Consider the following 72,089-nt stretch of genomic DNA (forward strand, 5'->3'; position numbering starts at 1 on the left):
GGGCAAAAGTTGTCGGGACGATGGCGCCCGACGCCACGGTCCTCCGAAAAATCCGCGAAACGAAGGGGGATCTGTTCGTCTCTGCACAAGGATTCCAGATCTTCAATTTCAGCCGCGTACCTGCAACCTACACACAGAAAAGCGAAGACGATTGGGGGGTTAGGGATTAGGGGTTTGCCTTTAGGTCAAACCCCGGTTTTGGAATTAACCAAGAAATGAGCAAGAGCTGTAAATGTAAATGACTGTAAAACAAGTACTAATACCTTGTTCTAAGGATGTTTGTATCCTTATGTGCGAAGGTTTAGATGTTGTATGTTGTATGTTGTAGCATGTAGTATGTGATCTCCTCTTCAATGGTTGAATCCTTGTCTTGAATGCAACACTTAGCCTTGAATGGAGACTTGGAATGATCAATTGCTTGAATGCTTGAATGCTTGAATGCTTGAGTATAATTTCCACGCTTTGTACCTATATCCTCCTCATCTCAAATGAGAGAGAAAAATGTAGTTTATATACTTGTCATTTAGGGCTGATAGACTGATTTTCCCGACCTTAGGCCAACCAGGGAAGTATATTTCCAAATTGCAATCAAAAAGACCCGATATCACTTAGGAAATCGGGCCCAAAATAGGACCCAGGGACCAGGGCGCTGGGTGCCCTGGTCCTAAGGGACCAGGGCACTGGGCGCTCTGGTCCCACCTCCCGGGACATCAGGGTGCAAGGAGGTTCAGGCCAGGGTGCTTGAAAAATGCAGTTTTCAGTGTCGTGAGCAAGTTTTGGGGTCTCCATTCAGGTTGCATGTTGCGTCGCCATCATGAAGACCGAAATGCAGTCGAAATTGCAAGTGTCACAATTTTAGGACGCTACATTTAGCCCCCACTTTAGCGGGAGTATGTATGCTCATACTTCCGGTAAAGTACAAGGAAACAACATTGAAAGACTTTCACCACGTCAAGGAGGCAAGATACACCAAGCCCCCAGTGGACTAAGGATCTTACAACTTCGATTGACAAAGTAAAAGGGAAGATCACAAGGAAGAACCATGACTGTCAGTAGTAAGGTTCCCTCACTATGAGTCATGCAAAAGAAATACCAAAAATCTTCAAGACAAAGCTAAGTTTGCCAAGAAATTTTCAAGTATCCTTGAAAGGATAGACAGGGTGTATGCCCCCCTATGTTAAAGAGATCGCACACGCCTCAACGGGGGTGATTGTTTTAACGTAGTGATACACATAAGAAATGAGAAAGGAAAAAGGAGCACGTTATCGCAAGGATTTAGCCCCCAAGTGTGAGATAAGCCCAAGGATAATAGACACAAAACACAAAGCACGAGGTGACTTCACTTTCCTCGGGGTCAGTATGCTGTATGATAAGTCATGTATATATATCATATGTATGTATGCATAATTGTTCTTCATTCCCCAATCAAGGAAGGTCACCTAGAAGAAGGGAACACATGTGTCTTTTGAGTCAACATGAGAGAGATCGAGAGATCTCAATGCTTTGCATCGTCCTCAAGTAGACAACACTAAGGACGACAAATAGAAGAATGAAAATAACATATAGAAGAAGTAACAAAAGAGAGGGGGAGAGAGTCTGCTATGCTAATGTAACTAGTCTAGCATGTCATCTACCCCCCGATCTTGCTGATCAATGTTTCGGGAAGGTAGGGAACACGCTAGAGGAGGAACATCCAACACAGCAGATGGAGCTATCACAAGATCCAAACAAGGGCTATGTTCATGTTCCAAGCCACATTGTTCTTGTCTAGGAGCTAGGATAAGTGCTTTAGAAAATTCATTAGATAAATGGTTATCAATATCAACAAGTTCATATTCACTATCAGAAGCAAGAGGAGTAATATTTTCATCTATATCATCATCAAGATTTATAAAAATAGGATCTTTAACTCGCACAGGATCAAGACCATCATGCATCTTATGTTTAGGAGATTTAGGCTCAATATCTGGCTGAGGAGAAAATGGAATAATGCTTGTTGAAGGTGTTTGTGGAGATTGCAAAGTTTGAGAAGCAGCTGCTTGAGCCCTAAGACGACGCTTTCATCGACGTTCCCGTGCAGAACGATTACGTCTAGTCTTAGTAGGAAGTGTAGAAGATAGAGGAGGAATGTTCTCATCCCTATCACTTGGGTGTTTAGGTTGTGGTCTCTTAGGCTGGATAATAGGAGAAGAAGAAGGTCTCTTCTCTCTATAGAAGGCAAGAGGAGGAACTGCTCCATATAAAGGAGGAGTTTTTGGTTTAGGAAGAAGACCAAGTCCATCATGACGAGGAGGTATAGGTCTACTTTTAGAAGATTTATTAGGCATAGACATAGTCGCATCCATAGGGACGGGTTGGGAATCTTCTTGGGGAAAGACATTAGTTTTGTCTTTCAAAGGAAGAATTTCCTTCTCAAGAATGATAGGAATGTCAAGTTTAGGTGCTCTAGGTTCACTTAGAGATAGGATCATATCTGTTTTCCACTTTTGATAAGATTTGAAAAGATGATCACTTCGCGGAGGAAGAGATTGGAATTGTTTGGGCCAAAAGTAATCAATAGGAACACTAGAGGTTCTTTCAGTTGGTTTAAAGAGACTATGATTGACAGTAACAACTTCACCATTATGGGGAAATTTCAAACACTTATGAATAGGAGAAGCAATAGCTTTCATGGAAGATAGCCAAGGATAGCCAAGCTTCACACGAAATTGTTCAGAAGATGGAATAATAGCAAAGTTCACATCAAGAGATTTGTTATGGACCTCAATAGGCAATGTAATAGAACCAATTGCAGGAGAAGAAAATGCATCAAATAATTTCACAATCACATCTGTTTTGTCATAGATCACTTGATTCAATTGCAAAGTAAAAAGAAATTCTTCAGTAATAACATTAACCATGCACAAAGGATCAATAAGCACTCCATGGCAAGGCATATTCTTGACTTTTGCAACTATGTATAAAGGACCATCAGGTGCCCTAATCGTTTCGCTAGAATCAAATGTGATGGAAGGTTCTTTAGGGTTTTCTTGCTGCTCTACAAAGTTAATCACATTCGGAGTCATAGACACAAGACCATTAGATGAGAAAGAGGAATCATTAGCCTCAATCACATTAGAAGTATGAGAAGTATGAGAAGGTAATGGATCAGTAAAAATCTGAAGATTTTGGTTAGGAGGAGCTACAGATGTGTTGCCTTTATCATTCACTCTAGAAACAGAAATAGTATTATTATCAATCAAATCTTGAATTTTACCCTTTAAAGAAAAACATTTTTCAGTATCATGCCCAGGCTGACGATGAAAGTGACAAAAAGCTTTGTGATCAAAATAAGGTGAAGTAATCTTTGCAGGATCAATTTGTCTTATAGGAGGAAGGGTAAGCACATTTTGTCCCAATAACTTATTCATAATATCACGCAATGATTCATTCAAAGGAGTATATTTTCTTTCTTTCTTGAAAAATTTAGAAATAGGAGGCACACCTGATGCTGCATTCACATTGTTGTTGATGATGTTTTCATTGAATTTGATGGAATCTTTGTTCGGTTTAAACTTCCCAAATGGTTGTTGACTGCTATCACCCTTATCACTCGGAGCCATAGGATGTGATTGTTCCATTTGACTCACAGTCCAGTTGATAATTGTGAAGAGTGGCACACAATTATTGGAAAGAAGTAAACTCAGAAAACAGAAGTTTGTCTCGAATATCTTTTTGCAAATTAGAAATAAAGATTCTTTGAATATCATTATCAGGCACTGGAAAAGAAATTTGAGCATACAAATGCTTATATCTACCAATGAAATCAGTCACTTTTTCTTTAACACCTTGTTTACAATGCATTAAATCAATCAAAGTAACTTTAGGACTTATGTTGTTTTGAAATTGTTGAATGAAAGCATTTGCAAGTTGTTCAAAAGAAGTAATAGAATAAGAAGGCAACGAGCAATACCATTGTAGGGCTTTGTCTCTTAATGTTCTAGTAAATAGTTTTGCAAGCAACCTTTGGTCATAAGCAAAATCAGTACATATTGTTTGAAAAGTCTTAACATGTGCTAGAGGATCTCCTTTACCATTATAAAGTTCCAAATGCGGGATTTCAACATGCTTAGGAGGAATAGCTCAAACAATGTCAAGAGAAAGTGGGCTTGCAACATCAAATGTGGGCACACTAAACTTAGATTGATTCATAGAGGCAATTTGTTGTTGTAAAGAAGAGACAGTTTGTGCAAGATTATTAATGGTAGCTTCAGTCGAAGAGTTCATATTAGGTGTGTTAGATTGAGATGGAGGTGTGATGTTATTGAAAGAAGGTAAAGAGTAAGGTGGTGGGACCCTATGATAGTCAACCATAGGGGATGATTGGATAGGAGGAACACTACAAGGAGGAATGGAATGATTAAATGAATTGCCCCCTTGCATCATGTTCATTTGTGAAGATGTAATGGGAACACTCATTGAAGGAATGTATGAAGAAGTCGGATTAAATGAAGGAATAGGGTTAATTGAAGAAGGAGGATTGCCCCCATGACTGGTAATCACAGGAGGAATGTCTTGTATAGAGGTAGCCATGATGTTTGATGTAAAGGTAGGTATACTAGCAATAGAAGTGGTCAAAGGAATAGAATGATTGACTTGTGTAGGAGGTTGTGTATAACCTAAAGATTCAGCACAACTCTTCATAGGCATCACATTCGAATCCACAATGTGTGCGATACCACGTAAAACATCAATTCCATTCTTATCACTTTGAAGCATACGTTTTAGACCCTCAATTAAAAGAAGAGCTTGACTATCGGGATACTCATGAGACATCCATTGGTGAAAATCGTCAAATTGGTTATCCAATTTGGAAAGTTGTTCAACAGAAACTTTATGGGGAGCTTCTTCATCATTAGGAGGATTAGAGGAATTACCCATGTCCTCGTTAAAAAGACTACTCAAATTAGGTTCCATCTCCTCAGTAGTTAAACCTCGGAAAGACTTAATTCTACGGCTTCGTCTAACGGGAATAGTGTAAGTAGGGCTTATTGTTGTAAAACTCAAGCACTAGAGAGAGAGAGAAGATTTTGATTTTAGAGGTAGCAATTTTTAGTAAAACCAGCCAATCTTCCAGATTTAAGCTGTTAAATGCAATCACAACAGTCTCCCGAAATTTCAGAAAAAATGTTCGGGACCATGGCGCTCGGAGTGCAACACGGTCCCTGCAACTTTTTTCGAAATTTGCAGGGATGAAAGGTATGATGATTTTAGAGCTAATCTGAAAAAATTGAGGGATTTTACGATCTGTAGATAGGCCAAATTAAAGTTGCAAATTCAAAATTGAACCCTATCAAGATTGTCGAAAAATGCAAAATTTGAATTTTGAAAAAGAGAGGGAGACTGAAATTTTGAATTTTATGATTTTAGAGGGAATGTCAAGAGCAATGCAAATTTTGAAATTTGAAAATTGACTCAATTTCACGCAAAATTCAATTTTGAAAGCGGAAATCAAAGTTGTTGTAATTAGGCACTTAATTTCAAAAGTCACAAAATGCAAATATTTGAATAAAGCACTGAAATTTCGAATGAATGCAAATACAATTTTCAGATCTAAGACAATAAGAACACAATTTTGACACAAAATTTCAGTTTCGATAATTTTTGAATGATTAGGAGCCTTAGACCAAGCAATCACAAGACCAACTTTGACTGTAATTTTGAAAGTGTTATAATTGACAAAATCAGCCAAAATTCTGGATTTTAGCAGGAAAATACAGCAAGATCTCGCTCCCGAAATTTTGGAAAAAATGTCGGGGACGATGGCGCTCGGAGTGCAACACGGTCCTCGCAACTTTTTTCCAAATTTTCAGGGATGAAAGATATTGTGATTTTATTGCGGAATCCAAAGTTACAGCTGATTTGGAGATGTTTTGATCGGTCAAATTGTCGGACAAAGGTTGAATCAAGAGGGTTTCAAAAATTAGGGTTTTGACTTTTAACCACTTAATTTTCAGAATTAAAGCACAAATATGAATTGATAATTTGTAATAGAAGGACAGATCTGAAACAAGCATTAACATTTAGACATTTCGCAAGTTTAATTACTAAAAAGAAATTTTAGGGTTTTAATGCAATCACCTCTAAAACTTTGCAAAAGATCAAACATGGAAATGTAATCAATTTTTTCAGATCTAAGCATGAAAAATCAGAAAGGATGTTCACGTCAGGTTCACCAAAATGTAAAGTGGAAAATCGCGGTCGAACCCTAGTTGGTCTCCCCTCTTCTAACTCCAAGGAGAGAGAAGGGAGGTTCGCTAGGATTTGATGGGTTTTCACTTAGGGGGAAGACTTTACATTCAAAAGAGGGGTTGAAACTCATAAGATTCAATCCCGCACGATGTAAGATTGGATGCTAAATGAATTTCAAGGGTTAGGAAAGCAAGGCTACCCTCTTTTGTAAAGAATGTTGATTAAGGAAATTAAGCTAAGGATGCATAGAAAGTCATAAAGATTCGCTTATAAACTGAGTTTAGGTTATAGGATGAAGCTGCGGACCTGGAATTAGCAGTAAAATGTCGATACGGTGCTGTCCTGCAAATTTGGGCAAAAGTTGTCGGGATGATGGCGCCCGGCGCCACGGTCCTCCGAAAAATCCGCGAAACGAAGGGGGATCTATTCGTCTCTGCACAAGGATTCCAGATCTTCAATTTCAGTCGCGTACCTGCAACCTACACATAGAAAAGCGAAGATGATTGGGGGGTTAGGGATTAGGGGTTTGCCTTTAGGTCAAACCCCGGTTTTGGAATTAACCAAGAAATGAGCAAGAGCTGTAAATGTAAATGACTGTAAAACAAGTACTAATACCTTGTTCTAAGGATGTTTGTATCCTTATGTGCGAAGGTTTAGATGTTGTATGTTGTATGTTGTAGCATGTAGTATGTGATCTCCTCTTCAATGGTTGAATCCTTGTCTTGAATGCAACACTTAGCCTTGAATGGAGACTTGGAATGATCAATTGCTTGAATGCTTGAATGCTTGAGTATAATTTCCACTCTTTGTACCTATATCCTCCTCATCTCAAATGAGAGAGAAAAATGTAGTTTATATACTTGTCATTTAGGGCTGATAGACTGATTTTCCCGACCTTAGGCCGACCAGGGAAGTATATTTCCAAATTGCAATCAAAAAGACCCGATATCACTTAGGAAACCGGGCCCAAAATAGGACCCAGGGACCAGGGCGCTGGGCGCCATGGTCCTAGAGGACCAGGGCACTGGGCGCTCTGGTCCCACCTCCCGGGACATCAGGGTGCAAGGAGGTTCAGGCCAAGGTGCTTGAAAAATGCAGTTTTCAATGTCGTGAGCAAGTTTTGGGGTCTCCATTCAGGTTGCGTGTTGCGTCGCCATCGTGAAGACCGAAATGCAGTCGAAATTGCAAGTGTCGCAATTTTAGGACGCTACAGCTCTGATACCAATTGATGAATACTAAGAGGGGGGGTGAATTAGTATGCCAAAAATCTTTGCACTTAAACACTTTGCAAGGCTAATAGTAAACCGGTAAAATAGTTTAACAGACAAACTGGTTAACCAACATGCAAACCAAATAGCTAATAATGAATTCACCCACAGAAGCACAAACACCATAACATAGGATATTTTGACGTGGAAACCCAAATGGGAAAAACCACAGTGAGATGGAACTCACAAGTAACTATCTGCAGAATAAGATCTATACTGGTTAAGGTCTTACAATGTTCTTTACCAGAACAGATCCTGTTAGGAATCTCAATCTCTGTTAGGAGATAAGTCCAATTAAAGACTACCTTGCTAGAGGACTTTAGATCCACAGATGTGAACCACCTTGTTACAGGATTTACAAAAGGCTTTTGGGCCTACCCGGTTAAGGGCTATAGACTTGTCAAAGATGTGAGTAATCAACAAGTGTTTGATCTAGCTAGTAGCATAGACTGCTCAGTTAGATCCTTGATAGTTCATTCTTAATGCACTCCAACATTACTTTAGTCTTCTACACATTCATATTCTCTCCAACTCCTCAACCACCTTAAACCCTAGCAACAACATAAACTTTTGCTACGACCACATCAACAACCTAAAACCCTAGACATGATGTCCTTATAAAGGAATATGATTTCATGTCGGTCCAATAGGATTACATTACAATTTCCTAGGTTCAATTAACTTGGACATACTTGGTACCACGACACAAAAGCACCGTAAATGTGTCGGCACCGCCAAACAATCGGTGGATGGTAACTCATCACAAAATGCTAGTTGGTAACTCATCACAAAGTATTACCAGTTCATACAAAATGTCGGTTGCCGGTTTGACAAAAATGAAGACTAGTAAAAATGTGTTATGCCGCTTTAATCCCTCATACCGCTTGGGATCCACGAACCGCTTGGGGTCAACATGCCACTTTAGACCGGGAAACACATTCTGCAAAACATCAATAGTCTAAAGACTATAATACACCATACCGGTTGGAACAAATACCGGTTGTGCTCTAACTCATACATATAAAGGGGATCTCAATGCAAGTGTGTGTCCATCAATGACAATCACAACATAAACATAAAAAATGCCAACAGTTACAACCGAGATACCAAGCTCAGAGACACCAAAGGACACTAAAGACGCTAAAGAAACCAACCAAAGTGTTGCCTCTACCGAGCAACCTACCGAGGGTCAACAAGCCTCCCAAGCCATTGTTTTAGTTCAACGGATGAAAGGTAAAGAAAAGAAAATGAAAAAGCATAGTTTCAAATTAGATTTGTCAAAACAATAGTGTTGCCCAATGTTGATATATCCAAATTAAAAGGGCAAGCACTCATTGAATTTGGTGAACTATGCAAAGCTAAAGCCAAACAAGAGAAGCAAATGGCTATTCAAAAGAAAAACAAAGTACTTCAGAAGGTGAAAGCACTCTTAACTGATATGCTACCTGAAGCAACAGTGACAAAAGATGCCGCCATCCACATTCAACTGGATGAACTCCTAACCAAGATAGAGACATCTGGAGTAGATGCATCTGAATATTTGAGCAAGTTAAAGGACAAGGAGCTCACTGCTAAAATGATTGAAGAGGTACAGAAAGCTATTGCTATTGGCAAAGTTAAACTTGTTAAATTTATTGCTGAGTTGACCCCTCAACTCAAGCACATTCTTTATTTATTTCAAAAACTCTATACATTTTCTTTATTCATTAAAGATATCAAAAATAAAAATGAAGTGATTGAGAAAGAGATTACTGATCTCTCAAATAAGTTGACCACTAAGCCGAATTTCATTCAGATTTTTTATACAAAGTTACAAAAGCTCATGACTCAACAATTGGAACTTAGGAATGAAGAGCACAAGATAAGGATGGACATAATGACACTTCAAACATTATTCATTCCTCATCTTTCATCCATCCAAGAACAAATCAACAAAGCTACCTCCCTATCCACTCAGCAAGAGGGAAGCACCTTAGATGGACAATTTTCATTGTTAGCTGACATTACAGCTCAGAATTCACTTATGGACAATGTTAAGGATGCCCTCTCTACTGCTCTCATCGATGCCAGAATGAAGTACAAATCCATTTTTGACCAGTTGCCACCACTGAATGGTAACTAAGTTTTGATGTTTGTCAAAAAGGGGGAGTGAGTATCGTATCAAAGTATACAGGGGAATGTAGTATATAGGGGGAGTATACCGAGCAGTGATCACCAAACAGAACCCAGTACAGAATATTGATCACCGAGCATGCAAAATCAGAGTTTTGTACAGTATATTGATAAGGGGAGTATATCTGAATATTCTATTTCATTGACAAAGTTATATGTTGTCAGTTTTGTCAAAATTTTGTAAGTATATAGATTTTTGAGTTATGACTTTGAAAGTAGTTTTGTCAAACATCTCAACTAATGTCAAAAGGGGAGATTGTTACTACTTATTATAGTTGCCATTAGTTTTATATCCAAATTCATTCTATATACTCTAGTCTATTATTACTACCGAAACATTCAGTCGGTATGCACAGAGCAGTCGGTTATAGAAGAAAGTAGTCACAAAGCCCAATATTCACCAAGCTGTCTACCGAGTAACATTCCATGTCTACCGAGCAGAAACAATGATACACCGAGTGAATCGTGTTACCAGATTCATTGAATCTAGACACACATGGGAAAACATGTTACAAGATCAAGGAACATAGAACCGTTATCACATTGGAAATTGCACTTAAAGATTTTGTATGATTTTGAGGTCATCTATCCATTGAAATATTTTGTATGGTTATTCATTCGATAAATCATGTTTGTAAATCAAAGCAATGAACCTGATCACCGACATAAGATATCTATTTATACTGCATGAATTGAGGATCAAAAATATGAAAAAAGAAGAGATGAATGTGTGTGAAGCAAGACACATGTGACAGATAAGGAAGCACTGAGTAAATGTGACTGTCAGAGACACAGAGGTCACCGAGAAGGATTTCAGAGAACAGTCAAAGAACAGAGTAAATAGAAGGGTTTACCAAGTTACTTTATGGGTTACCAAGGTATGCTATAAGCAAGGTAATCTCATTTTGAGCACATAGAATCTGCTATAACATTCCAGATGTAAAGTTGCAGATATTTATCAAGATTTTATTATAATATTTTGAAGTTGTAAGAGAAACCTTTAAAAGGGTAAAAGATTCTAACAAAGTCTATAAACTGTAAAGCCTTTAACCAGGTGCAACAGTTAGAATAAGTGTTGTAAAATCCTTTAGCAAGGTAGATCTAATGATCTTGATACTCCTAACAGGGTAAGCTATCAGAAATAGCTGAACATGTGGCTCTAATCGAGCAACCTTTATTATTGCAGTAGTGAAGTTGTGGGTGCCATCCCTACCGCAATTTTTCTCTCTAACCAAGAGTTTCTACGTAACCAAAATATATGTGTTATGGAGTGAATCATGTATGATTGTTATTTATTTGTTTTAGCTTTATGTTATGTTACAGTAGTTTGTGGTTTATGCATAACAGTGAAGATATTGTTGATAAAAGGATTTGAAGTACTGATTCACCCCTCCCCTCTCAGTACATTAGCTTTCCATATTGGGCCTAACAGAACATATGCATTAACATCATCAATCAAATACAACAAGCATAAAAGGAAAATTTAACTACTACATAATGTCAATGCACAACATCATGCCATTGGATTAAATCTACTCATAGCATTCAAATAATAAGAAAACATATGTTATAGCCTCACTTTAAATTTATATAAAATTAATCATAAACATATCATAATCACGATTGCAAAAAATATTGGATTTGTTCTCAAAAGGAAGTGCTAATCAAAAAATGAAAATATATGTTATCATAAAATAAATCCATCCCAATCATAGATGTTTCTAATTCCAAAAAATATCTTCTAATATCATTGGATTCAAAACAAAAATATTCATCGTTGTACAAACAACAACTACAAATATATATTATCATAAAATAAATCTCATCTCAATCGTAAATATTTCTAATTCCAAAAAATATCTTCTAATATCATTGGATTTAAAACAAAAATATGTATCATTACAAACAACAACTACACATTGCTACTTTTTACAAGTATAGCAAGTCTACTCTAACATGCTAGTAAAACATGATATAGAGCCTATATTTATATGTAGTATAGCTATGTAAGGAGATGTTATGATCTAATGTCTCATTTTGATAACACAACTCAATCCTTAACTCACTCAAATATCTTATTTCCAAATATGATCTAATTCACTTATGTAATGCATGAGAACAAACCTATCAATTTATGCAAGAGTATCTAGAGATGTAAGAGAAATCTTGCACCACCCAAAAAATGTTCTATTTTAATTTTTGTTTGGTTTGAAAAATACTCATGAATCTTATTTCCAGAAACAAAGTCTTGAAGAATATTTTAGAACTTTGAAACTCTTGAAAATATATATAAAATTAGCGAGGCCTCTAATTTTTGTAAGTTTGCATTTGAACACATATGAACTCTAAACTTTACCCAAAGTTGTAGAATTGAATTATTCACATTATGGGTGATTTTTTTTAGTGAAGATCATATACGGATATGAAGATATTAAAGATTTAAGTTTTTCAAAATCTTGATAATTTCTTTAAAATTAAGTTTGGAGGCTTGTACTTTCTTGGTTGCCATGATGTTTGTTGTAGAGTTTCACATGGTTTAGGTGGAGAGGAGGTCAATTCTTCAAGTTCTAAAAAACCTAGAGATGGTGATTAAAATGGTGGAAAGGTGTGGAGGCCTCTTCATTTTATAAAGATTGTTCTTGTTTGCATGCAAATAATTTTATTGCAATATGCTACATGGGTCTGTAAGAATAGAAAGAATGTCCAAATTTAGTAGTTGATGAAATAGCTAGTCTATCAAACCTATTTTTCTAGCATAACTATTCTTGAAAGACCAAGCGGACTATAGGCACCGTGATCTTACCGCATGTGATAACTCGGGATGCTAAGCAAAGTGTTGGTGCATCTACTTGTCTTGGATCCTTGAAGTAATACACCAAGAATAGTTAGTTCCTTGGCCATGGAGAAGGAACTTTCAGTACATGCCCTTGGTGCACATGTTTGTAAACTATTGTAGCACAGACAAACCACGTAAATTGTTTGTCTGTGCTATGTGATATTGCCTCCTACAATCTACAACAACATTAGTAAACAATTTAATTTTTAACCTCTCCCAATTTATGATTGAACACACTTATTTTTTTCTTAAATTTCTAAATGGAAAAACAATAGAATCGTAGACAAAAATATGAACTTCAGAAAAAACAATGAAAACAACCAAAAACTTATTCAAATGAAAAATCTCCAAAGATGCTGTTCTATTTCCTTTGCTGACATTATTTCCAATATATGCACTAATTAGATTTAGTGAGGTGAAAACATTGGTCTAATAAATACTTAATAAAATGAATCCTTCTGAATCTAAATCTAAGTAAACTATATTATTGAATTAAATGATATACATGTCATCAACTAAGTGGAGCCTTATTAAGTGGGAGACTGTTTGTAGTCCTAAAAGATTTGGTGGTCTTGGATTACGTCAATCTTTGCTTTCTGGTATTGCTCTGGCAGCTAAATTGTATTGGCGATGGTGTGTGGAACAGGATCGGGTGTGGGCTAGGATCTTGTCTCACAAGTATTTTTTTGGGATCCCCCAACGTGATATCCCTCGATATAGCTTGGCAGGGAAAGGTTCGACGATTTGGAATACTCTCAAGAAGGGGGCGGCGCTCATTAAGGGTGGTTTCTTCTGGATTTGTAAGAGTGGGACAGAGGCACAGTTCTGGCATGACTCCTGGGATGGCTACCCCCCCATAGTTTCCCAATATCCTCACTTGAGTATATTGGCCCAAAGGTTTTGCGAAGCTGGTTGGACTAGGGTGTGTGACTTCAAGTCATTTTCCCTTCAAGGGCAGGTAGTGGAAGCAAGATGGAAGACTTCAAGGGAGTGGCCTATTCTTGGGTTGGAAGTTGAGTGTGCTGAGCTTCATAACATCCTTTTGGGTCGTAGCTGTAGCGCCCTGATGGATAGTGATGTGTTGGCCTGGTCCCCTAATCCCAAAGGTACTTACACTGTGTCTTCTGGTTATCAGGCGCTGCTCTCTCAACAATTTGCTGGTGGGGAAGTCCATTGGTGGAAGAGAGTCTGGAATAATTTCTCTTGGCCAAAATGTAATTGCTTTTCTTGGACTTTGGCTTGGAATAGATGCTTGACCTGGGACAATATTCAGAAGAGGGGTTTTGCTGGCCCTTCTAGGTGTGTTCTATGTGGTGGGGGGGAGGAAGATTCTCCACATTTATTCTTTCGCTGCCCATTCACATTGCAACTATGGCACTTCTGGTGGGATGCCTGGAAGAGTCAGTGCTTTCATGCATCCTCCCTAGCTGAGTTTTGGATGAGACTGGGAAGGCCCCCTTCCTCGGCTCCCTTCTTGCAGGATGTCTGGTATGCTGGCCCTATCTTTTTGCTATGGCAAGTTTGGTTGGAAAGGAATCGTAGAATCTTTCGGGGTGAACAATTGGGGATTCAACAGGTTTGGACTAGAATTATGGGAATGGTCCAGGAAACTGTGACAGCTAAGAGTGAGATTATTTTGCCAATGGAGGAAGGCGATGCAGAGATAGTTAATAGGTTTGGTATACAGGGGATATCTCCAGCCTTAGCTTGCGCCAGGAGAGGTAGGCGTGTGAAACATAGAGTTCAAAGGATGGGGAAATGGCTCCCCCCTCCTGCTGGCTTTCTGAAAATTAACACGGATGGTTCTTCTAGGGGTAATCCAGGCCCAGCTGGGATTGGTAGGGATTCTTTTGGATCTGTGGTCTTTATCTTCTCGGCTAATGAGGGGGTGCAGACTGTTAATAGGATGGAAGGCTTGGCTATCCTATATGCTTTGAAGAGAGCTTATGCCCTAGGGTGGTGGAAGGTGATCTGTGAAGCTGACTCTCAAATTCTGGTTAATTTGCTCCTTCAGAGGAAGATGTCTGAGGTTAGTTGGCAACTATCTGTGTTAGTAAAACAGATATTACAGGTTAGCTCTGTAATGGATTCGGTGTCGTTTACCCATATTCCAAGGGAATGGAATAGGGCAGCTGATTGTCTGGCTAAATGGGCATCAGAAGATGTTGATGACCGGAGGATTGATGAGTGGGAGCAGTTGCCCTATGAGCTATGTCAGGATTTGGAGAAGATTCTTGTTGAAGATGAAAGTGGTGTTGGGGAATGAAGTTCTCGTTCTTGTTCTTTCTGTAATCTCTTGTAGTACCTAGGGCTTTGGCCCTTTGCTGTTTTGTACTCAGCTTTTCTAAATTTCAATAAAGTTTTTACCCCTATTTTTCAAAAAAAAATAAAAAATTAAATGATATACAAGCATGGTCAAACAAAGAGTTTATATGCATAAAGTGTATTCTTTTATTAAAAGGAAAATGCCTTTTTTTCTGCAAGCTTTACCATAATGATTTTTTATGTAGAATTCCTCCCAAGAAAACAACATTATCTTCTAAGAAATCCAATACTTACAGGCTCTCAATCTATTGGAAAATCCAGAGTGGGTAGCTAAGGAAGAATATGAAATTATTTCTACGACTCCACAATCATCCAATCTACCTAGTGCCCATCTTCATCGGTATCTAAAATAACATATCGCCGTCATCTTTTGCTGTGTTTACACTGCCTGTGATATTTTACTTTACAGCGACACCATCCATTCTAATCTCGCTTGGTATTAGGGACCTTTTGTTAGTCTCAAAGCCGCTTTTCATAGGGAGATAATATGTATTTACCTTCAGACTCCAATGTTATAGAAAATGGATTAAATATATTAAAAAAATGAAAAGGTGGAAGTTGATTTTATTTATTATTTAAAGGTTGAGGATCACCACATATAGTTACTTCTATCCATGTAAACATAAATTTGATGCAATGGTGTGAGGATGACTTACATGACATGAATCTATGGTTCGCTAAGAAGGATGTCAAGATCAATGTCATGTAGAAAATTTTATCGTGTGATAGGTTCAATCATGATAGAAAGATGCAGAGTGATTAGTAATTCTCTTTCTACATTATTATATGCATTGATGGTCATGGTATTTGAGTATTGTGTCGCTTAAGAGTAATCAAGATGTTTGATTAATATCAATGTATAGATATTCAAGATTGATTAATTATCTACAAGTATAACTTTCCCTCTAGTTTTTGTAATTAAGGACTTAGTGTATAGAGGGAGATTATGGGATGGGCTAATAGGAGACATTTAATTTTGGTTAAAAGTAGGCTAATGAAGTGAGGACATGTTTCTGACAAGGACTTCGAATTGGGATGGGTTAATGTTTGTCAAGGAGTCTTTACTTTTGAAGGAATTTTTACAATATATCCTTATGAGTATTGGATGTTTTAAGAATATCTATGATGGATATATAGTAAGATTTTCTCAAGTTATTTGTTAAGGTTGTGTTGTCCTTTAGGAGAAGGTGGGGGAGGCTTGTAATGCCCCAACCTTTCAGCTAAGATATTAATAGTAAAAAATTGGAAGAATAATTATTTTCTAATGTAAATTAAATATATCTACTTATATTACACGCACACATGCTCAAGGTGCTATGAAAAAACACAACACTGAAGATAAATGCAATTCCAACATATAAATCATGATTACAAAAGATATTTAGAATTAACCATTTTGTGTGAGTCGCCATGACACATATAAGAGAATATAGTTTCCTTTAAGGTAGAGATTAGAGATTAGTCCATAATCTCATTCCCTCTTGAACATAAGGATTAGAAAAAGAGCCATACACCACTTAATTTCACAACCTAATATCAGTAATTGAAATCCAAGAAAACAAGTCTACATAAAAAAAAAACATGTGTTGAAAATAAATGGTTTGAACCAAACATTTACTTACAGAAAAAGTTCAACAACATATATAAAATTATAAAATAAGAGATTTATTTTAATTCAATAGATTATTATTCAATGGTGTTTCCTCATGTCTAAATTTGCAATTTTATACATAGAGGGTCTTAAAACTCTTATAAGAGTTTAATGTATGAAACAAGCTAATGATTTTACTCCAAAATTATAGTCATAATTAAAGTGTAAACTATATGAACATAAGCATTGACATCATCAATCAAATATGACAAGCATAAAAGAAAAATTTAACACATATCATAATGCCAACATACACCATCATGTCATTAGATTACAACTATTCATAGCATTCAAATAATAAGAAAATATAGGCTCTACCTTCAATTTAACTTCATAGAAAATTAACCCTAAACATCTCATAATAAAGATTGCCAAAAAAAATGTTAAATCCATTCTAAAAAGGAAGTGCTACTCAAATAATAAAAATGTATATTATCATAAAATAAATCCCATCCCAAACATCCATGTTTCTAATCCAAAAAATTTGGATCCAATAGGATTGGATTAAAACACAAAGATTCTATCATTAAAAATATCAACTACACATTGATACTCTTTACAAGTCTAACAAGTCTACTCTAACATGCTAGTAAAACATGATATAGAGCTCAAATTTCCATGTATTATAACTAAGGGGGTGATATAATAATGAGTCTCTTTTTATTTTGATAACAAAAATCAATCCTTAATTCACTCATATTTTATTTTCAAATAAGATCTAATTCACTTATACAATGCATGATTAAAAAACCTATCAATGGATGCAAGAGCATCTAGAAATGCAAGAGAAATCTTGCATCAACCTAAAAGATGTTTTATTTTATTTATTTTTTATTTTGAAAATTACCCATGACTCTTATTTCTTCTAAAAATCTTAATTTGTAATGTTTTAGAATATTCAAAATCTCAAAAAGGAATAAAAATAGGAAGTTTTCATTTGAGTACATAAAGACAAAATTTTACCCAAAGCTACATAGAATTAAACTATGCACATTATGGCTGATTTTTTAGCCAAGATCATATATGCATTTGAAGCTACTAAATATTTAGGTTTTTACAAATTTTGAACTTTAAAATTGGAAAAATTGGATAAATATAATTTCAAGGGTGTAGAGCACTTGAAACATTATAGTTAAAAAATGAACTCAATCAAGTACTCAAATCAAAAGTTACAGCTACCAAAATTGGATTCTTTTTTACTTTTGGAGTTACAAAATTTAAATTGTGTGTGGAAGATAGAAATTAGGACCATTTTTAAAGCTATAAAGAGGCATAAGACTCCAAAAGAAAGGGAAATGAAGATATAATGTGTTGTAGTCTATTGAGGATTTCATCCTCTATTTTGTTTATATTTATATCTTGTAACATTTTATATTTTAATAGATAATCTTTGCAAAAGAGGCTTCCATCTGCCTAATAGGTGCTACCTCTGCCAAAATGAGGAAGATAATGTTAACCATTTAGCTATCCATTGTCCCTTCTCCTTTGTTATTTGGTCGCAGATTTTGCAGCTTTGGAACCTGAATTGGGTCTTTCCTGCCTCTATTCAAGAGTGTTTCACTAGCTGGAGATGTCGTTCCTTGAACAAATCTATCAAATTTCTATGGGACCTCACCCTGCCTCATGTGGTTTGGGGAATCTGGAAAGAAAGGAACAACAGGATTTCTAGATGCTCCTACTCCTCTCCTGAAGTGGTGTCTACCAAAATCAAGTGGGCCATTGTGGAAAATTTAAAAGCTAATGGTAAGCCTCTTCTTTTCAGAAGAAAGGATGATTTTGACCTCTTCAAAAACTGGAATGTTTATGCTTCTAAAGACAGAGATGACAACAAAAACAAGAGATAAAGTAGTAAGTGGACCTTTCCTCCTACTGGTTGGATCAAAGCTAATTTTGATGGGGCGGCCAAGGGAAACTTGGGGCTAGATGGGTGTGGGGGAGCGATAAGAAATGAGGCTAGCTATTGTAGTGCGATGGTGCCACTCCCCATGAGATCACAAACTAACCACTTAGTTGAGGCCATGGATTCTTACCAAACTCTTTCCCTAGTTAAATCGATAGGATTTACTAAAGTCTGGCTTGAGGGAGATTCTAATAATATAGTTCAATGCCTAAAGGGCCTATCCTCCCCTTCATGGACCATAAAGAATATCATATCTCAAGCTAAGGAGATAATCAACTCTTTTGAGCTATGTGTTGTGTCTCACAATTATAGAGAGACCAATACTATTGTTGATTGGGTTGCCAACATCGTCATCCATGCTGAGCACACTATGAGCTAGAGAGGTGAGTTGGATCTTCCTCACAAGGCATGTGCCCTCCTCATTTATGATAGAGTGCATGGTTATGAGGGAGTGATAAGTAATTATGATAATGCACTTGCCAATGAAAAAGGCCATAATGAATCAGAAAGAGCGGCGCTCGAAGATTAAGCTGGCGTTTAATACGGACAAGACTCCACATGTTTTGTGGGTACCCATTTCTATTTTGAAGACCTTCTTGCTCTACACTTTGATCTCTGTTTTCTCCCTATTCTACATTGTGCAGGATAAGAATTATCTGTTTGCGGACGCCATGGGAGGTAATAGGAAAAGAATTGAGCCGCTCTCCTGTGATGAATGGAAAGACAAGTCGAAGGCCTGGGCTATTCCAGGAAATGGCTAAGATGATAGGGTATATGGACATAATTGTAGGGAAAAACCATATTGTTACCAGAATTTTCAAAAAGAATTGGAAAGATGGAAAAATTACCATAGGAAGAAGAAAGGTTGAAATTGACGAAGGGATGATCACGGAAGTTATTGGTATGCCAATGGAAGGCAAAAATTTTTACAGAGACAGGAAGTTCACTGAAGCTGCTATCAAGCGATTCCCAAAGGAGGAGTCTGAGAAAACCAAGTTGGTGAAATCTGGCAAAACCTACTACTCACCGAAAGTGATAAAGAAGGTATGGAGATGGATTATGTTTGTTGTCATGCAATATGTTATCACTTTGTGATTCTGAATCATTTTTTCCATAAAGATCTGGTGTCTATTCCCTTCTATTTGTTTAGCTCCCTTAACACTAGCATTAAGGATTTTAGGGCTAACCCACACAGTAACCCTCCCATGCATGAAGGGTTAATGTTGTTTTTATACAACCATGTCAAGGCTTCCTCTATGCAGCATTCTATCACTGAGCTTTCAGATTTGGATGATGAGTCTGAGAACTCTGATGAAAGTGAAGATGATGGGTCTGATACTGAGTGGGAAGATGATGTTGACAAGATTACCCCTGCTAAGGGTTCTAGGAAGGAGAAGGACAAAGATTTGGCTTCTGGGTCCGGAAATAAAAAATCTAGAAGAGGGGTTAAAGGAAAAAGAAGTAAGGTATAAGAGGAGGATAGATAGCTTGAAGATGATGAAGAGGATGACGAGGAGATGGAGACTGATAGTGATTATGTTACCCCTCTGCCAAAGAAGAAAAACAAGCGGAGCCCTGTCATCACCGAAATCAACCCAGATAAAGGGAATGATTATCTTAATGTTCAACCCAATCCTCAAGACCTCAATAAATCAATAGATGATGTTGAAGAAGATGGGAAGACGGTGAAGGAAGATGATACTCTGCCTCCCAATGTTGTAGATGTGATGTAGGAGAATCCTCGATTCATGGTAATCTTGCATCAACCAAAAACATTTTCGTTTGTTCTGTTTGCAGTTTCTGTGTACCGGTTTTGGTTCACTAGAACCTATGGAGTTGGATTCTACTCAAAGACTTGATCATCTTTCTTGCTTCCAAACTGCATCGCATTTGGATCACTTTTCGGCAAGATATCGCTACTGGTTCCCATGACAGTTTCTTGTTACCGGTTGCTCCTTTGTTACTGATTGCCTAAGACCTATTCTGGTGATCTACCAGAACCCATTCCAAAGATTGCGAAGCCTTGAATGTTGATCCTGATGTTTTTGGCATGTGGCCAACCCTCCATGTTTCATCCTTTGGATTTTTCCGCAAGTCTCTTGGCGAAGGCCGACCTTGTTGGTTGTACACGTTAGGTTTTGTTCTTCGGGCTTTGATCCTTTGGGCCAACTTGTTTTTCTTGGATTATGTATATATATCAATGTAAATGAGCATTAGGAAGACAACAAATAGCAAATAGAGAATAGTAGAAGATAGGAGATAGAACTTAGAAGATAAATCTCTTGATTCAAGGTCCCAGTTGTGACCTATTCTACATGTTCTTGTAGGCCTGTCTGCCAATCTATGTAACCCAGATAATTATGAGTTGATTGTATTCACAATTCATGATATAATTCCATTAGTTTTGCATTTCCTCTATCATATCTCTGTGTTTCCATTGTGTTTACTCTTGCTAACCAATAGGACATATCTCTTTGAGGTTTCTCCTTGCGAGTGGCTGCACCAAGTGGTATCAGAGCGAAGTTTCATTCTGAAGGTTGCGTGTCCTGAATTTTGTTGTAGGGTGGTGGATTGCATATCTGACCTGCAATTGCAGAGGATTAGCATGAATCGATGGCATGAAGAGGAACTAGGAATGGTGGAGCACGTGGGAATGCAGACCCAGCAGTGATGGAAATGTTGCGAGGTATAATAGCCTAGTTGGAAGCCGTGAATACAACACAAAGAAGAGGTTGACATATTGAGGATCTAAGTGAAGATGAGGCAAAATAAGCCCCGACGGAACAAGCAAACCCACCAGTGGTTGATCCGGATGAGGAAAGGTTTTTGAGGGTTTTGAGTAGGGATAATACTAAACCCCATTTTACCCCATCGGAATATTATGGAAAGTTGGATTTCGATGAATTAATGGATTGGATCTCAGAAATGGAAAAGTATTTTGATTTTGAAAACACTGCAGAGGAAAGGAAGGTGAAATATGCCTATACCCAGTTGAAAGGTCATGCATCTCTTTGGTGGGAGCATTTGCAAGTTGATAGACAGAGGAGAGGTAAAGAGAAAAATGAGACTTGGGATCGGATGGTTGCAAAGTTGAAATCAAAGTTTATACTGGTTAATTATCAAGTAAACCTTTTCCAGAAGTTGTAGAATTTGAGACAGAAGGAATCTAGTGTGAAGGAGTACACCGAAGCCTTTTATAAGTTGAATATCAAATCCAGACATGTAGATGATGAAGCTGGACAAGTTTCTAGATATTTGAATGGATTGCGGATGTCTATACAAGATGAACTCAGTTTGATCAAATTGGAGAGTGTTGAAGAAGCTTACCAGTATGCCTTAAAAGTAGAAGAGAAGTTAAATAAGAGACATGAGCAGAGGTAGAAAGGTAGAGGTGGAAGGTTTACCGGAAGTAGATTTGAAGGAGGAAGAGGATATACCAGAGGAAGAGGTACCTGTACAGATCAGAGAAAGGATGAATAAGTAAGTAGGGGAGGTAATCCATACTAGAAAGATGGTTCATACCGAAAGGATGATAGAAATTTCTACTAGAGAAGAGAACTGGAGGGCTACCAGAATGAGAATTTTGGAAAAGATGACAAAAGACAAGATAAGAGAGCATTTAGAGGAACTTGTTTTAAGTATGGAAGAGAAGGACATCATGAATTTGAATGTAAGAAGACAAAGAGTACCGAAAGAGCAGCAGTGGTGGAAGAAAGCCCCACCAGATTATCTAACAAACTGGAAGATGGAAAACTGTTGATGATGAGGAGAGTTTTGTGTCATACCGGAGAAGAAGAGGAACCCTTGCAGAGGAGAAATTTGTTCAAGACTAGATGTAAGGTATCTGGTAAGTGTTGTAAAGTTGTTATTGATAGTGGTAGTTTAGATAATCTTGTTTTAGAAGAGATGGTGAATAAGGTTAATTTGGAAAGATTGAAACACCCTAAGCCTTATCAGATAGCATGGATTCGGGATGAACACAAGTTGTTGGTAAGTGAGCAATGTTTGGTGAAATTGAAAATTGGGAATTATCATGATGAAGTCTTGTGTGATATTATGCCTATGGATATTTGTCACCTTTTGTTGGGTAGACCTTGGTCGTTTGATAGATAGGCAATACATGATGGAAGGAAGAACATATACACCATTGTGGCAAATGGAATGAAGCAAACCTTGTTACCTTTGGAGGAGCTTTTGAAGAGTGAAGTTTGTACGAATGCTAGGATCTGTTTGGTGGATGAAAGGAAGTTCCTGGATGGAATGAGACACGCAAATGTGTGTTTTTCCTTGATTCCTAAGAAGACTGAGAGACCGGAACCTGGAGAAGAACAACTGGAGGAGATAAAAAATTTGTTGACAGAGTATGAAGACATCATTTCAGATAATGTTCCTAATGGATTACCACTAGTAAGAAGTATCAGTCATTGCAGGGATTTGATTCTTGGAGCTAGTTTGCCTAACAAAGCTGCACATCGATTGACACCGGCAGAGAATGAAGAGTTGAACCGACAAGTGCAGGAACTGTTGAAGAAAGGTTTGATCAGAGAAAGTTTAAGTCCCTGTGTAGTACCAACAGTATTGGCACCTAATAATAATGGAGAATGGATAATGTGTACTGATTCTAGAGAAATAAAGATCACAGTGAAATACCAGTTTCCCTTACCTAGAATGGATGACATAATGGATTGTTTGAGTGGAGCAAGATACTTTACACAGATAGATTTGAAGAGTGGATATCATCATATTAGGATTAGAGAAGGAGATGAGTGGAAGAAAACATTCAAGACAAATGAAGGACTGTATGAATCGGGTATGTGCAGGATCATGGTGTGCCAAAACCGGCCCTTAAGTGGCAATGAAATTTTAGAAAATCAGAGTTATGCAACTTGACATGAAAATTTGAATAATTTGTGAACATTATTTTTAAAATATGTAACAAGAGAATCTATAGAAAATTGAAATTAGTTTCTAAGCTACTAGTTGTTTTTTGAAAGAAAAAAAATCCTATTTGATGAAAATTTCAAATTTCAATGCAGTGGTACTTAAATTTCAAGAAAAAGATAAGAAGTAGACGTATGTCTGACCACCCTAATCACAATAAAATCATAATATTTTTTTATAATTTTTATAATATAAGTATTAGACTCATGTCCAGATGTAACACACGTTTTTTTATAATTTTTTATAAAGTAAATAATTATTTATGAATTTTTTACTACAACTTTTTCAGAAATTCAGAAACTCCTACGTCTGACCACCTTAACTTGGTCAAAACCTTAAGAAATTTAATTTTTCCCTATAGTAGACGAAGCATAAAATGTGATGCATGTTTCGGATTCAAAAAATGTTATATCGTTTGAAAGTTATGAGTGTTTTTCAATCAGTCTATCAATCAGGACTATTCTCACAATTCAATTAGAAAATAAATAATAATTATTTATTAAAGTTGAAATAAGACAAGCCTTATATTGTTGGAAAGTTGAGAATGTTCTTAAAAAACCCTTTTCATTTTATCAATTTTGGCTACAAAAAAAGTCATTAGCCACCAATGTAAAGTTTGGAAAATCAAGGAATATTGAAAAACACATTTTTTCAATTTACTCTCCAGGCTTGTCACTTCCAATCCAAATCCCAAAGCATTCTTGAGCCAAAATTTGAAATTTGAAATTTGTAAAATAAAAATCGAATATCCGATAAAATCGGATATCTAGTACAATCAGATATCCGATTTTAATAAGTAAATTCACTAACTTAATTTGCACACATAATTAATATAGTGTTTATTAATATATTAATATATAATATTGTAATATATTAATTTATAAATAAATTAGTATATGATATTAGGGAGAGGGAGAGGGGGAAGTGGGAGAGACAGAGAGAGAGAGAGAGAGAGAGGGAGAGAGAGATATTAGGGGGGAGAGAGAGAGAGAGATATTATGAGAGAGAGAGAGAGGGAGATGGGGAGAGGGAAGGGAGAGAGAGATAAAGAGATTAGTGGAGAGGGAGAGAGAGATTATGGGTCATATGGTGTCCTAAGGGGTCATATTATGTCCTACAACCCCTTAGGACACCATATAACCCCTTAAGACACCAAATTGTGTCATTATGGATCATATTATAATCTAAGGGGTCATATTGTGTCATATGACCCCTTTAAGACACCATATGACTGCTTAGGACATAATATGACCCTTTTACGACTCTATACGGTGTCATTATGGGTCATATGACCCCTTATGACACCATAGGGTGTCGTTATGGGTCATATGACCCCTTATGACACCATATGGTGTCGTTAGGGGTCATATGGTGTCCTAAGGGGTCATATTGTGTCCTACGACCCCTTAGGACACCATATGACCCCTTAAGACACCATATTGGGTTGTTATAGGTCCTATGGTGTGCTAAGGGGTCATTTTGTGTCCTATGACCCCTTAGGACACCATATGACCCCATAAGACACTAAATTGTGTTGTTATGGGTCATATTGTGTCCTAAGGGGTCATGTGACACCATATGACCCCTAAGGACAACATACGACCCCTTATGACACCATATTGGGTCGTTATGGGTCCTAAGGTGTCCTAAGGGGTCATATTGTGTCCTACGACCCCTTAGGACACCATGTGACCCCTTAAGACACCAAATTGTGTCGTTATGGGTCATACAATGTCTTAATGAGTCACGTGACACCATATGACCCCTAAGGACAACATACGACCCCTTGTGACACCATATTGGGTTGTTATGGGTCCTATGGTGTCCTAAGGGGTCATATTGTGTCCTACAACCCCTTAGGACACCATATGACCCCTTAAGACACCGTATTGGACCGTTATGAGTCCTATGGTGTCCTAAGGGGTCATATTGTCTCCTACAACCCCTTAGGACACCATATGACCCCTTAAGACACCAAATTGTGTCGTTATGGGTCATATGGTGTCCTAAGGGGTTATGGGACACCATATGACCCCTTAGGACAACATACGACCCCTTATGACACCATATTGGGTCGTTATGAGTCATATGGTGTCCATAGGGGGTCATATTATGTCCTATGACCCCTTAGGACACCATATGCATAGGACACAATATGACCCCTTAAGATACCGAATTGTGTCGTTATGGGTCATATTGTGTCCTAAGGGGTCATGGGACAACATATGACCCCTAAGGTCAACAAACAACCCCTTATGACACCATATTGGCTCATTATGGGTCCTATGGTGTCCTAAGGGGTCATATTGTGTCCTACAACCCCTTAGGACACCATATGACCCCTTAAGACACCATATTGGGTCGTTATGGGTCATATGGTGTCCTAAGGGGTCATATTGTGTCCTACGACCCCTTGGGACACCAAATGACCCCTTTGGACAACATACGACCCCTTATGACACCACATTGGGTCATTATAAGTCATATAGTGTCCATATGGGTCATATTGTGTCCTACGACCCCTTTGGATACCATATAACCCATTAAGAAACCAAATTGTGTCATTATGGGTCATATTGTGTCCTAAGGGGTCATGGGACACCATATGACCCCTAAGGTCAACATACAACCCCTTATGACACCATATTGGGTAGTTATGGGTCCTATGGTGTCTTAAGGGGTCATATTGTGTCCTACAACCCCTTAGGACACCATATGACCTCTTAAGACACCATATTGGGTTGTGATGGGTCATATGGTGTCCTAAGGGGTCATATTCTGTCTTTCGACCCCTTAGGACACCATATGACCCCTTAAGACACCAAATTATGAAATTATGGGTCATATGGTGTCCTAAGGCATCATGAGATACCATATGACCCCTAAGGACAACATACGAGCCCTTATGACACCATATTGGATAGTTATGAGTCATATGGTGTCCATAGGGGTCATATTATGTCCTATGACCCCTTAGGACACCATATGACCCCTTAAGACACCCAATTCTATCGTTATGGGTCATATTGTGTCCTAAGGGGTCATGGGACACCATATGACCCCTAAGGACAACATACAACCCCTTATGACACAATGTTGCATCGTTATGAATCATATGGTGTCCTAAGGGGTCATATTGTGTCCTATGACCCCTTAGGACACCATATGACTCCTTAAGACACCAAATTGTGTCGTTATGGTTCATATTGTGTCCTAAGGGGTCATGGGACACCATAAGACCCCTAGGGACAACATACGACCCCTTATGACACCATATTGGGTCGTTATGAGTCATATGGTGTCCATAGGGATCATATTGTGTCCTACAACCCCTTAGGACACCATATGACCCCTTAAGACACCATATTGGGTCATTATGGGTCATATGGTGTCCTAAGGGGTCATATTGTGTCCTACGATCACTTAGGACACCATATGACCCCTTAAGACCCCAAATTGTGTTGTTATGGGTCACATGGTGTCCTAAGGGGTCATGGGACACCATATGACCCCTAAGGACAATATACGACCCCTCATGGCCACTCTCTCTCTCTCCCCTCCTCTCTCTCTCTCTCTCTCTCTCTCTCTCTCTCCCCTCCTCTCTCTCTCTCTCTCTCTCTCTCTCTCCCTCTCTCCCTCCCTCCCTCCCCTAATCTCTCTCTCTCCCCCTCCCTTGATGTTTGTTTGTCTGTCTGTTTATCTCTCTCTCTCTAAAATACGAGTAATAAAATCGGATATCCAATTTCTGTCATTGCCATTAATGTGGCAACAGTAAAAAAAATGGGAAATTTTTTTGGGACCACAAATTTATACATTAAAATCAGATATCCGATTTTTGTAAATAAAAAAGAGCCTTGTGGGCCATTTTGTGGATTCCAACGGCCCACAGTCTTCACATTTTGTTTTCTGTTGACGATCATGTTTGAACAAAAAATAAATTGAAATCTGATTTGTATGCACTGTTTGTTAGGATTCCCACAAATACTGAGAGGGGGGGGGGGGTTTGAATCAGTATCTAACCGGTGTACAGATTTTCTTAACTTAAAACATGCAGAACATATTATAAAAGTGTACCGGTATGCAAGAAATAATGCAATAAACAGAATTAAGAACATCCACATGAAAAGAACACCATAACACAAGGATTTAATGAGGAAACCCGGTGTGGGAAAAACCTCGGTGGGTTTTGTGACCCACAATATCCACTTACTAGCCTATAAGAGAATATTACATACAATAGGGGCCTGCACATGCAGGAAGGCCAACTGCCTAGAGCTCACTGCTCAAATAGGAAGTCTCACTGACTTACAATGTGGATTATACAAATCCAATATCTTGTACTACTTTACAATAGCATCTACAATGCCTGATCCAGTACCGGTTGCTGCTCTACTTCTTACATAAACCCTTTAACCTATATTTTGCATAATGGGTCTGCCTTAATATTTCGCATACATTACTTTTTTCTCTTCCTTACTTTTTTTCAAAATGTCTACAATGATCTTTTTTATATATAAGAGTCATTTTACAATATGCCAAGTCGGCTTACAAATTTTTACAATAATAAAAAAAATATAATATAACAAAATCCTGTCAGCCTTTGTGCCAGTATACTTCCTTTCTCTGTGCCGGTGTCGGTGTCCTGAGTGCCGATGTAGAGTTTGATCTGCTGATGCCAGTGCAGTAACTTGCTAGTGTAATGCCTTGCCGGTGCCATAGGATTGCAAGGTTGCCATCAATGACAAAACCTTCAATCACATACAATGTGTCATTGGAGTGTGCATATACCGACAATCTCACCCTTTGTCATTGATGGCAACACTCATGAGAAATTTCAAAAAGTGTATCCAAAAAATGTGAAGTCCAAAAAATGTTACCAAAAATGTGTGTGCTCCCCCTGAGCAAATGATTCCTGTGATATTGAATTTTCTCATCCCACTACTCCCCCTTTGGCATCAATGACATAGGTTGTCAAGATGTCAGTAGAGTTTGTAGGTTCAACCTTGTAACTAGGTAGTTACAATTTGAAATAGATCCGCCAAAATCAAGTTTATGCTCTCCATAAACTTTTTACTATCTCTTATTGTTGTCTCTGTTCTGTTAGCTATATCGGTGAGATGCTACAAATGCTCTGCCGGTGTTTTATGTCCCTGTATTAGTGCCTCAGATATTTCCTTCCGCAATGATGCTAGATAGTCCAATCTTGGACTCAGTTTTAATCTCAGATGATTTGCCTTATTCACTATTCTCTCCTTTTCTCTTTCCAATTTAAGTAATTCTTCCTCAAAATTTGTTATCTTCTGTTCAAAAACTGATAATGTATCAGGTGAGTTAGCAAAATTATTTGCAAGTTTGTTGATTTCATCCTATACCTTGTTCATCTTCTTATCAATATCTACAGTCAAAAAGTTTGTCTTACAGGCGTCTTTGTACATATTTTTGTACTCTTTCAATAAATTACACAATTCTGGTAGAAGTGTGTCAAAATCTCTGGTACACTTCTTTATTTGCTCATCAAAGAATTTATGCTTTTCAATTTCTACTTTATCCTTCAATTTTAGTTGCTAAGATGATTTCCTGGGCTCAAAAGGGCAGCATAAGCTTACTGGATTTCAAGATGTTTTTTATGAAGGGATGGAACCCTATTTTATAGGAAGAGGAGAGGAAAACATATGGCTAGAATGAATTCAAGATGAAGGGCTAAGATTTACTTGTGAGCTCACACAAGGTCCAAGAGAGGGTGTGGAGACCAAGAAATATGCCTTAAAGGCATTTCGTATCTCCACACTCCACAAGATGCATTGGAAGAATTAAAAATTCTCCAAAAAAGGATATCATGGGGATTGGAGGAATAAAAAAGAATTAAAAATTCCTTGGGAGAGGGGATGCCTAGAGGAATGTGTGATTTTGAAAATCTTACAATCACTTAGGAAAAGAGCATTTAAAGCTAGTGGCTGGATGAAAAGGACAAAGAGTTGACTTTGTGGCTAATCATGATGATTAACCATTAACGACTCATTAGGAGGGGGATTAGAGGAAATGTTAGGTGGGATTAATATTTGTAGGAGAATTTGACTAGGAGAGAGAATGAGTGGAGGGAATAAAAAATTAGAAGAATAATGTTAAGTGAGTTTAGGGAGTTTCTAGAAGAATGAATTAAGAAGATGATTTGTAGGAATCATGTAGGTTAACTAATTAATTGAAATTAATTAGCTAAGAGGAAGATTTGTGAGGATTTGATTTTTTTAGAAGAATAAAGAAAGGGATTGATTTATTCATATGCTATAGTGACAATATTAATTATATTTAATTAATATTGAGAGGAATTTGAATTAACATAATTAATTAATTAATTATGCGAGGAATAATTAAAATAATTATTTTTAAGTGTCTACATTTTGCCCCTCTTTGAAGCGAGGTGTGATGACACATTGATTCAAAGAATAATCTTGTTTTGATGCTGATATTGGTTTGATAGGATGCCCCGACTCTTGATTGATAGATTATGGTATGGTGATGCCCCCTCGGGAGATCAATTGAGGTATTTGATCTTTGGAGGTTTGCAAAATTGATATCCAGATAGATTTGATTTGATTCGATTGATAAGATCTAGATTCAGTCTGGTTTCAAGAAGAATTCATCCTGTATAAGACAAAGATGATCAAAGTGTCTGGTTTCAGGAAGGATTCATCCTGTATAAGACATGATTGATCACAATATCTGGTTTCAGGAAGGATTCATCTTGTATAAGACATGGTCGGAGTGTCTGGTTTCAGGAAGGATACATCCTGTATAAGACATGACTGATCACAACGTCTAGTTTCAGGAAGGATTCATCCTATATAAGACATGATCAGAGTGTCTGGTTTCAGGAAGGCTACATCCTGTATAAGACATGACTGATCACAACGTCTGGTTTCAGGAAGGATTCATCCTATATAAGACATGATCAGATCACAACGTCTAGTTTCAGGAAGGATTCATCCTGTATAAGACATAATTGATCACAACATCTGGTTTTAGGAAGGATTCATCCTGTATAAGACATGATCAGATCACAATGTCTGGTTTCAGGAAGGATTCATCCTGTATAAGACATAATTGATCACAATGTCTGGTTTCAGGAAGGATTCATCCTGTATAAGACATGATCAGATCACAATGTCTGGTTTCAGGAAGGATTCATCTTGTATAAGACATGATTGATCACAACGTCTGGTTTCAGGAAAGATTCATCTTGTATAAGACATGATCAGATCACAACGTCTGGTCCCAAGAAGGATACATCCTGTATAAGACATGAATCAAAATCAGAATTGATTATGTGAGGAAAAAAAAATAGAGGAAGAAAAATTAAGGTGGAAGGGATAGATGAGGAACAAATATGAAACATTCGTGAGGTATTTGGAAAGAAGAATACGAGATGTGAGACCGCGGAGGAAAATGGGGGCAATTGAGAACTCCATGGGATTATTGAGTTTAGGATTTGATGGAATGATGGTGAGATTTTGTGCACAACAAATGTGGAGAGCCAACCTAGTTTGATGTTGCCCTGAGTGACTTGCACCATTGATTATAAAAATTAGGATTCCATGAGAAACGCAGGGTGTGGATTGACTCTGTAGACAAATGGGAATTTCTTGCACACAACAATGTGAGTGTTAAGAAACACTAATACAAAGTTGTGGGTTCATGCAAGGAAACCCTCAAACACAATGATACCTCTTGTACACGAGAAGGTAAGTGTTGATAAACACTAGTACCAAGTCACCGATTTATACAAGAAGGATCCAAAACATGCCATGCTATGAAATATGCCCGAGTATGCACCTATCATAACGTACCTGGATATGGAAGAACCCAGGCAGTCGTAAATAGTGGCAGTCATAGGGCAAAAGATGCAAGCCTATATGAAAAGATCTAACAAAATCTAACAAGTCTCTTCCTTGCGACCACATGATACCTCTTGCCAAGAGTAGAACTAGGATGGACTTGGGATTGTTTCTCAAGACTTCTTGAAGCTTACACATAGAGACATAAAATCTTAGTTTCAATGGGACATTCCTTGTTCATGACTCGGGTGATGGCTCATCATCATACACGTGTTTTATTGGGAGGCGGAAAAGAAGGAATGTTGCGCATGGGTGAGCTAGATGGTAGATGATTTGTAGTATTGACATGATAGACAGTGGATCCAGTTATTCACCTTGGCGTCTGCACAGAGGTTTTCACCAAGGTACTTGTCCATAGTGCCACCAAGTGGTTTTCACTAATGGACGAATTGTTTTTCTTTCTTTTTCTGATTTTTTAAAATTTTTTTCTTGATTTTTTTTTTTTTTTTTTTACCATTTAAGACTTTCTGAGGACTAAGCATAAAATCTTTTGAGGTGCATGATATTCATTGGATCATCCAAAGGATCGTCTTCAGGAGTAACCAACTGATAAGCTCATGTTCCATATTTCGCTGTGATTACATATGGTCCAAGCCAATTAGGCTCGAACTTGCCTTTCTTTTCTCTTTCTTGTAGATTTTTCTGATTCTCCATGAGGACAAGATCACCAACTTGGAATTCTTGGGTTCTGACTTTTTTATGATAACTCATGTGCAGACGATTTTGATATACCCAGATATGATTCAAGGCCTTGAGGTACCTTTCATATAAGAATTCTAGCTCTTGTAAGTGGGCAATTCTATATTCTTCCTCTGGTAGGATGTTTTGCAGTGATAACCTTAGAGATGGGATCTTGATCTCAAGGGGAAGGATGGCTTCGGAACCAAATACTAGGGAATACGGAGTGGCACCTGTGGGGGTACGCATGGAGGTGCGGTAGGCCCACAATGCAGGATGGATTTGGAGGTGCCAATCACGGCCCGCTTCATTGACTGTCTTTTTGAGGATTTTTATTAGGGTTTTATTAGAATCCTCATCTTGGCCATTGCCTTGGGGGTAATATGGAATGGAGAAGCGGTGTTGGATGTTGAATTTTTGGCAGAGTTCTTTGACATCCTAGTTCTTAAATTGTTTACCATTATCTATGATGATAACTTTTGGGATGCCATATCGACAGATTAGGTAGTTCAGGATGAATTTGGATATTTGCTTGTCGGTGGTGAAAGTAAGAGGGATAGCCTCTACCCACTTGGTGAAGTATTCAGTGGCGGTGATAATGAATTTATGTCCGTTGGAAGATGAAGGGTGGATTTTCCCAATGAGATCGAGCCCCCACTGTGAGAAGGGCCATGGTGTAATGAATGGCTGCAATTCTTGTGATGGTGCATGAATCTTGTTGCCATGCTGCTGGCAAAGGATGCATTTCTTCACATAATTGTATGCATCTTCTTCCATTTTAGGCCAATAGTATCCTGTTCTCAAAAAATTTTAGCCAACGTGAGTCCACTTGAGTGTGCCCCACAGATAGCCTCATGTACTTTGCATAATGCCCATTCTACTTCTTGTTTATCTAAACACCTTAGGAGGGAACCATCAAAATGCCTTCTGAACAAGGTGTCTGCAAGGATGGTGTAATGGGCACATCGGTGGATGAAGGTTTGCTGTTGGGTTTTGGTGAGGTGTGGGGGAATGGTGTTGTCTTTGAGGAAAGCGAAGGTTTCTTGGTACCAAGGGGACTCGGGACCAACGAGAACACACACCATTTCAAACTCTGGTAGGTCGTATATCGGTATAAACAATTGCTCAACCAAGAACTCGCACTTCTGATTGTGTGCTGGAATTTGAAGGAGGGAGCCAATGGTGGCCATTGCATCTGCAGCCCTGTTGTTGGTTCGTAGGATTTGGTCAAATTTGATTGTCGTGAAATATTGCTTAAGATCTTCAACCATGGTACGGTAGGGAAGGAGTTTATCATCTTTTGTCTGGTATTCATCATTGACTTGTTTTATGATGAGTTGGGAGTTGCCATAGACTTGTAATTCTTTTATTTTCTAGTGGATAGCCAAGTGTAAACCTGTGATGAGGGCTTCATATTCTGCCATGTTATTGGTGCATGCAAAGACTATCTTGTATGATTTGGGGATGCCATCTCCTTAAGGTATGACCAATAATATTCCTACCCCCGATCCATTTTGAGTGTAGGAGCCATCAAAATACAATTTCCATGTGGAGGATGTGGTAACAGTCACAATAAAGTCATCTGGTAATTCTGTGAGAAGACAATGGTCGCTTGGAAGTGGAGCTTCAGCCAACTGATCTGCAATGACTTGTCCCTTGATTGCCTTTTTGTCCAGATATTCAATGTCAAACTCGCTTAAGAGCATGACCCATTTGGCGGTTCTACCAGTGAGAGCAACTTTGGACAAGAGATACTTTGGACAAGAGATATTTAAGTGGATCAATTTTAGCAATTAATTTTGTTTTATTATTTAGCATATAGTGTCATAGTTCCTGTGTGTTGAACACTAATGCAAAACATGCTCTTTCAATGGGGGTGTAATTGAGTTCATATCCTACCAACGTCCGACTGATGTAGTAAATGGCGTGTTCCTTCCCTTGATCATCTATTTGCGCCAATAATGCCCCCAATGCCGTTGTAGTAGCACATATATACAAAATAAGGGGTTTTCCAGGAGCAGGAGGCATCAATACGAGAGGTGATGCTAGATATTCTTTTAATTTCTCAAAGGCCTTTTGACATAGGCAATCCCATTTAAATTTTGTGTCTTTACGCAACAGGTGTGCAAATGGATGGCACTTGTCTGCTAGCTGTGAAATGAAATGCCTGACAGACTGGAGTTTTCCCTGGAGACGGCGCAGTTGTCTGAGAGTTTTTGGCGGAGGCATTTCCATAATAACTTTTACCTTTGCGGGATCAACCTCGATGCCTCTACGGGAAACAATGAATCCCAATAGTTTTCCCGATGTGATGCCAAACACACACTTTTTGGGATTTAGGCGCAGCTTGTATTTTTCCAATCTTTTGAAGATCTGTTTTAGAATGGGGATGTGTTCTTGTCTTGTCTTGGATTTTCCTAGCAGATCATCCACGTAGTCCTCCATAATTTTGTGCAAGAGGTCATGAAAAATTGTTGTCATTGCCCGTTGATACGTAGCTCTAGCATTTTTAAGGCCAAAAGGCATGACACAGTAACAGAAGGTACCCCATGGTGTTGTGAATGCAGTTTTATGTTGATCCTCATCTACTATCCTGATTTGGTTGTATCCAGAAAACCCATCCATTAGTGATAACATTTCATGTCCTGCTATAGGGTCCACAATCATGTCTATATTGGGGAGTGAGAAATCATCTTTAGGACAAGCTATATTTAGATCTAGGAAATCTGTGCAGATGCAAATGCCCCCAGCAGGTTTGCCGACATGTACAATGTTGGAGACCCATTCAGCATAGTCTATTGGTTTGATAAATTCTGCATCTAACAACTTTTGGAGTTCCGCCTTGACCAGGAGTGCAATATGTGGGTGCATTTTGCACAATTTTTGTTTTACAGGTTTTGCATCTAGGCGGATGGCGAGATTGTGAACCACCAAGGCAGGGTCCAACCCTGACATATCGGAATAGGACCATGCAAAATTGATTTTTACCTCTGTCAGGAAGTTGATGAAGTCTTGTTTCTCGATTTCTGTGAGGGATTTGAGAATGAGCACATTTTTCGGAATGACCTCGGTGCCCATGTTGATGCTGTCTATTTCTTCTATCAACAAATTTGATTTGTCCTATGGAAGGTAACCAATGGTAGGGAGGTCAAATCCCTCATCGTCAAGTGCCTTTTCCAGGTTTTCACTTTCAGATACACCCTTTGTTTTTATTTCTTGTTCATCCAAAGGCGCCTCAGGGAGGTTTTCACCTAGGGAATCATATGTTTTTCTTTTATTATCTTTTTTGTGGCTAAGGGCATTGACTTGACTACCAAAGTATCCCTTTTCATGTAGTTGAATACCCTTGATTCTTCTACAATCTTCCATATTTTGCGCTATTAGGAGAGCAATGAGAGCATTATCGTCAGCACAGATATCTAAAGTGGGTTTGTCTTGTTGGCCCCAATCAATGAGTTTAGGATGGACAAGATGTAGCTCATGTGAAGTGGGAGGGGTTACGGGGGTGATGGTATTGATGTAAGCATCCAAGAAGATATCTTTCTCATATTCATAAGGCATTTCGTGGAATTCCTCTTTGTCAGCGCTTTCGATATCTGAAGAAGGACTAGAAGGGGCACTAGCGATAGTAATCTTAGGCACCGGGGTGTATCCCAAACCTCTGTTGTATTTGTAGGAGATAGGATTTATGGGTGTTTTTCTTCCTTTCTCCTTTGGTCCCAGGCCGTGTCCTTTGTAACCCATTTTTTCAACTATGGCAGATGCTTTTGGGTACATTTCTTTGGATATTCTTGTTGGATCTTCATCTTCTTCCCGGTAAAGCCATGAAGAGATATCTACTTCGAGGCTCTTGTTATCAAGTGGGCCCCATTGCTGGAAGGTAGTGTTTTGGCATTGCATGACTAGTTTTGGGTCTTTTTTATCTCTTTTGGTTTTCCAAATGACTTAGGAGAGAGAGGGAGGTTGCCTATTAATAAGACGTCCTCCAATTTGTATTCTCCACAGCCATTGTCCAAGATCTTGATTTGATTATTTGGTTGGGATGATGTGGAGGCAACATTTGATGTGTCAGATGGAGGCATTGGCGAGGGTCTATTTAGTGGGCAATGATACGGATGCTTCCCCTCTAATAGTTTGCAATATTGAAAAGGTTGGGGATCACCTTTGATAGTGATCACTCTTCCATTATAGGGGAATTTGATGCATTGGTGAAAGGTAGAGGGTATGGCCTGCAAGGAATGAATCCATGGCCTCCCGAGGAGAATGTTGTAGGGGAGATCAAGATCTAGTACTTGGCAAGGGGTTTCAATTGTAATGGGGCCCACTTGAAGAGGTAAGGTGACCACGCCCTTTAAAATTCTTTCTACATCATCATATGCCTTTATTGTGATCCTTCTTGATGTGTCTATCAGATCCTCAGAAAGTCCCAATTGTTTAATTAATTTATATGTACACAAATTAAGCTCGGATCCACCGTCTATCAGGATACATTTGACCTTGTGCTTGTGGATGAGAGCTTCGATGTGCAAAGGTTTGTTATGGTCTTCATCTGCGGGAGCATCTTTGGAGTTAAATAAAATGTGCTGCTGGGCAGCAAGGTTTCTAATGAGGGCTTGGAATTGGGTGTCGTTGATGTTATCTGGAATGCGTGATTGGAGAAGGGCTTGTTCCAAAATTTCTTTATGGACCGGGGAGGTCTTGAGAAGTTCCAAAATGGAGATCTGTGCAGGTGTCTTCTCAAGTTGATCAAGGAGATCATATCGGTGGGTGGAAGACATGGGTGGGGGGTTTGGTGGGGGAGGGACTCCTTGGATGGTGACTCTTCCTTGGCATGTAGTTGCATTGCAGTCATTCTGGAAATGGGAGGTGGAAGGCGTGGCACCTTGAATGACTATCTGAGCAGGATTTGGTTTGCTTTGGGAAGAAGGATGATTAACTCCTTGGATGGTTATGACATTGACATTATTGTCTGCAGGTTCAATGTGACCTACCAAAAAATCAAAACCGGTTATGTGATTAGCGTAGTCATAACCCATTGCATTATATGATGAGCCTTTTCCTTTATCATGCTTCGTAAAGGATTCCTTGTACATTTTGAGTTTGTCATTGTTATTACTAGGTTTTGCATTTGCTACTTCAATCTCACCTCTATCAATGAGATCTTGTATGTAGATCTTCAGTTTCATACACTTTCATGTATCATGTCCCTTGATACAATGGTATTCACAATACTCATTTTCATTATACCATCTCGGTTTAGGTTGATTGGGGTCAAATGGGTGAGTGATTGGAAAAACCACTACACCTGCTTGGACAAGTTTTTGAAACACCACTTCAATAGGCTCAGCCAGAGGAGTGAAATCTCTTGGAGTCCTATTATTCGATCAGGGTGGTCATCCCTGGATTGAGACATTGTTGTGAGGTTTTTGGAATTGATTTTGGTTGTTGAATTGATGATTGTTGGTGGTGGATTTTGGGGGAGTGGCCACGGTTTGGACTCGCTTTGCATCAGTTATACCATCATTGACCACATTTTTGTTTTTGGACCAGAATTTTGGCTTGTCGTTATAATAAGAGGAAGAACTTTGTATTGATTTCTGGTAATGTTTCAAGATTCCTTCCTCCAACAAGACACGTTCAAGGGTGAGGCCCTTATCTGTCAATTTTTGGAAGGATTTGATACATCGAGATATTAAAGGTCTTGAAAGTTTAGGCACCAAGTTCTTTTGGAATAGCTCAATTTGATGTTGTTCTGGCATGTCCCACTGGAATTTCTTGATGAGATGTCGCCATCTTTGTAGGAAATTGGTGAAGGTTTCTTCGGGCCTTTGTTTTGTATTACATAAGTCCGTCATAGATACATCATTACCCATGTTGTATGCATAGTGGGCCACAAATTTTTCTACCAAGTCTGGAAAAGAGACAATGGAACCTCGTGGTAAAGATGAGAACCATGCCAAGGCGTCTCCCGTGAGACTCTTGGAAAAGAGTCTGTGAAGATAAAGGTCACTATAGGAGACTTCCTGGCATAAGATGTGGAATTCTCGAACATGATCGCGGGGGCCTCCTTTGACTTCATACTTGGTGAATTTAGGAATCTCAAATATCGGGGGATATGGTGCAACTGATATAGACGAGTCATAAGGACAAGGGAAAAAATCTTCAAACGAGTAAGTTTTTCTTTTATTAGTCCTTTGTTTCATGTCCTTGATGATATTTTTCATGTCTTGAATTTCCTTGATGAGGTCTTGTTCTGGGCTTTGATAATGGTGAAGTGTATTTGCCCCAAGAATTGGATGAGCCAAAGAAGGTGCACCACCACCAATATATTGATATGATGAGGAGGTGGGAATGTGGGATGTGATGACCGATGTCGCTGGGGTTTGAGTGACAATTAGTTGTGGTCTGCAAACAGTTGTGACGGGATTGAATACGGCCCAGATAAAATTTGCGACATTGTTGGGAGGAAGGGAAGTTTGTGGAATAGAAATTTGTGGTTGAATAGAAGGAGGTGGTATAGAATTTTGTTGGAGAAAGGATGAGATTGGATTTGATAGTGGTATAGATGGTAAGAAGGAAGAAGGTGAGATGGAGACCACGGTGGGAGGTACCGTGGGTGGCATTGATTGAGCCTGGATGATTGATGGGGCTGAAATTGATTGAGTTTGAATAGTAGGTGCAACACTTTGTGTGGGAGCGAGGTCTCCTTGTGGTTGTTGGGTGAAAGCGGATCTATTAAATTCAGGTGGAAGTTGAGTTCCATGTTCAAGGAGAGTTTTCAGAAGTGCAGTAGGATTGTGTTTAATAAACTTTTCCATCATCTCTTGGTTATAAGAATCCGCTAGGAAAGTTTGCACTTCCGGACAAAGTTCATCTTGGTTAACCATGTCAAGATTTTGACTTTGATCTTGATCGCTAGGTTGCCCACTTTGTGTATGATCTTGCGTGGGATCTTCATATAGGACATCAATGTCCGGCATGCCATATTGTTGTTCAGCCATCTTTTTCTTTTGGGATCGAGTTGCGACCATACACGATATTTGTGATGAAAAGACCTAGGAAAAATGTGATGAAAGGACTTAAGAAATTTGTGATGAAAGGATTTAAGAAATTTGTGATGAAAGGATCTAAGAAATTTGAGGATGAAAGGACTTAAGAAATTTGTGATGAAAGGATTTAAGAAATTTGAGGATGAAAGGACTTAAGAAATTTGTGATGAAAGGATTTAAGAATTTTGAGGATGAAAGGACTTGAGAAATTTGTGATGAAAGGATTTGAGAAATTTCAAGATGAAAAGACTTGAGAAATTTGTGATGAAAGGATTTAAGAAATTTGTGATGAAAGGACTTGAGAATTTGTGATGAAAGGATTTAAGAAATTTGTGATGAAAAGACTTGAGAAATTTGTGATGAAAGGATTTAAGAAAATTGAGGATGAAAGGATTTGAGAAATTTGTGATGAAATGATTTAAGAAAATTGAGGATGAAAGGATTTAAGAAATTTGAGGATGATTGATGAAGAAGGTATGGTAGTGATGGTTTAGAAGAAACTTGATAACTAGGTTGTCTTTGACATGAATACGACTTAATGGAGGATCGATTTGAATGGCAAGTTGTATGAAGGGATATGACCACCCTGATTTGGACGATAGTTGGTGTTTCAAAGGACAAACTTGAATGTTGATGGAGATGACGAACTCTTAGCTTCTCTCTTAGGCTTATGAAAAATGGGATGGATAGAGTTTTGACGCAATTTTAGACTTTGTGTGGGTAATGACTTGGACAATTGTTTGTGTCTTGACAAATGTTTTTGCAAAGTGTTTGGGGATAGTGATGTGTTTTTAGTCTACTCTTGGCAAGTATGTATCAAACAAATCAAACATAGTGATCAAATGCATAGTATATCAAAGACACTCATGCTCATATACAACATTCTTAAGGCTGGCAAGGACAATAGTCATTGAATCCCAATTGGTTTCCCATCTACGCTTAACTAGAGAGAACACTTAGATGCTTGACTCCACAGGCTCCCCTCCACGGCACTCACTTCTCGGGGAAGCCAAGCATCGATTCCCATGAAAACTCCTCATGGCGAACTTTGTGTCTCTACTGAGGGCCGTAAGAATATGGGCTGCTTCAGAGGTCCGACCTCCTGCACCAATGACTAGAAGGTTTTTTGCCACTATGAACAAGGTGTTTAGTAAGTCTTCCCATTAGGAGCTACCCTTTGAAGTTGCGCAAGCGCAATTGAGGCCTATAGCCCAACGAAGCATGATTGAGATCTCTACGATCCTACTAAGCACCCAATGTGAGAGTGAACTCTCATATAGCCCTAACCATTAACCCTTTCATAGTCAATGGTCTATTTATTATAGTGTGTCGGGAACCCCAGGTCCGGGTGTACTCACTTGGGTCGTTCCCCTCTTACCTTCTCAAAGAGCAAGTTGGAAGGGCAGGCCCGCTAGAGGTAAACACACAATCAAACAAGAAAAGATTGGAGGGTTTGGATTTCTGATCATCTAGTAAGACAAGAGCATACTTTTCTACCTTTACGCTTTTCTAAAAGACACATAAGACAATGGTTCATTCCATTTTAATTAATATCTAGGTGCCTAATTTAAATAAATGCACAATATTTGGTTGAATCAACTAGGCAACCTACAAAACCACTTGATTAGTAGTTTGAAAAATGGAGTCTTCAAAAAGCGTCCTGCAAAACAACTTGATTAGTAGTTTGGAAAAAATAGTCTTCAACAAGTGTCCTGCAAAACAATTTGATTAGTTTGGAAAAATAGAGTTTTCAACAAGCGTCCTGCAAAAAACAACAAAATGACAAAAATATTGATTTTTTTGATTTTTTTGGGAATGAATAGAAAAACATGAATAAAAACTTTTTTACTAATGAAAAATGTGGATTTGAAAAAAGCTTTGATGGGTAAATGGGGTTTGACTAGGTTTTTACCACTTTCCAAGGGATAGGCAAGCGAAAAATGGGGATTTTGGAGGAGAGATGAAGGAATGAGAAAATTTGTCAAAGAGGGGCAAAGAAACAAAAGTTGGAGATGGATAATATGGGAAAAATTTAGAGGTGATTGGATAAAATGGGAAGAAGTTATGGCAAACCCTAAAAATAGAGAAATATGAGATTTAGGCTTCAAAAAGTGGATTTTTGGGATAAGGCCCCCAAGGAAGAAAATGTAGAAAATGGCAATGCGAAGAATCTGGTGAAGTTTGGAGGAAAATGGAGTCGAGATAAAGAAGATATGATGAAAAAATATTTTTTTATTTATTTTTTAACCTTAGATTTAACAGAGCAGAAACCCTAAATTTAACAAAATAAAAAAAATGTCAAAGGTCTGGATTTCTGATTGTCTAGATAGATGAGCATAATCTCCTACTTTCACACTTCCCTGCGGTCAGACAGATTATTTTTAAACAGAGCAGATAACAGGAAATGAAAAAAAAGAAATGCAGACTATAGTTAGCGCCTAAAAATTTCAGACAGATTAACAGAGCAGACAATAGCACTAAATAGATAGAAAAGTGTCAAAGGTTTGGATTTCTGATTGTCTAGATAGACAAGAGCATACTCTCCTATTTTCACACTTTCCTGAGGTCAGAGCATACAGTCACGCTAAACAGAATAGAAAAGTGAAAGGTCTGGATTTCTGATTGTCTATATAGACAAGAGCATACTCTCCTACTTTCACACAGATTATAATTAAACAGAGTAGATAACAGAGAAAATAACAGATCGGATAACAGGAATTCAAATTCCCACAAAAATGTTCGCGCTAATCGCAGAGCTATCATGCTGAAACTAAAACAGAAACAGAAAAAGAACAGAAACAAAAATGCAACAGAAACAGAAAAGAAGCTATTGCGCAGAAATACAGAGCCGCTATTCTGGAACCTGCAAAAAAAAGATTTTTTTTTTTTCTGCAGTCACGCTATTCTGGAACCTATGTCTCACAACTCACAAAAACCTAAAAAAAAACATTAGTTCTTAGGGACGTGGGTCCCACCGGGCATGCCAAAATGAAGAGGGGAAAATAGATTTGAAGGTCAAATGATCAAAACATAACGAAATAAACATGCAGAATGCTAAAATATCATTAAAAGACCATTTCACCTTGCTATTTTACATTCTCCTTTGGATTGAGCTTGATGAAGTGAAGGCACCCCTTTATAATGTTCCACTTGATGTGCTCCTTTGATTGCTAGACGTGGATGGCTCTCCAATGTTCTGCACAAATGGAATGGATTTGAAAAATGATAAGAATGAGATGATCAAGTTGCCAAGATGATTTCTTGGGCTCAAAAGGGCAACATAAGCTTACTGGATTTCAAGATGTTTTGAATGAACGGATGGAGCCCTATTTTATAGGAAGAGGAGAAGAAAATGGATGGCTAGGATGAATTCGAGATGAAGGGCTAAGATTTACTTGTGATCTCACACAAGGTCCAAGAGAGGGTGTGGAGACCAATAAATACGCCTTAAAGGCATTTCGTATCTCCACAAATCCAATATCTTGTACAAGGTCCAAGAGAGGGTGTGGAGACCAAGAAATATGACTTACAATGTGGATTATACAAATCCAATATCTTGTACTACTTTACAATAGCATCTATAATGCCTGATCCAGTACCGGTTGCTGCTCTACTTCTTACATAAACCCTTTAACCTATATTTTGCATAATAGGTCTGCCTTAATATTTCGCATACATTACTTTTTTCTCTTCCTTACTTTATTTCAAAAATGTCTATAATGATATTTTTTATATATAAGAGTCATTTTACAATATGCCAAGTCAGCTTACAAAGTTTTACAATAATAAATAAAATATAATATAACAAAAATCTTGTCGGCCTCTGTGCCGATATACTTCCTTTCTCTATGCCGGTATAGAGTTTGATCTGCTGATGCCGGTGCACTAACTTATCGGTTTAATGCCTTGCTGGTGCCATAGGATTGCAAGGTTGTCATCAATGACAAAACCTTCAATCACATACAATGTCTCATTGGAGTGTGCATATACCAACAATCTCCCCCTTTGGCATTAATGGCAACACTCATGAGAAATTTCAAAAAGTGTACCCAAAAAAAGTGAAGTCCAAAAAATGTTACCAAAAATGTGTGTGCTCCCCCTGAGCATATGATTCCTACGATATTGAATTTTCTCATCCCACTACTCCCCCTTTGGCATCAATGACAAAGGTTGTCAAGATGTCAGTAGAGTTTGTAGGTTCAACCTTGTAACTGGCTAGTTCCAATTTGAAATAGATCCGCCAAAATCAAGTTTATGCTCTCCATAAACTTTTTACTATCTCTTATTATTGTCTATGTTCTGTTAGTTGTACCAGTGAGATGCTGCAAATGCTCTGCCGGTGTTTTCTGTCCCTGTATTAGTGCCTCAGACGTTTCCTTCCACAATGATGCTAGATAGTCCAATCTTGGACTCAGTTTTAATCTCAGATGATTTGCCTTATTCACTATTCTCTCCTTTTCTCTTTCCAATTTAAGTAATTCTTCCTCAAAATTTGTTATCTTCTGTTCAAAAACTGATAATGTATGAGGTGAGTTAACAAAATTATCTGCAATTTTGTTGATTTCATCCTATACCTTGTTCATCTTCTTATCAATATCTACAGTCAAAAAGTTTTTCTTACAGGTGTCTTTGTACAGAGTTTTGTACTCTTTCAATAAATTACACAATTCTGGTAGAAGTGTGTCAAAATCTCTGGTACACTTCTTTATTTGCTCATCAAAGAATTTCTACTTTTCAATTTCTACTTTATCCTTCAATGTCTCTTCCTTTATTTTCTCAATGTTTTCTATGATATATTTACACAAGGTATCAAGTTGTCCTAAAGAATCTTTATTGTCTATATTACAGTTAGGAGCAATTACCTTCAAAATTGGTATTGTGCCATCAATTGGCTTATAAGCTTGTGAGCTGCAATCTGTTATCTTTTTAATTGAGTCTAATAGTACCTCAGTCACATTAGTTGATTTGTAGCTTGATGATGAACCAACATTCTGAGAACCGTCAGTGGAAGTAACCAAGCTTGTATTGACCTCTGGTAGGTCTGTTTGTGTTTGCATTTCCTTAAGCAATGGTTTTTCTACTTCTCCAGTTGCCAGTGGCACTGTTTCCTTATGAACCTGTTCCTGTTCTTGTTGTTGTTCCTGTTTTTTTTGTTATTCCTGTTCCGGAGCCTTTTCCTCTATTTGTTTCTTTGTTTGTTGCATTGTCTCAGTCTGAGTCTCTACCTTTTTCTCTTTGTCATCTGTCAGTTTCTTCTGTGTGTTATTAGTTTGCTCAACTACCGGAGGCTCACTAGCCATTTCAGTCTTATCAGTTATATCTTTGTCTACCACAATGTTGATATTTTGAGTATCAACATCCACAGTATATAAGACTTCAAGATTAGGATTACCATCCTCTACATCCATACTTTCAGCTGTCGATTGATCTTTTGTAGATTTTGTTTTTACCAGTGGAGTAATAAAAGGAGGTGGGGGTAAGTTGTCTTTAACTTTGATACTAGGTGGTCCACCAACTTTACCTTTACCCTTGTCTCTTTCTTTCTGATATACCTTTATAGGTTTGTGACTCATGTATTCTTCTTGTTTTTCTTTTTCCACTAGGAAAATGTCCCATGCATTTTTTGTTTCCTCAGTCAACTCATTAACTCTTCCAACCATTAAAGCAATGTGCCGGTGTGCAGTAGAAAGTACTGACCGGTTGGTTTGAGCAATTAAGTCATCAATTTCTTTGGGTGAATTCACCGAATATACAACAAGTAGCTTTTCAATCTTTATTTTCTTGTCCAGTTCTATTACTGCTTGTCTCCTTGCTTCCAATATTTTAAACAGTTCATCTAGTACATCATCTACAACTTCCATCAAAAATTTCTTATACATATCCATATGTAATATAACACTATTTTCCACTTGTTCTTTTTCATCAGCTGTCAGAGTGTCATATATTTTCTCTATATTTTTTAGTTTCTCTTCCTCTGTTATTTCATTCAACAGCATGTCAAGAGGGGCCAAGTCTTTATTTATCCTCTTCTTCTTCTTGGGTGTCAGTTTCTTCTTCTTTGTTGTAGCCTTTCTTACCGGAGATCTCACTACTTGTTGTTTTTGTCTTGTCCTCCTAGGTGAGGGTGTGGTTGCCGGTGAGGGATCTCTTTTCCTTACAACTCTCTTGAAATTTGTAGGCATGTCACTCTCCGAAAAAGTACCTATCGGTGATAGGTGAGTTCCAGGTTGTGGAGCTGCTATCTCAACCTCTATTATACCAGTTTTCTTTAACACATCTTCTTTAATAGCCTTTTCTTGTCTAGAACCTTTTCTTACAAATGCCTCAACCTTTTTCACTCTTTTCTTTGATTGTATTTGGCTTTCAATAGTTTCTGCACTACCAAATATTTCTTCCTTAGGTTCTTTAGGGGCTTCCAGAAGTGCTTTAGCATAAGTTTCAATTATATGATCATCTATTTCGTAGCCCATCTCTGTTACCCAAACAGTCCTGGAAATGACTATTTCCATCCAGATCTCATCCTTCTTGATTACAAAGCATATTTCATGTTTATATTTGTCAACAATCTTTTGTGATAACCTGATTCTTTTCTTCATTTTGTCTTTAAGTGCTCGAAAGAAATCATGGATATTGTTTTCCTTGTCTTCTCCCATGTTATTGAATAGTTTTGTTAACTGTTTACCTATCGGTATATCATATCCAAGTTCTTTGTAGCCTATGCCACGAACCTGTTTGGTTATATGTACCATCAGACAAACTAGCATATTTCCAAACCTGAAAGTTCCTTTCTTGTCCTTCTTAATCTTGCCTAAGTTGTCAATTAATTTGTCCTTCAACCACTCACATAAATCAATCTTTGCATTATCCGTGACCATATCATAAGCACTCTTAATGCATAAACTTGAAACTGAATTAAGTCTATTTGCATGAGTAGCTTTATACCCTAATATCATGCTGATAAATCTCACATTAATATCTGTTACATCATTTACTCTTAAGGACCTTTTGTTGGATGTTGCACCAGTTAGGTTTGTAACTAGGTCATTGGATACCTTCTTAGTTTTGTCTAGCCTTTTACTGGTGGTCAGTAACCCTGTGACAACTTTCACAGCTTCCTTAGTGATTTTGTGGATTGCATCTAGCCAGAAAAATTCACCATGTACCATGCTTAAGACTATCCTAATCACATCTTTGGGGAATTCAGGAATGCTAAGGATCTCTGTAAATCCTAGGGTTTCAATGATCTTGTGTTCATCTTTTACATTGCTGGATTTATCACATATCATAGTTTTAAACATGGTTTTAATCTCTTCATCTCCTAGTTCCTCAATGTTGCAGTGGATGTAAATTCTGGGGTCCTTAGCATAAACAACTCCCTTAGGAATTTGGGAAAAAGCACCTAAGGTATCATCTTTCTTTGCTACCTTGGGAACTAATTGAAATACGGGCCTAGGTCTTTTTATAACTTCGACAACAGTAGGGTTTGCTATATATTCAATTATAGAGGTGGATGCCATGATAAAATACCTTTTTCTGCCTTTAGGATGGATGATTACTTGAAGTGTTCTTGCCTCTTGCTCGAAATGCCTTAGCTTGGAATCTTCGCACTCTTCGTAGGTTTGAAATCTCGGTGAAATGAAATGGGGCCAAAACCTCAATTTTATAGTGTCTTTTCACCATCTACCACATTAAATGCATGTTGGTTAAGTATTCACTTAACATTGTCTACCGGTAATAAGTAATTTCCAACTTCTTATCTCTAACCGAGGGACTAATAGCACATGTGTCATTAGATTGCCAAACCCTCAAGGAAAGTTTCTTCAATTAGATGAAGAACTTCCTGTCGGTGGAGCACTGCTCTGTCTTGCCAGTGGAGTATTGACTGGTTCTACCGGTGGAGGGGTATTCCCAATATTTAGATCAGCTTTTTTAATCCATTGTTTTGAGAATTCTTGCTTAACCTCTTCAACTTTTTCTTTACCTTTCAAGCTAGAACTTTTGTTGTCTATCGGTGATCCTTTACTTCTACAGAATTTAGCAATATGCCCAATCTTGTTACATGCATAACAAGTTACATTATTCTTCTGAATAGCTTTCCCATAACCTATGCCGGTTTGTGTTCTGCATTGATTAGATAAATGTCCAAATCTTCCACAAACATAACATCTCACATTCATTCTGTAATTTTCAGAGTTGTGACCAACTTTGTTGCATTTTTAACATTGACTGAGGTGTGTGTTGATATTCTGATAATTTCTAGATCTACATTCATTTGCTCTATGACCATACTTATTACAGTTAAAGCATTTTCCATTGAATTTATAAGCATTAGGTTGTCTTACCGGTTTGTTGTGATCCTGAGTATTTGCAATACCAAAGCTTTCACCAACTTCAAAGCCAATTCCAGAAGTGTCACCTTTAGGTTTTTGATTCTTCAGCAAGGTGCCAAGTTCCTCTGAGCTTTTCTTGAATTTTTCTTTATGTTGATTTGCAGTTTCTAGTTTTCTTTCTAAGACCTATTTCTGTCTCATCAGTTCATTTGAGTCATTCTGAGTGTGCATCAGATCTGTCTTCAACATGTCATTTTCATAGCTAAGTCTTGTGTTCTCATTTGCTGCATCACTTAGTCTTCTGGTCAATTCTTCTTCATTCTTCTTCCTATCCTCAATCTCTTTATAAAATCTCATAGTCATATCCTACATCTCATTCTTTGTTGTCATGTTCTCTTGTTTCAACTTGTTTATCTGATCATTAAGTGATTCCTTTTCATCATTCTCATTTTGCAACTTTTCACAAAGTTCTCTTCTCTTATTGCTTGCAATAGTAAGATTCTCTTGAAGTGCCTGAATGATATCCTGAGCTACCCTTAAATCATCTTCTAGTTTGATATTTTTCAATTTTTCTGTATCATAGTCTGAAAGATCTCCTTCAAGTTGCTTCATCATATTTTCCATCTTTACCGGTGTCAAGATCTTCCTCAAGCTGTTAGGCTTCTGAACATAGAGGACCAAGCTCTGATACCAATTGTTAGGATTCCCACAGATATTGAGAGGGGGGGGTGAATCAGTATCTAACCGGTGTACAAATTTTCTTAACTTAAAACATGCAAAATATATTATAACAGTGTACCGGTATGCAAGAAATATTACAATAAACAGAATTAAGAACATTCACATGAAAAGCACACCATAACACAAGGATTTAATGAGGAAACCCATTGTGGGAAAAACCTCGGTAGGATTTGTGACCCACAATATCCACTTACTGGCCAATAAGAGAATATTACTTACAATAGGGGCCTGCACATTCAGGAAGGCCAACTGCCTAGAGCTCACTGCTCAAATAGGAAGTCTCACTGACTTACAATGTGGATTATACAAATCCAATATCTTGTACTGCTTTACAATAGCATCTATAATGCCTGATCTAGTACCGGTTGCTGCTTTGCTTCTTACATAAACCCTTTAACCTATATTTCGCATAATAGGTCTGCCTTAATATTTCGCATACATTACTTTTTTCTCTTCCTTACTTTATTTCAAAATGTCTACAATGATCTGTTTTATATATAAGAGTCATTTTACAATATGCCAAGTTGGCTTACAAAGTTTTACAATAATAAACAAAATCTTGTCGGCCTCTGTGCCGATATACTTCCTTTCTCTGTGTCGGTGTCGGTGTCCTGAGTGCCAATGTAGAGTGTGATCTGGTGATGCCGGTGCACTAACTTGCCAGTGTAAAATGACAAAACCTTCAATCACATACAATGTCTCATTGGAGTGTGCATATGCCAACACTGTTTATTGACCCAAGAACCAATCAACCCCTACAAGGTGCTTCTAGGAGGTTACCTATCCATTGGTGCCATCACCAAGGGATAAGGGATAATTTTTGGGATAGGTGGTGGATGGTTTTTAACTATCCTACATGCAATAACAATGAGGTCCCGCAATACTTTTTGAGGAAACTCTATTGCGAATTCATTCTCAATGAAATACCTAATTACTTTGACATAGGATCCGAGTTCTAGGGTAGAGGTGGGAGCTCCGCACAGGATAGAGGAGGGGCACACCGTACTCAAAATTTGGCACCAAGACCCCTAGGTAAACCAAAGATTGCACATATCACTATCCCTTCTATTGTAAAGGAGGGTGGTGAGGTAGAGACCTTAGAGTCCATTAGCTCACTGACTCAAAGTCTTATATATCACTCTAGGCCTCTAGCACAGGGTGATGTGGTTGAGTCTTCTGGGAATCGAGTTCGACCTTACTTATGTAAAAATTGTGGGTCTCATTGTGTTTATGATCATGAAGATGATTCAAATGCATGTGCCCAGGACACATCTACAATGGATCAAATTGTCTTGACAAATGATCTATTGAATCAAACATTTGACATTGATAGTCAGGTAAATTTGAACAAGTTCAAATTCAATTTATTAAATTTTATTTTGAAACAGAATATTAAGTAAATTACTAGAATGATTTTATTTTGAAATCTAATATTAACTAACTTACTAGAGTGATTATAATAAAATTTTAGGGTCAGAGTGTTCACCCTCAGTCTAGTGGACCTCCACCTTTTGATTGCACGATGATGTCAAATCCACAGGTTTGTATCTAGTAAAGAAATTATAAATATAATACATGTGAGTAGTTTAACCTTATGTGAGTGGTAATCTTATAACTCACATTAGATGTTGAATAGGTTAATGTTGGGCCTTCAACATCAACACCTACTAGTCAAGGTGGTCATCGAACTTTCACTCAGGTAACCTTGTCTATTTTTATTCATTAATGGTTTGTAAAATAAAGTTTGTTAGATTTTCGTAATTGAATAACATTGTTTCATTTTCATATGTTGACATTAGATGCACCTAATATTCGCTCCATAAATGGAGCATGGTGTTCTCTAGCAATAGCATCTTTGATGCCTTTGACAATAGTATGAGTCAGATTAGTAAATTTCACATTATATTTGTCTTATTTATCTATTAATTGAAATATTGAATAATATTCATTTGTAGTTTAGTTTCTATTTTGATGCTTGCCATAGGGCTTTGCAACTTCAGATTGTGAGTGTGCCCCTGTTACGAATGAATTATTGCAAAAAATGATTGAGAGAGATTATTAGTTTGCGGTGAGTGATTATGCTCTCATATGTTGATTTGTATAATTCAATTTATTTATATTAATGTGTGTACTTTTTATTGTTTTAGTTGAAGGTCCATCAAATTTTAGAGAGGAGTTCAATTCAACGGGTTTGAAAGTAACCATCATACACATCTCCCTCCACTTGACATGCAAAGGTGGCTCGTGATCTCTTTCCTTCCCATAGAGGGAAGTGACTACATTAAGGTCCTTTGTTGTATGCCTATATGGCATTTTTGCATATATATTTCCAGATATATGACATTATACGTCTATATGGATTTTTTTGTAAGACTATATGGTTTTATTACATATATTCTACTTGAATCGACATATAACAATGTGTCATGACTTACTCCTGCATAGTATCTATAGAAAAACAATTTAAATTTAAAAAGATAAGAAAAATAAATGGGAAAAAATGTTGTTAAGAATTTCCAGGAAAGTACGAAATTGTTTTCCTTTCAAAAAATCTAGATCATATTAGTCTGAAGAATAAGAGATACAAGGAAGACTGAAAATAATAATTACAAGGGGATGTTGCCATCATATTTTTGGAAAGATTGAAAAGAACCTAATTGAATCAATATCATTTTATTTTAGATTTGTCTGCAAATTCTTCCTTCCTATGTAGATGATAGGGATACTATAGCTTTAATTTGCTTACAAACAAGTAGATTTGATATTTATTATTGTTAGTATGATGTTAAAAGAATACGTCATATCCAAGTGGTGGTTGGCATGAGCTTGAATATGGTAAGTTGTATGCATCTTGAAGTTGAATATGATATGTTGTACACGTCTTGAAGTTGAACTTTGATTAGACTTTGTCAGCATTTGATGAATCATAAATGTCATTTCATTATTAATCTTGTGAGTGTGAGGTGTAGAAATAAATATCAATTACTTTGAAAGTCATGGGTGGTTGTCCTGATATGATAACTACCAGATGGTTGTGCCTTATGAAGAAAAGATGAATAGATAATAACTAATTGAGAAGATCAATTCAAATCCATAATATAGAGGATACTAATAACAAATCTTTGTATATTTTATCTGCCTAGTTTTTCAACCACTAACCTTCATGTATGTTTACATGTTAAGCTATGTGGTCATTTCCTCTTACAGTTTTGTTCAACATCTTTTCTTGGACATTCAAGTGAGTTTGGCTTAGAGAATATCAATGTAGTCTCTTTTGTACTAGCCATGAAATGGCCTTGGGTTATTCTGGCAACTCATAGATATTAAATTAGACTGCAATGTAGTGCAAAACTTATTTATTTTTTCTAATAATGAAATAGGTACAACTATATTGAGATAAAATGAAGCTTTTCGCTCATATGAAGATGTCGCATTGGTAAATTGGTCTTATTATAATACACAAGACATAAGTAAAATCAAAATGCTCTCGTCAAATCCTGCCAGATGATATGTTAACTTGTGAATCATTAGTGTATGCTAGGAGAGGGAAGAGTGTGTGGCTTCAGGGTACAGTTCTGGACTTGAACCATATTGCATAAATCTCAAGGCTTCAACTTGATTATCATTAAAGGTTTCTGATTGTTTACAAAATATATTAATTTCTAGCTCAACTTGTTGGCCAGTACTGCCTATGACATTTATCATATTTTTGGAAATTAAAAGCACAATAAGAATGTTAAATGATATACCTTTGTACATTACGAAATTAGCAACATAAGCTTGTTCTAAAGGCCTTTAGCCACATTGATCAATAGATGATGCAGTCAAAAATAGGGAGAGAAATTAATGGAAGCCTCAACCTTGTAGCCAAAATCTAGATTTAATACACATATCCCTGATGCATGATAAAGACACAAAAAACCATAGTTTTAATCCATATTTGCAAACATAGAAATCATGAGCAGCAACACAAATTGAGAAATTTATGACAGATCTTCAAAAAGTTGTGTGCCATCATTTGATCTCTCTTTGCAAAATCTGAACTCAGTTTTTCCTTTTTTTTCCATGAATCTCACTCTACTGAAAAGAATACCACCCCTTCATTTTCCTTACCAAGAGTCTACCTGGTCTTTTCCCTTCAAGAGCTCACCTTTTTCATTATTCCAAAAACAATTGAAAGATTGGTTTTCAAATACTTTGTTTCTTGGCTTTTCACATAGGGGTCGACTCTTTGCATTTTTCTCTTTTCATATTCAGACTGACTCTGTCTCATTCATGCTCAACATGATCTTTCATCAAAGAGGACTCACTTTGCCATCCTACCTGTGCCTGTGGAAAATTTAAATGCTTTTTGGGTGATTCAAGCTTGGACTATCCATAGGATTCTCATGCTTCACCCGTGATCGTCGAAGAGGAAAGTTCACTTGAGTATGACTGTCTATCAGATCTTGTACAACCAGGACATGTTTTTATAGTTGTTGCACTGCAAGGGAATGAAGAGAGATTAGAATATTGGTTGGCATGATGTGTATAGGGAAAATAGAAGCTAACACAACCAATGACAGATGATGGTGGGTTCACATATCCTACAGGTTTAGTTGTTGTTGTGGGAACTTGGTTGTGAACATACATGATTAGAAAGAATGGCATACCTGCATTTGAAGACTATGAGAGACACAAAACCATTCTAATGTATTCACACCTTATTATAGCTACAAATGTCAAGTTTTTGAAGCATCAATCAAAACCGAAGACCAAAGAGCTATGGACAGTGACTACTGCTGATCATGTAGCAATATTGGATACTCTTAAGCAAATAGATGACCCTTCAGGCATACTTGAGTAGTAGGTCTTTAGTGGTGCCTTATTTTTTTTATCATACATTTCATTTCAAGCAATTCTCATTAAACCTTAATGTTCAAGTTTGTTACATGTATATTAAGGATGTGTTCAAAATGCAGGTCTATTGATGAACATTTTTTTTTGGCAACACAGTTTTGCATGCACATAGTGAGTACACTCGATATAATTGGAAGGGACGTATTTTTGCAACATGACTTATTATCATGCATTTGATGAGATTTACAATTTTTGTTATTAGACAACACTATTTGACAATTTTTGATGATATGATTATCGCAAAACCTTTATGCTCATGCAGGTCTTTTTTGATGATATACAATAGTATCACATTATGATTTTTGTGTCAACATAGTGGGTTCTCTTGATATAATTCGAAGGGACATATTTTCATGGTATATAATCCCACATTTTCATTTATTATCATACATTTCAGTTGAAGTGATTATCATAAAGCCTTTATGTTCATCCATGCATTTAATGTGTAGACTAACAATTCTTAAAAATGTAGGTTCATGCTAGATCATTCGCCATTGACTAGTTTACTCTTGGTGATGGTACATATTCCTTTGTGCATTAATGAGATTAAATTTTGTGCATAAACACTATGTCAAGTGAATGTATTTATATTTAGAAATGACCATATCTACCATTGTCTTCAGCCATGTAGAGAAATGCAGTGAGAAGGCTTTAATCCACATGCGTCTTTCTTCAAAGTTATGCTTGTATACTTTGCAGAGAAACTAGTAAGTTCCATAATTATACAATCTTATATGTCTTAAAAATGGTTCAAATGATCTATTTATAATTTGACAAAATAATTTGTATTAAGTGTTATAATTTGTTTCTTGTAGCACATTCATTCTGCATAAAAAGGTTGCTTATTTTGGTCTTCATTTATATGCAGGCATTGCTGTACGTAAGTTTTTCTCTTAGGACATGAGGATGTCTGATGCAGATGAAGTGGGATGTTGTATTTGTATATGGATGTGACTTGATGTAACTTTGTTATGATGATATACAATGTCCATGAGTAAATTGGTTTAGTTATATTGATGATATACAATGTATCTGTACATGAGTACATTGGTGTAGTTGTATTGATAATGAAATGCATATCCCTTCATGGATGTCACATGCAAGTGTAATGGTAATTATGTGTATACAATACATGGAAATATTGATGATCATTATGTGTCTACAGTGTAATGCTTTTTTATCTATATTTTTATTGAATGAGATTGATGATAGGCTTTTGTAAGGACCCCTCTCGTGGCCCCGTAGGTTCAAATGGATTGTTTGTAGGTACCACAGAATCTGAGTTAGGGCCCATCAAAGTTTGACAATTTTTAGCATTTAGGGTGCTCAAGGGATGACGCCGGTAGGGTATGACCCTGAGCGTTCGACCGAGTGGGGGGGGGAGGAATAGGAGCATGCATAGGGTAATAATACCTAACTGGACATGTCTTAGCCGACGGTTTGTTATCACAATGAGCATAATGATAAATTGGCCACGTGACAACATTCAATTGAATGAGACTGATGATTTTTTCGCCAACCGAAAAAAATGCTTCCCTAATAAAAATGTAGGGAAAATTGAAAAATCAAGATAGGATTTTGTAGGGAACCGTCTCATGGACCTGTAGGTTCAAATGGATCGTTCGCAGGTGCCACAGATTCCGAGTTAGGGCCTGCCAAAGTTTGACAATTTTTAACACTTAGAGTGCTCAAGGGATGACGCTAGTAGGGTATGACCCTGAGCGTTCAACCAAGTGGGGGGGAAAATAGGAGAATGCATAGGGTAATAATGCCTAACTGGACATGTCAGAGCCGACAGTTCATTATCATGACAAGCAGAACAAGGAATTGGCCACGCGACAACATTTGATTGAATGAGACTAATGATTTTTTTGCCCTAATAAAACGGTACGGAAAATTGAAAAGCCAAGATAGGATTTTGTAGGGACCCCTCTCATGGACCCATAGGTTTAAATGGATTGTTAGCAGGTGCCACAGATTCCAAGTTAGGGCCCGTCAAATTTTGACAATTTTTAGCACTTAGGGTGCTCAAGGGATGACGCGGGTAGGGTATGACCCCGATCGTTCAACCGAGTGGGGGGGAAAAATATGAGATTGCATAGGGTAATAATGCCTAACTAGACATGTCTGAGCTAATGGTTTGTTATCACGATGAGCAAAATGAGAAATTGGCCACGCGACAACATTCGATTGAATGAGACTGATGATTTTTTTGGCAACCGAAAAAATGTTGCCCTAATAAAACCGTAGGGAAAATTGAAAAACCGAGATAGGATTTTGTAGGGACCCTCTCGTGGCCTTGTAGTTTCAAACGGATTGTTTGCAGGTGCCATGGATTCTGAGTTAGGGCCCATCAAAGCTTGACAATTTTTAGCAGTTAGGGTTCTCAGGGACGACGGCAGTAGGGTATGACCCCGAGAGTTTGACCGAGTGGGGGGGGAAAATAGGAGCATGCATAGGGTAATAATTCCTAAGTGGACATGTCTGAGTTGACGGTTCGTTATCACGATGAGAAGAACGAGAAATTGGCCACTCGACAACATTTGATTGAATGAGAGATGATTTTTTCCCCAACCTAAAAAATGTTGCCCTAATAAAACCGTAAAGAAAATTGAATAAAAAAGATAGGATTTTTTAGGGACCCCTCTCATGGACCTATAGGTTCAAATAGATCATTCGCAGGTGCCATGGATTTCGAGTTAGGGCTCATCAAAGTTTGACAATTTTAGCACTTAGGGTGCAAGGGACGACGTCGGTAGGGTATGACCCCGAGAGTTCGACCGAGTGGGGGGAAAAAATAGGAGCATGCATAGGGTAATAATGCCTAACTAGACATGTCAAAGCTAATGGTTAATTATCACAACGAGCAGAACGATAAATTGGCCACGCAACAACATTCGATTGAATGAGACTGACGAGTTTTTTTCCAACCGAAAAAATGCTGCCCTAATAAAACCGTAGGGAAACTTGAAAAACCAAGATAGGATTTTTTAGGGACCCCTCTCGTGGCCCTGTAGGTTCAAATGGATCAATCACAAGTGCTATGGATTCCAAATTAGGGCCCGTCAAAGTTTGACAATTTTTAGCACTTAGGGTGCTCAAGGGACGACGCCGGTAGGGTATGACCCCGAGCATTCGACCGAGTGGGGGGGGGGGGGAATAGGAGAATGCATAGGGAAATAATGAATTGTATTGTTTATTAAATTAATTGTATTGTATTGTTCATTAAATGAATTGTATTGTTCATGAATTATATTGTTCATTATATAAACAACACTTATGATGAAATGAAATGAATTGTATTGTTCATTAAATAAACATTATTAACCATTGTTAATTATTGGAAAGAAGGTTAAATTTTTCCATGATAATACCATGCACAAATGAGCAACAATTTATATGATCAAATATCAACTTCTGTATATATGAAAATGTCTAATGATTACAAGTGTATGTACATACACAAATATGACATAAACGCCAACTCAAACAAAATGTATGTCCATATACAAAATATACATGCCAAATAGACATGTAAGCATCCCAAAATTATCTATAACATCCTAAGATGTTGATGGATCATCAAAATCGATCCTCTTCGCCGCATTGCTCAGCTCTGAAGGATCTTGCACAAGAAAAAACAAACCATGATTAAGATTAGTTATATTATACAACTCACATTCGAAAAGTTAACATAAAAATGAACCATAATTGAACTATTCTTGTTTACCTCATCTCCACATTTTCTCTTCGGCTTTGTAGGACTCTTGATGTATGTCTTCGATATAGGAGGTATGTTTTCAATATTTTCATACACAACCTACATATGTTCACAAACATGACATTGATACAAGTTAGCATATAATTGTCACTGATAATAAAAAATTATATCTACTAAACATAAAATAAAATAAACACACATGTACTCAAGGCATCTCTTCTTCTTCTTCATCTTCAGGTATACTAGGTGTAGTCAACAAGGATGTGAATCCAAGAATTCTCTGTACATATACACAACAAGTATATGAAACTATGAATCTATGTCTAGACGTGTATAATCACTATAAGTTATTTAAAATATTCATTCAATCATATTTGCATTCAATTAACTTTCCCTTGTCTCCAACTGCACTACTAGATCCTAAATCACACAGCCTCGCACTCATGCTGCTTGTGCTCTACAAGAGTAAAATAAGATATACATGCAAGTTACTAGATAATCTAATTAATACCAATATAAATTATGAGCATGTATGTACAATAAAATACAAATGACTAGGTGCAATAATATATGTACCATCAAGCTATCAAGGCCAAATGAAATGGCCGTCAAGGTGCCCTCCTGGATCTATGTCAACTCCTCCTCGGTCATCAACTGTTAAATAGACCATGTAAATAAAAATTAGTACTTAATATTATCTAGATTATAAATATTCATTTAAAATATAGAATGAACTATGAAAATACAAATCTTACCACTACATCATCAATGTATGATGAAGGTGTCTCCTCGCCTCTAGCATGCGAGGACTCCCTAGGGTATCCTCTAGTCCGTGTCATAACATTTGGTGCATCATGCATCTCATGCACCTCATAATCTGCTCTGTGCGCAGGAGGATCAACAGGCTATCCAACTGGACCCAAGCATACGTGCCCACACATGACACAACTATGGGGCACACAAATGTGTGGAGCTGAGGAGGATGTGTCAGCGCCACCGGATGTACCGCTACCATCAAAAGTAGACTGAGCTACTGAGCCAGCCTGAGAAACCAAAAGGCTGCTCAAAGAGTGAATAACCGATATGGTCCGTGATGTCGCCTCACAAATGATATCTAGATGTTGCACTAGAGGTGGGGGATCAACAGGAGGAGGGGGGACATATGGGCCTTGGACTACTCTGACTGCCCCAGATCTATTTTGGGGCATACCTAAACCCACACCCTAGAAAGATTTGATGTCAAAGTAGTTCACATGTTTTCCTAAAACAAACTCAACATACAATTTTTTTATGAAGTAGAAGGGGACATCAAGATTGTTGTTGGGTGGTTTGTCAAAAACCATCCACCAACGATCCCAAAAATTTTTCACAATACCATCATTTGTGCACCATTTAATAGAAAGTTTTATTTTTTTGGGGTCTATGGGTTGACTAGTGCGGGGATTCACAAACAATGTAGCGATAGCAGCTTTGGATATCTTGTGATCCTTGATCTCTTTATAGGACAAGCCATCTGCATATTGTTCCCTCATAGAATCTCGCCACAAAAGAGAGAAATTGTGCTCCTCAGTGATGGTTTCCATACTCTTTATGATCGACGCGAGGGGATCAAACATTGGGTTTAGGCGAGGGATCAAACGATAGACATCAACAATCCCCCTCAATTGGTTCAAATTTTGTGCAATAAATCCTGAATTGAGGGGGGTTTGGCAAAGGAGGGTTTGGTTGTTGTGGTTGTGGTTGATCAATGTTTTCACTATTATCCCCCATTTTTAACCTAATTGAATGTAAACAATTTTGTATTTGATTCAAAAAAACCTAGTTTTCATGAAAAAAAACATATTTTCAATGAAAAAACAAATAAACAAAAAAAAATACAAAAATTGAATGAAAATGATTGAAAACAATAAAAATCCTACCTTTGAATGTGTTTTTTTAGCAAATTTGGGTCCAATAACTGGATATCGGGTCCAACCGGATATCGGATTCCAAAAATATCGCACAACCCATGGGTTAAAAATAACTCACGGGCTATCACAATCTAATTATATTGTCTCAGAAAATCGGATATCTGATTTTATCGGATATCCGATTATCCCATTTTTATTCTTAAATTATTTTAAAATAATATTATATTATATTATATAATATAATATATATTTTATAATCTAATATTATATTATATTATGTATTATATAATATATAATATATAATATATAATATAATAATATAATAATATATTATATAATAATATATTATATATTATATAATATATAATATGTAATATATAATATATTATTATATTACATTATATATTATATAATTTATTTTTTAATTTAAAATTACCTATAAAAATCGGATATCCGATTTTATCTGATATCCAATTTGCTTAGGTGTTTACCATGCCAAGGTGTACTGACACCCAGGCCAAGCAAAAAGTCAACACGGATTTTCATGTTTTTAGGCGAGTGGAGAAGGCTATTTTTTTCACATCGCCACTTTTTGGCCCCCCATGATCCTACATTAACCCAATGGTTGGTGATGCCTTTTGGGTTGACTAATGCACCTAGTACTTTCATGAGGTTGATGAATGAGGTATTGAAGAAATTCTTGGGTAAGTTTGTTATTGTTTACTTGGATGATATTTTGATTTTCAGTAATACAAAAAGGAGCATTTGTTGCATTTGAGACAAGTTTTGTAGAGGTTGAGAGAAGAAAAGTTGTTGATAAACCTTAAGAAGTGTACTTTCATGAAGGAAGAGTTAGTCTATTTGGGATTTGTGATATCTGTCGATGGATTGAAGATGGACCTTGAGAAAGTGAAAGCAATCATTGAGTGGCCTACATCGGAAAGCATTGGAGAGGTAAGATCATTTCATGGACTGGCTAGTTTCTATCGAAAGTTCATTAGAAATTTCAATTCAATTTGTAACCCTATGACTGAGACCATGCAAGGAGACAAGAAGGAATTCAGATGGACCACTGGAGCAAACAAAAGTTTTGAGTTATTGAAGCAGAAAGTGACAGAGCAGTATGTGTTGGTTTTACCGGATTTCAATAAAGTATTTCAAGTTGATTGTGATGCAAGTGGAACAACAATACGATCAGTCTTGAGCCAAGAAGCAAGAGCAGTAGCCCATTTTAGTGAGAAATTGAATGATGCTAGGAGAAGATATTCAATATATGATCAAGAATTTTATGCCATAATTCAAGCCTTGAAGAAGTGGAGACATTACCTGTTGCCTAAGGAGTTTGTTTTGTATACAGATCATCAAGCTTTGCAATATTTGAATAGTTAGAGTAAGTTGAATTAGAGACATATGAGATGGGTAGAATTTTTGCAAAGTTACACCTTTGTGTTGAAGCATAGAAGTGGGAAATCTAACAAAGTTGTTGATGCATTAAGTAGGAGAAGGAATTTGTTGATAGAGATGAGAGTGATAGTATTAGGTTTTGAAGAACTGAAGACCTTGTATGATGATGACCTAGATTTTGGAGAACCCTGGAAAGCATGTAGAGAACTGGTTATGACAGATAGAAGTAAGTGGTTGGACTATTTCATGCAAGATGGAATGTTGTTCAGAGGAGTTCAGTTGTGCGTACCTAAGAGGGAGAATTTGATTAAGGAGAAACATAGTGGAGGTTTAGCTGGACACTTTGGTATTGACAAAACAGTAGCCTTGGTAAGTGAGCAGTACTTTTGGCCCCAGATTCATAAGGATGTTAAGAGATATGTGCAAAGTTGTAGAGTTTGTCAAGTTGCAAAAGGTAGATAATGCAAGATTGTATAAACATTTGACGGTACCGGTTAGACCTTGGGAGGATATAAGTATGGATTTCATACTAGGATTGCCTAAGACACAGAGAGGGAATGCTTCAATATTTGTGGTGGTGGATAGATTCTCTAAAATGGCTCATTTCATACCTTGTAAGAAGACATCAAATGTAGTTCATGTAGCAGACCTATTTTTCAAGGAAGTGGTGAGATTGCATGGATTACCTAAAAGCATAGTTTTAGATAGAGACACTAAGTTTGTTGGCTATTTTTGGAGGACACATTGGAAGAAGATGAAGACGGATTTGAAATTCAATTCTAGTTTTCACCCATAGACTGATGGACAGATAGAAGTAGTTAACTGGAGTTTGGGAAACTTGTTGAGATGTTTAGTGGGAGATAAAACCGGAAGTTGGGATTTAATCCTTGCACAAGTAGAGTTTTCCTATAACAATTCAGTGAGTAGGAGTACCGGAAAAACACCTTTTGAGATAGTTACCGGAAAGCATCCTAGAGGTATATCAGAATTAAGGGATATTAGCAGTGATGACCGGAAAAGTTCAGAAGCAGAGGATTTTGCAGATCACATGGTAACATTGCATAGTCTAGTTAAACAACATTTGGAGGACATGAATAGTAAGTATAAGGAAAAGGCATATGAGAAGAGGATACATAAGGAATTTGAATTTGGCGATGAGGTGATGGTATACTTAAGAAAAGAAAGATTCTTGGTTCGAACCTATAATAAATTGCAAACGAAGAAGTTTGGACCTTGTAAGATCTTAAAGAAATTAAGTTCTGGAAATGCATATGAAGTGGAGTTACCAGATAGTTTGAGTATTTTACCGGTGTTCAATATTGTAGACCTTCATCAGTATCATGAACCAAAATTCAGTGAAGACAGTGTAGCAGACTGGGAGAAACAGTTGCCCCGGAAGGACCAAGATTTGATTGAAGACATTTTGGATAGTAGGATTGGGTGTAGTACTCGAAGCAGTCAGTATCAAGCGTACTTGGTAAAGTGGAAAGGTAGACCAGTTGAAGATTCATCTTGGATTTCTCAGGAAGAGGTAGACCGCCTTGGTTTTCCTCTGACCCCAGCAAAGTGAGAGACTCACTTTTTTTCAACAACCCCAGATGTCTAATGCAGGAGCATCCTTGGTTCACGACAATCTTGCATCAACCAAAAAAAAAATTCTTTGTTCTATTTGCAATTTCTGTGTACTGGTTTTGGTTCATTGGAACCTATGGAGTTGGATTCTACTCGAAGAATTGATCATCTTTCTTGCTTCCAAACCGCATCGCATTTGGATCACTTTCCGACAAGATATTGCTACCGGTTCCCATGACAGTTTCTTGCTATCGGTTGCTTCTTTGTTACCGATTGCCTAAGACCTATTCTAGTGATCTACCGGAACCCATTCCGAAGCTTACAGAGCCTTGGACGTTGATCCCGATATTTTTGGAATGTGGCCGACCCTCCATGTTTCATCCTTTGGATTTTTCCAGAAGTCTCTTAGTGGAGGCCGACCTTGTTGGTTGTACACATTAGGTTTTGTTCTTCGGCCTTTGATCCTTTGGGCCGACTTGTTTTGCTTGGATTGTGTATATATATCAGTGTAAATGAGTATTAGGAAGACAATAGATAGAAAATAGTGAATAGTAGAAGATAGGAGATAGAACTTAGAAGATAAATCTCTTGATTCAAGGTCTCGGTTGTGACCTATTTTGTATGTTCTTGCAGGCCTGTCTACCAATCTATGCAACCCAGATAATTATCAGTTGATTGTATTCACAATTCATGATATAATTTGATTAGTTCTGCATTGCCTCCATCATATCTTTGTGTTTCCGTTGTGTTTACTCTTGCTGACTGGTAGGAAAGATCTCTTTGAGGTTTCTCCTTGCCGGTGGCTGCACCAAGATGTTAATGTGGAGACCCTGGATAATTTTGCCCCTGAGATCAACATTGATTGCAAAAAGTCTCCTTTAACCATGCTGAATACCACGAAGAGTGGGATTATGGAGTTCTGCAAGGTTATTGATTGGATCTATTCAAAGATCAACAATTTGAAGAATAAGTTGGAGGATTCATCCAGGAAAGTGAATACCCTTGAAGTTGTTGGAACAGGTAAGCTCAGTACCCTACCTAACTACTTGAATGAATTGACTAAAGCCATCAACGATGTGGAGGCTATCACTAGAGTGTATGGATCTCAATTTAAGGATGTGGAGGATAGATTCAATGATCTAGAGAAGCAGGTTCTCAATCATGAGAACACCCTAAAGAAAATTGGAGAACAAAGCCAAAAAATTCTGAAAGCCTCTGCTGATAGCTTCAATATGATGATTAGCAAACTGGAATAGGTCCAATAGGAAAAGAATACTATTGATACTATCGAGGATAAGGTGCTGACACTTGAAGGGGGAACTATTGGTCATGGCAAAAGAACTCATGCTAGTACTAGGAAGATGACCCAGCATGCCAAGGAGCTAGAGGAATTGAAGAGTGTTGTTGCCTCTATGGTCCTGCTGGAGCAAGAAGCGTCGAAGCTTATCATAAACCTTTCTTAGGGTCTATTTCTCATGGTTGTCCCCTAGTTTTCTCTGTGTTGTCCCTCTACCTCTTTTGGCTTCTTGTTGGCTTTTAGTCTTTGTCAGACGTTTCTTTTTTGTGTTTTGATCTTTCTAGCTAGTCTTTAATGCCCTATCTTTTGATTATCTATCTGTAAAAGGGTTTCGGGGCCCCTTCAAAACCTGCTTTTCACTTAATAGAACATATTTTATATTTCAATAAAAGGATTCATGTTTTCATGTGTCAAGGCTATGTTTTTATGCATTGTGTGAGCTCACCCTTATCATCAATCATGTTATAATGCCTTTGATTAAAACCTAACGAAAATAAGAGTTGAGTCAACAACAACCACATATGGGACTTTCAATCATCATCTACAACACATCATGAAATTAAAAATCACTTCAACTCTATTTCTAAAAAATAATTGGTATTATCTATAATTCTCAAACATAATTAACTACTTACACATGGATTTTCTATCACAATACAAAATGTCATATTGCAATTACAAGCCCACATCTAAATAATACAAAAATAGATAAAAACCAAGTTTAATTACAAGTCTAATTACAATAATTACATTATTATACCTTTTACATAACTCGAGGTGTAGTATAAGATGAATAATATACCAAACTAAGAGATCTTTAAACTACCAAGCGATTTTCCAAGTGGTGGCCAATGGAGGATGTCACCTACCTACTAACCAGATTACTAACATCAAGTACAATAAATTCTTGTGCCACTCTAGTAAACCTTTAAGCTATTGAGAGATAAGATTTGTAGAAACACTTCTAGATGCCCAAACTAATACACAAGCTATGATCTCACATAAGACACCACTAATCAACCCCATCATTACATGTGGGTATCACACACCATCCAATGCACAACAATAGGAGAAAAATAATAAAATAAAATTCAATACACAACCACACTTGAATGCACACAAATGAAAGGTCAAATACATAAATCATTACATTGATACACATGACTCAACCAAAAGTAGGAGAAATTAAAAAACTACTGCAAGGAGAATCAATGCATATAATCCACATGCTTTTCCCTTACCATTATTCAACTCTAATAATGTCATTTCAATGTAGTTGAGGAAAGAAGGAAAAACTCTCCAAGGCCTTATATAAATAATCCATTAATACATGCTAAAATAATCATTTACACCAAATGGTCATAGCACATTAAATAATATATGTCATTAAATCACATCAATGATTATACATCATAAATAAGATGGAATGGTGATGTGTAAGGGTTATGACCTCCAACCTATAACACACAAAAACTAATTATAACAACAACCAATATAAAGTAGAATTTTGAGATTAGGATTAGATACCTAGCAATGAGTTGGCAGAACTTTACACTAGTGAAAAGAATCACAAAGATCTATTGGGTATTTCTATTTCTATGAGGCAAAGAAATAGATTTATGACATGGGGCATTTTAAAAAGTTAAAGCATGAAAATGGAGCCGAAAGCATGACACCCACATCCAAAAGGTAGGAAATCACTTTTCCATCAAGAGACATTTCATCCCAAAAGTTAAAAGCTTTTACATGTCTTAAAATCCAAAAAATTCATAATTTCCAATTTCAAGAACCATGTAGAAAAACATAATCATCATTTATAGAAGCTCCAAGGTTGTTTACTATTCACTAAATTGTAAATCTCATATTTTTGAAGAGTTTTTGGGCCATCTCACATTCCTACAAAAACAATAACAAAAACACAATCAATTTTCTAATGATACACATTCTAAATACACCCAATACCACAACTACGTCGTCACATATATATTTATAGAAAAATTTCATGAATCTAACAACATTTCAAAAAAAAAAAAAACACTAATAAAAGAATTGAAGAATACTAGAATTCAATAAATACTTAGCAAAATGAATTCATCCCAAATCTAAATCAAGTAAACCATATTATTATCCTAATTGATATAAGAGGATGGTCGAACAAATCTAGTTTCTATGAATAAAGTGTATTATTTTATGCCTTTTTTTTCTACAAGCTTTCCCATAAAGATTTTTGATGTAGAAATCCTTCCAAAAAAACAACATTATCTTCTAAGATATCCAATACTGAGAAGCTCCCAATCGATAAGAAAATCGAGAGTGGGCGGCTGAGGAAGAATATCAATTTATAAATACGAGTGCAGGACCACCAAATTTAATGGCCATCTCCATCGGTATCTATAATATCTTGTGTTTTCTCCTATTGCGAACTTTTATCCTTAAATTAATCTCAATTTTATTACACATCGCCGTAATCTTGTTGCTCTGTTTACACCGTACTCTCTCATATTTTACAGCTTCTAATCTCGCTTGATATTAGGAAGCTTTTATTAGTCTCAAACGAACTTTTCGCTGAAGATAATATACATTTACCTTGAGACTACGATGTTATGTAAAATGGAATAAATATATTAAAAAAATTGACGAGGTGGGAATAGTTTTTATTTTTTAGTTATCCATTGTTTAGTATAAGTAAATTTATTATTTATCTAATTTCAATATATGTACTTGTAACATGTGTATTTAGAGATGTAAATCATGCTTAATTTTATAGTCTATTTATTATTAGTAGTAATTGCATTTTGGTGTGCAATGAGTATGTTGAAGAGGTGGAGAAGGTCAATGAGAAAAAAAAAATCTCTACTTTTTGCATAAATTTGTAGAACGTATAATGTCAATTGGTAGGTTATTTAGCAAATGATGTTGTTTGTGCGACAAAAGTCTTAGTAGATAAGCGATAGTTTTGAATCAACTACACATCCTCTTATAGGGATCCAAACATGACTAAAATAAAACCTTAGAATAATGAAGATAATTAGAATCCATTACTAATAAGATCGTCTAATGTTTGTAATAGGGAGAGATAGAGGGGGGAATAGAGAGACAAAGAGAGAGATTTTGGAAGAGAAAGCAAGAGAAAGAGATGGAGATATATGGGAAGAGTGAGGGATAGAGAAGTAGAGATAAAGAGTTAGCTAGGGGATATGGAGGGAGTGATAGAGGGAGAGATGAGAGAGAGAGAGAGGGGGGGAGGGGATGGACAAAAAGGGAGATAGATTGGTAGAGGAGGAATATATATGTGTGTGTGTGTGCGCGCGTGCGCGTGCACATGATCATGGTGGCCCAAACAAGCCCTTAAGTGACAATGAAAATTCAAAAAAATATAGTTAGACAACTTGACATTAATAGCTTGAAAATAGATACACAGGCCATAGCAAAAATTACAGTTGGTGACAAGCCCTTGGCGGAGCATGTTAAAGAGTTAGTGGTCGTTCTGCATAATGCGCAAGCTATTGAATGTATGGTTGGAAAAATCTTAGCAACGGAGAAAAAGGTCAATGAGATGGGAGATACAAAGGAAATGGACAACAAACTGAAAGATTTTGGCAGCAGAATTGACAAGCTGGAGCACAATGTCAGGCAGATTGCTGATCCAAATTTCCAAATTCTTAAATCTTCAGTGGACAACATGAACATCTTTATCAACAAGTACGAGGACAATGCAGAGAAGGAAGGTGATAAAGAGCAGGTGAACAAGAAGGGTCATGAAAGGAGGACCAGAGCCAACACAAAGAATAAGGTCTACATCGAAGGTCGTGAGCTAGAGGATATGAAGACCTCGACAAACAACATGAAACAAATGGTTGTTCATGCTAAGGAGATCCTGAATAGTATTTAGTTCCAGTTGTTGTCCTTGGTTCTATCTCTTTGCTGTCTTTTGCTTTCCTGTTGCTATCTGTTCCGAGTTTTATGTAATTAGGTTATGATGTTTTAAGCTAGGCCCATCTGGTGGGTTCATTTTGACTTTTTGAAGTGATTAGGCACTTTTTTATGCTTTTTTGTTCTCCTGGCTTGTAAAAGGTTTGGGTACCTTTCAAATACCTATTTTTACTTAATCAAAACTTGACGTTAAAATTTGAATAAGTTATCAATATTATTTTAAAAATATGTAAGAATAGAATCTCTAGCAAATTGAATGTATGTTTTAAGCTGCTAATTGTTTTCTGGAAAAAAAAAATCTATTTGACAAAATTTTAAAATTTCAATGCAGTAGTACTTAAATTTCAAGAAAAAATATAAGAAGTAGGTGTCTGTCTGTCCACCCTAACCACAATCAAATCATAATATTTTTTTAGAATATTTTAGAAATAAGTAGAAGACTCATGTCTAGATGTATCACATATTTTTTTGTAATTTTTTCGAAGTAAATAATTAATTACGATTTTTTTACTACAACTTTTTAAAAATATAAGAACTCGTATGTCTCACCACCACTTGGTAAAAAAATTATCAAATTCAATTTTTATTAATCCTATAGTATGCGAAGCATAGAACGTGACACATATTTTGGATTCAAAAAATGTGATATTGTTTGAAAGTTATAGATGTTTTTCAATTAGCCTATCAATAAGACTTTGACTCTCTCCTCCTTGATTTCACCCAAAAAGGCCATCTGTTGTTTGAGCCCTATAAGCCTTAGCAGAGTATCCATTCGAGCAATTTGAAAACAAATTAGCCAAAACCCAAGCCATAAAAACTAAATAGAGCAAGAATTTAGTGAATCGATAAATACAGCTCATCTTGCCATATTGAAATGATAGATACAGATAGATGACCGGGATCGGAGGGTCAGGTTGCGTTTGGAGCAATCTCCATGATCTATGTAATAATTACCACCGCCTCAACACAACAAGTAGGTAATCAATTTGCTTTCAATCACAAAAGGGGAGTCAAATCATCTTTACTAAAATACCGTCAAAATGGTACCAGTCGAGGGGAGTTGCTGACAAAAGATGTCCCATGAGAGAAGCACCTCCCACTAAAGTTTGGCTAAAGCCAGAGGTAAAATTTAATCTAAATTGTGGCTAAAAGGATGGATAAGATAGATAAAGCTAACTCTTTTGAGACCCATAATCTTTTAATCCTTGTAGTATACAAAGTGTCTATATGAATATTAATACCTATATATCCAAGCATATATGTATATATAGTAATGATATATATAGATGCATGTCTATATAGATATGCATATCCCTATATACCTCTCCATACTAATAGACAAAAATTTCATAAGGCTCGGGGAGGAAATCTGAGAAGAAAAGTAACTAAAACCAAAAGGCCTAGGAATCCAAATGGCTTGAACAGAGGAGGATCCTTCTCCTAACTAATAAACTGTCCATCAGCTCCTACATTTGCTAATTCATCCACTCTAGAATTACCTTCTCGATAGATATGGTTGAAGGTCAATTTCTTGAAAAATTTTAGGAGACTAAGAGCTCTAGCCAAGAGCACATTTAGCTTTCAATCAGATAGACAGCCTTTTCTAAGGCCATTAATAATAATAGTCGAGTCTCCTTCAATAGCCAATTTGTGAATGCCTCTGTTTTGGCTAAGAAGAAGACCTTCAATGAGGCTTAAAATTTCAGCCTTGTTGTTGGACACGTGCCCTACAGGTTTAACTGCCCTAGCCACTTCCTTCCCTTCATTGTCATGCAGACAACAACCAATACCTGCATGACCTAGATTCCCACGGGAAGCTCCATCAAAGTTTAACTTAAACCAACCCCTTTTAGGGGCTTTCCACTCACAGGCATTCCTCAGCTCTGGATTATTAGAGCTGCCAATACCAACAAAGGGAGGGATCCTCAAACCAAACCATCGCCCTCTCATCTTCTCATCCCAATGTGAGAGATGGCTAGGGAATTTAGAGATTTTTCTATCTAAAAGCTCCACTATTGAAGCTTCTAATTTTTTTACTAAAAGGGTCCACCCCATCTTCTTTTCCTTAAAGAGTCTCCTATTACGTTCCTTCCAAAGTTCCCAGATAACTAGAGATGGAGCTAGGTTCCACAACCCACCATAAAGGGAATTCTTAAAAAGGGTTGGCCAAGCTTGAAACATTCCAAGGATGGAGTTGGGAAAAGTAGAGAACCACCCTAATTTGTTGCACAACCAAAGCCAGCATATTGATGCATAGTTACAATTGAGAAGGATATGGTCTTTATCTTCTTCCACCTCTTCACACAGAGGACATCTACTAGGACCTTCAAAGCCCATCTTTCTAAATCTATCTATTGTAAGAATCTTGTTTTGGAGGGCTAACCATGAAAACACCCCAGCCTTTGGAAGACACATCTTGTCCCAGCACAAGGCTGCAGGGATAGAGGTGGTAGAGGAGAGTTGCTGACTCAAGAGAAGATTATAACCATCCTTTGAGGTATATTCCCCCAATTTTGAACCATCCCAGACCATAGTTTCTGACCCTAAAGTGAAAGTGACCATCCTCTTTTTAAGGATGTCTTTAAGCACTAGTTTCTCCCCAGCTGGGATGTTTACCTTCTCAAGGGATCTCCATGACTAGCCCATGGCTAAGTCATGCTCAGAGGGTGAGATATAGTCCTTGACATACCTGCCCCAAATAGATTCGAGCGTTACTCTTGAAGACTCTAATTTATCCTATTGTTGAAGGACTGGAAAACCTCCCCAAGAGTCAGACCAAAAAAGGGCTTTATCTCCCTTGCCCAAATTCCAAGTCAATTTGTCCAAGATGATTTTCCTACAATCCAACATAAAGTTACAAATACATGAACCTCTCAGAGGTGAGGGGTCTCTAAAGAGGCTCATGTGGTCCTTACCTTGGAGATACTTATGAAAGAGGATTTGGGCCCATTTTAGATGAGGAGACCTAAACATTTTGCATACTAATTTGGCTCCTAACGCCCTACTCTGAACCTTAATTTCCTTAATCCCAATACCCCCTGCTGACTTAGGCATGCAGATCTTATCCCAGGCCATTAGGGAGATTCATTTCTTCTCCTCTGTCCCTTGCCAAAAGAAGGATCTTAGATGTCTATTTAACGCTTCCTATTTGGACTGAGGTAGGCTAAAGAAAGATAGCTGGTAGATAGGCATAGCAGCCAGAACCAATTTAACCAATGTAGCTCTACCTGCAGAGGATATCCACTTTCCTTTCCAGGTTGCTATCCTATTTTTGATCTTTTCAACTACTCCATCCCACAAATTAAAAGACCCTGAGCCCTTATCCAAGGGTGGGCCAAGATACTTATAGGGGAGACTACCTAGTTTGAAATTCAGAATACCACAAATGCTATTTTGTAAACTTGCCTGAGTGTTAAAAAAGAAGACTTCTGATTTAGCCGGATTGATTTCCTGGCCAGAGGCCTTTGAGTAGGAGTCCAAGATTTTCGTACAAGCCTGGGCCTCCCCTAGATCACTACCTCCATATAACATAGTGTCATCCACAAATTGTTGATGCATTATAGGGTCAAGGTTTCTGGTAATTCTAATCCCCATCACCTGACTAACCTCCCTAGCTCTAGAAATCATTCTACCCAAGGACTCAGCCATAATGATAAAGAGAAAAGGGGATAGGGGTCTCCCTGCTTCAAACCCCTAGAAGAACTGAAAAATCCTTCAGGGGTGCCATTGATCAGAACAGAGAATTTAGTTGAGGAGATACATTCAAAAATCAAATTGATCCATGTTGCAGGGAAACCAAAAGCTTCTAAGCATCTACATAGAAATATCCAATTCACCTTGTCATACGCTTTCCTAATGTCTAGCTTTAAGAGCATACTAGGGTTTCCATTCTTCTGGACATAGTGGATAGCCTCCTGAGCTATAATGACCCCATTGTAAATAGATCTTCCAAGGACAAAGCTTGTTTGTTCCTCACTAATCAGTAGGGGAAGGAGTTTCTGAAGCCGATTAGCTAGAGTTTTAGAGAAAATTTTATAAATAGTATTGCATAGGGCTATAGGTTGGAACTCATCATAGCACTCCAGTTTATCATTTTTTGGGATAAGGGCCAAAAAGGTGTTATTAATTTCTTTGAGGATGTTGCCTGAGTTTCTCATTCCTTCTAGAGTTGTCGTAACTTCCTCACCTAGGAAGGGCCAACATTTTTGGAAGAAGCAAGTCAGAAATCCATCCGGCCTAGGGGATTTATCTGGGCTCATCTACTTAAGAGCTGCCTCAACTTCTGCTAAAGAAAATTTGGCAGCTAGAGAATCAGAATGCTCCTTATTCAAAAGCTTAGGGATGCTCTTGATAAACCTATCCTGGATAGAGCTGTGAGGGCTCCAATCAGAGTTTAGGATAAGAGAAAAGAAATCAACAACCTCTTTCACAATGGTTTTAGGATTATCCACCTCTGAGCCATCACTTAACTTAATTTTGGAGATGTGGTTTCTAACTCTTCTCATCCTAACACTATTGTGGAAAAATTTGGTATTCTTGTCAGCCTCCTCCAACCATGTCTCTCTGGATTTTGTTTCTAGAAGATTTCTTCTTTGGCAAGGATAGATTCATGATCTGCTAGGAGTTTCTTTTCTTTGAGAAACAGAGTCTCATCCATCCTAAATCTCATTACTTCCTCATTGACTTCTACCAGCGCAACTTCCACTTGAGCTTTATTGTCAAAGATATTACCAAAGTGCTTCTTATTCCATTGAATGAGATTCTGCTTAATAATCTTAAGTTTGTTAACAACCTTGAAGATCCCAGACCCAGAGACCTTGGCCCCATTCCACCATTCTTTTAGAAGTTCCAGGATATGATCATCCTTCAGCCACATATTTTCAAATTTAAAAGGACATCTCTTTGGGCCAACTCCCCCCTGAATGTCAAGTAAAATGGGAAAGTGATCTGATCCTGAAAAAGGTAGAATTGAGGCTTCCAAAGTAAAGGGAAAGTTGATGAGGCTTCCCAATACAAAGAATCTATCCAGTTTCTCTGCAATGTTACTAAATCCTAACCTATGGTTATTCCAAGTAAAGGCATCCTTAACCATATTTATCTCTAGCATACCACTTCCATGGATCCAATCTTCAAAGTCAAGAGAAGCTCGAGCATTAATACCTAAGTCACCCTGCTTCTCATGTTGATGCAGAATTGTGTTAAAGTCCCCAGCTAAAAAACATACCTGACTGAGGGTGTTTGTAAAACTCTCAATTTCCTCCCAGACTCTTCTTTTATCCCCATTAAGGATTGGCCCATACACATTAATAATGACAAAATCTAGATTGTTTTTTAGACAA

Source organism: Cryptomeria japonica, chromosome 7 (assembly GCF_030272615.1).
Source record: "Cryptomeria japonica chromosome 7, Sugi_1.0, whole genome shotgun sequence".
Taxonomy (NCBI): Eukaryota; Viridiplantae; Streptophyta; class Pinopsida; order Cupressales; family Cupressaceae; genus Cryptomeria; species Cryptomeria japonica.